The sequence below is a fragment of the Rutidosis leptorrhynchoides genome, chromosome 3 (assembly GCF_046630445.1).
Source record: "Rutidosis leptorrhynchoides isolate AG116_Rl617_1_P2 chromosome 3, CSIRO_AGI_Rlap_v1, whole genome shotgun sequence".
Lineage (NCBI taxonomy): Eukaryota > Viridiplantae > Streptophyta > Magnoliopsida > Asterales > Asteraceae > Rutidosis > Rutidosis leptorrhynchoides.
The window spans coordinates 334,198,612-334,270,700 of NC_092335.1; positions in this window are offsets into that span (position 1 = coordinate 334,198,612).

Consider the following 72,089-nt stretch of genomic DNA (forward strand, 5'->3'; position numbering starts at 1 on the left):
ACCAAAAGGTTGGTGAGTTCATTAGTTTATCATAAACAATCATTTCATAATTTTAATAGACCACAAGATTTCATATTTTCAATTCTCATAAATAAACATCCCATGCATAGAGACAAAAATATCATTCATATGGATTGAACACCTGGTAATCGACATTAACTAGATGCATATAAGAATATCCCCTATCATTCTGGGAAACCCTTCCGACATGATATAAAACAACATCAAAGTACTAAAGCATCCGGTACGTTAGATGGGGTTCGTCGGGCCCATAGATCTATCTTTAGGATTCGCGTCAATTAGGGTGTCTGTTCCCTAATTCTTAGATTACCAGACTTAATAAAAAGGGGCATATTCAATTTCGATAATTCAACCATATAATGTAGTTTCGATTACTTGTGTCTATTTGGTAAAACATTTATAAAAAAAATTACGCATGTATTCTCAGCCCAAAAATATAAAGGGTAAAAAGGCAAATGAAACTCACCTAATGTATTTTGTAGTAAAAATACATATAACTATATTGAACAACTGGACAATGCTGGGTTGGCCTCGGATTCACGAACCTATATCATTTATATATATATTAACATATAATTGTAATAGAATAATTTATATATTATTATTAATTGTTATTTTAATACATTATAGTTTTCATTAATAACTTAATTAACTATATTTATTTTATGTATTTTAAGTAAATAATTTGTATTTATTATAAAGATATTAATATAGTTATGTTACATGTATTAAATATTTTATATATATAATTCATTCGTTGTTAAAATAGTAATTATTATAATACCAACCTAATATTAGTAGTGATTAAAATAATAATAATGATAATACTAATATTAATGATAATGATATTAATGATTCTGTTAATAATAATATTAATATTAAGGTTAGTTTTAATAATAAATCTTATAATGAAATTAATAACAGTAATTTTACATAAAATGAAAAGTTTATTAGTTTTGATAATGAAAATAATAATTCTTATAATAATACATAATACTTAATAATAATAGTTATTATAGCAATTTTGTTACTAGTGATAATAATAACAATACTTAGGTTAATCGTAATCCTATTCTTCATGTTTAATTTCTAAACTAAAAATTAAAGTTTCTATAACATCAATTCGTATTTCTAATCGTAATAATAGTAGTAATTCTTATAATAATAATAATGATAAATATGATATTAATAATTATAATTATATTGATAATACTAATACTTATAAAATGATACAAATTTTAATATTACAGATAATAATAATAATCCTAATATGTTAAAAATAGTCATACTAGTAATAACCATAATAATAATACTTTTAATTATTCTAATACACATATTAATGAGATTAGTAATAATAACAATTAACAACAATAATTAATAATAATAAAAATAATGACAATAATAATAATAAAAATAAAAATAAAAATAAAAATAATAATAATAATAATAATAATAATAATAATAATAATAATAATAATAATATTAGAAATGCTACCTTTGAGTACTAAGCCTTAAAAAAAATAAACACGTCCCTGCCCGGGCTCGAACCCGTGACCTCCCATTCATCCACAAACACTCTAACCATCTCTTCTATTCCTGTTTCTCTGTTGTTACTCCATTTTAATTAATATATATACTGTAATCTAATTGTTTCCTGTTTCTTCATCTCCTTCCTTAATAAAGTCGACCAGAAAAGTCTCAAAACCCATATCACGAATTTACAGCTTCAATTAGGACTTGTAAATGTTAATAAAATCATTAACCATTTAGGCATAGCCTGGATGGCCACCGACACTTCCAGTGAAGGGAGCCACCCGGGTTCGATTCTTAGCACTGCCATCTCGTTCAAAAAGGGAGCTCACCTGAGGTTGCTTTACCTGGTAACCCTGAGGGTCGGCTTGCGGTTTAACGGTGGTTTACTCGCTGCATTGGGGCCAATGTGCCTGCTTCGTAGTTGGGGTTCCACCGTTACCAAAAAAAAAAATATTAATAAAATCATAAGTGTGATCTTAAAATAAAAAAAAAAATGAAAAAAGGAATAGCAGAAGCTACGAGCTGCTGTCGCTAATGTATTGAAAAAAATAAAATTGATTTCACTTATGAGAAGGTATTGGACATAGATTATAAAATGAAAGACATTGAAAATCAATCCCTAAAACTACTGGAATCGTTATTTTAAATCAAATCGTCATAGAAAACTCGAATTTGATTAATGAACAAAAGTTGACTTTTTTTCATTAAAACATTGACCTCGAAATTGAAGCTCGATATCAAGAATTGAGATTTAAGATTTTGCAGAAAGTTTAAATGATCGATTCCTAACCACTTTGCATTATTACTTTTTGTAAATTTGTTCGTAATCGAAATATGCTGAAAAAGATGAAGAACAGGGTCAGCGAAGGTTCTTGTGAAGTTTTTATGTTTAATTATTAATTTGTGACGAAAATGGGATATGTCTGAGTGAATAATCGAGGCAGTACACTAATAATCGACTCTCATTGTTCACATTGAGGCTGGATTGAGACTTGTAACCAAAATGAAGACAGATCGTACAAGCAGGTGAAAAGAAAATAAAAAAAATATAAAAGCTGAAAGGAACTTTTAACTAAATCAGATAAATTCCAAAACTTGAAATTTGTTTGTAATAAAGTTTAGATACTGTCTGAGGGTGAAAGTCGATTTATAACAAAGGAGTTAAAATCAAATAAGGTTTGATAACAGTTTTTAACAAAATTTATATAATTAATTAATTTATATATAATGTTATTAATTTATAAATGTAAATATATTAATAATAATAGAGTTGTTATATCATTAAATAAAATTTTAATACTGTTAATGTTACTAATGATAATTATCATGATAGTAATAATGATAATAATTATAATAATAGAAATTGTTAATGATAAATTGTATTATTTTCTAATGATATTCATATTGAAAATAATGATTTTAATGATATTGGTAATTACAAAATAATAATAATAATGTAACAAATTACATGTATCATATATTACTAATATTAATATTTATATTTTTTTTAATGAAAGTAAATATAGCAACTATGTTTTATTTTGCAATTACATGTACTAATATTATATTTTATGAATTATGTAATGTCATAATATATACACATTTTACAGTTTTATATTATTATATGATAACATTTATTGTATATTTATTATTTATAAATTTTATTACAATATGCATTTAATAATTATACATAGAAATCGCATATAGATTCATTTTAAATTACACTTAATTATTTTGTAATTTATTTTATAATCTCACATTGTTACATATATACTTACCTTTATATATATATATATATATATATATATATATATATATATATATATATATATATATATATATATATATATATATATATATATATATATATATATATATATATATTTACATTTTTATTTATACAAAGTTGTTCGTGAATCGTCGGGGTTAGTCAATGGTCAAATGATACTATGAATATGGTTTACAAATTTTATTACTTGGCATTACAGACTTTGCTTATCGGGTCGAATTTAAATAAAGATTAAGTTTAAATTTGGTCAAAAATTTCCGGGTCGTCACAGTACCTACCCGTTAAAGAAATTTCGTCCCGAAATTTGAGTGAGGTTGTCATAATTAACAATAAACATGTTTTTATGACGAATATGATTTGATAATTAGAGTTTTATTACTGTTGAGTAATATGGATAAGATAGTACGACTATTCGGAGAGTACGAGTGAAGCTATCACAAAAGAATGAAATTGAATAAATATTTTTTCGTCTTAACCGGTGCCGTAGCCACGGTTGAATTCCGAAATTCAAGAAATTAAAGAAAATCTTTGAAATCTAAAAGATTTAATTCTTCGGCGAGTAAGGAAATTAAGATCTCTATAATTAAATACGGTGATCGATTTTGATTTCTTTATCAAATATTTCACTATAAAATAACTTCTTCCGTTCCATTACTTTTATCATTCCTATACTCAATTCCCAAATTCAAAAGATTATGAAAATACTTAATCCAGTTCTAATCCTTGTCCTTATCCTTACCATCGCAACAATAATCACTGTCATCCACAATTAATACTCCCTCCTTTTAGCTGCGATTTATACTCCAATTTCTATTTCGGAGCTTTGTCCCTTCGTTTCTTCTTCTTGCGATTTGGGCATCTCTTGTAATGGTCCAGAATTCGCAGATATACATTTCAGAATGAACATTGTTAATGTTCTATGAAGAAAACGGTAATAGCACAATCTGACTCGTCAAATTACCAGAATTCAAGGAAAAGATAGGACTATCAAGAAAATGTGTTCTTGATATGTTTACAGATTAGACAGAATGTAAGAGTCATGTAACATGGTACATGATGATGTTATGGTCTGTGAATCACCACGTTTCATTAGAAACTCAGCATGACTTACTGTAATATAATCACGTTGATCAAGTGTCATTATATTATAATAACTCATGCATCAGTTCCCAACACTACTTCAATACCATTCATATTTTGAGCTCGAAAGTTTACAGAATATAGAAACTAACAGTTTCTATATGATGTAGCACTGATAGCACGAAGAGATTAATGATTTCAGATAAGAATAGTTATGAAAATATCTTCAGAAATATGGAGGATATTTATAATGAAAGATACTATGATATCTTGGAATTTCTAATATCGAAGAATGATGAAGAAGATTTATTCGTAAGGGTTTAGATTCGGAAGCAAGGTATTCGCTAAAGATTTCATCAGAAACAGAATCATTTAGATTCTTTGAAGTCAAACTTATTCTTTGTGGTTTGTCCACGGCTTCCTTCATAGTTTCGCATAATCCGCTTTTCGGTACTAAATTTCTATTGAGTGTTTCCAATACTCCATTCTTTATCATCAAACTTTTGACAGTTAAGGTCATGTACAGTTTGTGCTGCTGTATTCAGCTTTTTTTTTCTTCAGAATTTGTGGTATTGATTTGTAGACTGGGTTCTTTTCAGAATTTCAGAATGGAAGATCATAATTCTAAGAAGTAAATGTTATATGTTTAAATATAACTGTTGGTGTGGCAACGTTGCGAGACTCACAATACAGATTTACTGATTCTCAGTAATTGGTATGGCAATTCTTGTTACAAGATGCGGATGAGTACATAATGAGACTTCAATAGATAAATATAGTGATTTGTCGGAGGGATTTAAACCAAAAAGCGACGAGGTTGCTGGTACATCTGCTGGTAATATGGTGGAATATAAAAGGTTCCCTGGTAACAATAAAAGAACATGCATATATATCAAGGTTATAATAAGGTTGTTTCGAACGAAAAGTCGAAGTTGACTTGCTGGAGCTGTGACAAAATTTTATACTTTGAAAGGGATTACCAAGTTATTTTGAATAATAATAACACTAAGGAATTAGCACAGCTTCGGGTTAAATGTTTACTCAGTTGTTGAGAGTTTCTCAGGTGAATAGCTATATGCATTAATCTTTTCTTCCGTAAATTAAATGCGGTTGATTCATCCTCTCGCCTGAGGTTTTTCAAGAATTATGAAAGATTTGAACGCAGATTGTAATCGTCAATATACAAATGAGGTTTAAGATGAAATCAAGTGGCAACTTGAAGAATTGTTTAGTTTCATATATTATAATCAATATTTTAATTCATTTTAATTGTCCAATGTTATTAGTCCACAGTCGATAGTCCACAGTTGACAGTCCAATAATTCATATATAGTTTAATATATAATATTTGAATTAATTAATACGTATCGTGACCCGTGTACATGTCTCAGACTCGATCACAACTCAAAGTATATATATTATTGTAGAATCAACCTCAACCCTGTATAGAGAACTCGATCATTACTGCATATAGAGTGTCAATGGTTATTCCAAATAATATATATATATATATATATATATATATATATATATATATATATATATATATATATATATATATATATATATATATATATATATATATATATGCGTCGATATGATATGTCAAAACCTTGTATACGTGTCCCGATATTTAAAGTGCGTAAAATAAATACAGAAATTAAATTACGATAAATAAAATTGCGAGAATTAAAATTGCGATAATTAAATTGCGAGAAATAAATTGCGATAAATAAATGTAATACGAAATTAACAGTTAGCTAGGAACAGTTAGCTAGGATTTTGTTAGCGTGAACTCTTAACAAAATTCCTCATAGTTAATTTGTCTGTTTTTAACAAATTTTTATTTTGTCAAATGTTTTCTTCATTATGCCACTTGTTAGATTCTGATAGGTCGAAATCCAAATATGAAATTGATTGAAAATGGTTATTCTGTGGTGAATGGATTCGTATATTTGGAGATGTAAGTAGGATAATAAATGTCTGTTGAATCAGATTCGAAGAATGTATAATGTAACTTATTAATGCGAAATCTAAATATTCCTCGGGTATTACCTACCCGTTAAAATATTTTCAACATTAACAGTTTGTACATTAAAAATTTTAATTACAATCTCTATGAAAACATATATACATATATATTTTCTTCAGACGTAATCATGGATTTAATGAGTCAATGTGATATTAAACTCATCAGATTTACGGCTAGAATTAGAGTACATAATATCTAAAACATTAGAGATTACATAATTACCATGAAGGACGAAGATAGTTTATGTAGAACGATTCGTAGAACGATGATTATGCTTGAGGTATAGATTGCGAGGTTGAGACGTGTGATGATGTTGTTGTTGTTGGTACTGGTTATGCTGCTGGTGCTGCTGATGGTGGTACTGTTGCTGTCGGTGCTACAAGTGTTATTGGTGCTGAGGTTGGTGATGATGTTGGTGTAGTAAGTATAGCTTGTAGATCACACACCATTCTTGTCAGGGTTTCTATCCTACCCTCTATCATTTCTATCCATCCACTCATCTGATTCGTGTAACAACCCAACCCGTTAACCAACCAATAATGCAGAAAAAAAAAATATTTTGCCGGTACAGCACATGGCGCGGCGCGCCATATGGCCGCGCGGCGCGCCAAAGTGGCCTGTCCAAAAAGTCATGAAATGCGAAAATGTTTGACCACTTCCCGATGTATTTAGACAAAACGCTTTTAACTATACATTAATATATGTAGAACTAACACGTTCCATTAATAAAATTAGTTTTACGAAGACCGGGCCCACATCGGCCGTTTTACGACTTTCGTACGAAAATACAAGTTTTCAACCACATGATTTGTAATACAAAATAAAGGTCGAGCATGGCGATTGGGGATACGCTACCCAATCCTAATCAATCCAAAAGCAAGCCTTCTAAAGCAACTACGCGAGTCCACTAGTCCCCGCTTACCCGAGCCTCCGCATCCATGCAATCTATAAAAAAAGTCAACAACGAGAGGGTAAGCTAACGCTTAGTGAATGATAACATACTACATACATATATATGTATAAAATGGACATGTCACACAAATATCAAATACCGCATACCGAAGCATCCAAGCATAAAGGCAAGCTAGTCTAAGCATACCGTAACATCACTAAGCAACAAGCTAACAATAAATAAAGTGAGTTCACCAACGATGATGTGAACAACGCCAATAAGCCACACCCGGAGAGTTAGCTACATCACAACAATTCATTAATATAAACAACATTATACGTATACAATATATATATATAAATATCTCGAATAGCATAATTGCTTACGCTTACATCATAATAACCATGGTTAACCAAATCTTCGCAAGGGAATGACTTCGCGAAACAAGTCATCGATGTTCATAACATTCTTTAGTATACTTAACACCTCATATCACTAAACCCTAGGGTGGCACCTTAACACCTCGGTACTTCACCCCGAGTGGCATCTTAATACCTCGATGCTTCACTCATTATTTTACGGAATGGTGTCTTAACACCTCGACACAACACCCCTAGATGGCACCTTAACACCTCGATGCTTCACCCCGAGTGGCATCTTAACACCTCGATGCTTCACCCGTCAATTACATAGAGTGGCATCTTAACACCTCGATGCTTCACTCCGAGTGGCGTCTTAACACCTCGACACATCACTCGTCACATGAAACGTGGTGTCTTAACACCTCGACACTACACATTTCACGCTACCACAAATAGATATATTATATACCAACACATATAATTATTCCACCTATACGAGAAGCGAGCTCTACAAGCGAGAACCCCTTCTCCCGACCCGCACCCATCCTACACATACATATACATATAGGATATTAACACTCACCTTGTCGCCTTGAAGAATGCTACCGAATAATCTACAACTCGTCAATGGAAAGTACCTATTCCATTATCACAAATTCAACAACACACTTAGATTGGATTTACAAACCAACCCAATTTGACACTTAGTGCAAATTTGACCCAAATGCACTTCCAAGTACAAACCGCGCCCAAAATTAACCAATAATCACTAACACAAGTGAGAATGGTCTTAATATGCCAATTAAACCCCATCATAGGTGTTAAATACCTATCTTGCCCAAAATGAAACTTAAACCCTAATTTGATCCATAAGAAGTCAATATCACGCCATTAGCAAGTTTTGACACCAAAACATATTTAACTCGGTTCTATGCTTCAACCTAATCCATTTTAAGTTTATAAACCTTATTAATTCGACAATTGGGTCATAATCATCACCAAACCCTAATTTTGACCCAAAGTCAAAATTAGTCAACCAACACACCTAAAAGTGTTCCAACACTTCCATAATCACTAAACCTAGTGATTAAACCAAATTACAAGTCCTAATCAAGGCCAATTTGTTCACCAACCCAAAATCCACCAACACTAACAATAAACCCGATTACTAGCATCACTAAACCCACTTCATGAGTCTAAATGGGTTTATCAACAAATCAAGTTCAAACCCTAACTTTGAATAGCAAAATCAACAATGAAATTCGGAGTTAGAACTTACCAATACCGCCAAAATGATGCCGTTGACGAGTATAACAACTTTAATGTTTGAGGTTTGACCCGAAACAACCTCCTTCTTCTCCAAATGGAGTTCTCTCTCACTAGAACTCAATCTCACTCTAGGGTTTGAGGATGGGAGTGTTTGATGAGTGAGATGTGATCCAAACTGATCAATGGATCAGTTTTGATGACCCCAAACCGACCCCAAGTGAAAAGACCAAAGTACCCCTCATTTAGACCTTTTAAAAAGGCTAAAAATTGCATCAGACGGGTTCGGCGCGCCGCGCCGAAAGGTGGAGCGCCGCTCCAACCTTCAGGTCAGTTTTCAGTTTCTTGTTTTGGCCATAACTTTTTGACCGTAGCTCCGTTTTTGATGAATCAAATATCGTTGGAAACGTGATAAGATTTCCTTTCCAATGGTAAGGCTTTGGAACATCAACACAAAATTTATTTGGGGTTGAAAGGATACGTACACACCTTATCACTTTAGACAACGTCCAGTTTCCTTCGCCGTTCGAGCAAGCAACACGTAAACTTCATACACGCATCGTACACCATAAATACATTATGTACAATAAATATTTGGGTCTTACAACTCTCCCCCACTTAAACTCGATCACGTCCTCGTGATCTTTTCCACTTAACCAATCCGGACCTACTCAACGATCCTCACTCAAGTCCCAATACGAACTTTCCTAGACAATTCTTCCCAATGGATCACTTTTAACAACTAAAATCGTCAACCGTGATTTATCAAAACCACAATCCGAGCACTAAAACCTGCTCAATTTCCCATATCGGGAAAAACTCAACCAACCTCGTACCGAGATATAAATTCCTTAGCGTACCTTTACCACGGACAATGAAAAAAGTGACCAAGTCTCAACCTAAAGTCAACAATCCGAACGTTGAAGATCGAACCACATGAATCCTCACGGATTACTCTTACCACTAAACATCCTTTGGAGTGGGCAATACAACCAATACGCCACTATCCTAACATCATAAGCAACGACTAAAACCAAAAGCGCCCAAAACGACTATGGCAACGCTAATCCTAAGGTGTCCAAAATCGACTATTGTCACACCCGTAACAACACGTGAGCGAAACACGGCTATCGCAATCACTAATCACACAACATGGTCCCCACGATCCCACCATCGGTATATAAAACAACCAATAGATCACTTAACACCGGATGAAGTCAGCGGACCTCGAAGGTCATGCTCCACCAATCCAAAATACTATGATGAAGTCAGCGGACCCCGAAGGTCATGCTTCACCAATCACATACGTACTTTTGGCCTCGAACAACGAGTAGTGCAACATCGCACTCTGTTACACTATAGTGAACCCTAACGGATACCGCTAACCATCCACACAATCGAGCAAGAACCACCTATATCAAACATAGGTACAAAACAATAATTCTCTAAAAGAGAATCCGACACACACATCCCTTAACCGAGGGATTTCACCTTGCTTGCCAAACACGTCCATTATCTCTCAACGAGATTTACCACATTACCACCTTGGTGATAATTCAAATCCAAAATCATAAGTACAATTTAACCGAAATTATACTCTACCACAATCGACCAAATCTAGGTCCCGACACAAGTTTCGGTTTACTAAAACATTGTCCGAAATCTCACACTAAAACCTCCTCGTGCGGGAGTGTAACTCCTCCACTTGGAATTACGTTCCATAACCGCATCTCGTACACCCGTACAATGCTACCAAAGGTAGACTTTACCAATAATTGGGTTCGCACGGCCCATCACCATGTCTTGCTCCAACTTTGAGCATACCAAGGATCCTAACCTATCCTTGAACATTTCGAACGAAAAGTGTACCACAAATTACACGAACTATACACTCGTAATCATCCAATTGCTTTAGTTTGTCGAATTTCACCCGATCACTCATGAACCTAAGGGTTTCACTTCAGTACCCTAAGTACAATGTAACCGCAACACAATCGGAGTCGAATACCACACTAGTAGGTATAAAAGAGGCACCTAATGTCGTGTCACGTAGAATCCTTTTCCAACATACATCGAGATCCAAAACATTCGATTTCTCGGGTTTCATCCCACCCGTCGAACCTCATGGTTCATCAACTTCAACACGAGAGCGAACACGCTCTAACATCCGAACACCAAAACTCATTTCCATGGCTTGGTAGAGACATTTCCTAAATACTTAGGAATGCTTGGTTACGCCAAGTCTTACGCCCTTCGCCCGACAATCCAAAGTCACCATAGGGTACTTCCATTAGGAACGTCACCCATATCAATAACATGCACAACACAATTGAGACCTTAAGGGTCTCACTCGAACGAGCTAAACAACCCGATACCAACCAAAATGCCTAAGCACCCAAGGATTCACACCATAGAGTCAAGGCACAACACACCACTTATACGCTCTGCTGTGAGCAAACCGGAACCATAAACGTAAACCGCCCGCTTGCTACAAATTATCTCCAACGGAGAATAAAGTTTAGCTAAGACTTACGCACATACCGCATGTTATTACAAATGAATGACATATGATTTCGTACTAAAAGTACCTGCTGTAGCGCTGTTGGCCTTCTGTGCTCCACTTCCCATCATATATTCGCGCTCTAACCTCCTAACCCGATCGTCATGCGATTCGGAACACTCTGACTTCCGGTGTCCCTCCATCCGGCAAATGAAACACCTGATTGATCCTAAAGGCATAACCGTACAATCTTGTGCCAAATGACCCCGTTCCCCACACTTAAAGCACGTAAGCTTGTAACCCTTCTTACTCTTCTTCTTCACATTCCCGATGCCTTCAGGCGTACTTCGTGCCCTCTTACTATGAGCACCGTGTAATCCTAACCTTGCAAGTACATCTTCATCATCACTACCTCGAGGTTTGGGAAACCTCTTTTCAAACTCTTCCTTTACAACTTTAGTCACTTGGTCTCGGACCACTTTCGTCATTTGTCCTTCGACCAACTCCTTGGTTACTTCTCTAACTCTGCCGGTGAAAATCGAGACATATCGTTCAAACACAGCCTCAATCTTTAACGTTAACTCATCCTTCCCTTCTTGAATAGGCTCACTCATTCCGCATCCATCTTCCATTTTCATTCTAAGGAATGCAAACGATTAGATCATGAACGTATAAACCACACGCACAACACCGTCCCATCTTGCTAAACACTCATCGTACATCACTTGCTAGACACGATTTGCACCCGTAATAAGGTTTGCAAGTCCTTATTACGCATACACGCCGTATCGGCTTGTTAATACAATGACCGCCTCGCTCGATGATATATGCAACCGCAACATAAACAAAGCACAAACAAAATCCTACGCGATATAAACACACGCGAGAATTATTATCACATCACAATAATATATTAATAATATCCGCATTACTAATATACACGTTAGTCAATCTATAAACAAGGCACTAACTAAACCCATTCCGACCCGTAATCCTACAAGTCCCGCAACAATTAAGCACACACACAAGTCTAAGTCTAGGCACCTATCTCAAGTCACCTAAATCCCTTAGACCATGCTCTGATACCACTTGTAACAACCCAACCCGTTAACCAACCAATAACGCAGAAAAAAAAAATATTTTGCTGGTACAGCACATGGCGCGGCGCGCAATATGGCCGCGCGGCGCGCCAAAGTGGCCTGTCCAAAAAGTCATGAAATGCGAAAATGTTTGACCACTTCCCGACTTATTTAGACAAAACGATTTTAACCATACATTAATATATGTAGAACTAACACGTTCCATTAATAAAATTAGTTTTACGAAGACCGGGCCCACATCGGCCGTTTTACGACTTTCGTACGAAAATACAAGTTTTCAACCACATGATTTGTAATACAAAATAAAGGTCGAGCATGGCGATTGGGGATACGCTACCCAATCCTAATCAATCCAAAAGCAAGCCTTCTAAAGCAACTACGCGAGTCCACTAGTCCCCGCTTACCCTAGCCTCCGCATCCATGGAATCTATAAAAAAGTCAAAAATGAGAGGGTAAGCTAACGCTTAGTGAATGATAACATACTACATACATATATATGTATAAAATGGACACGCCACACAAATATCAAATACCGCATACCTAAGCATCCAAGCGTAAAGGCAAGATAGTCTAAGCATACCGTAACATCACTAAGCAACAAGCTAACAATAAATAAAGTGAGTTCACCAACGACGATGTGAACAACGCCAATAAGCCACACCCGGAGGGTTAGCTACATCATAACAATTCATTAATATAAACAACATTATACGTATACAATATATATATAAATATCTCGAATAGCATAATTGCTTACGCTTACATCACAATAACCATGGTTAACCAAATCTTCGCAAGAGAATGACTTCGCGAAACAAGTCATCGATGTTCATAACATTATTTAGTATACTTAACACCTCGTATCACTAAACCCTAGGGTGGCACCTTAACACCTCGGTACTTCACCCCGAGTGGCATCTTAACACCTCGATGCTTCACTCATTATTTTACGGAGTGGTGTCTTAACACCTCGACACTACACCCCTAGGTGGCACCTTAACACCTCGATGCTTCACCCCGAGTGGCATCTTAACACCTCGATGCTTCACCCGTCAATTACTTAGAGTGGCATCTTAACACCTCGATGCTTCACTCCGAGTGGCGTCTTAACACCTCGACACATCACTCGTCACATGAAACGTGGTGTCTTAACACCTCGACACTACACATTTCACGCTACCACAAATAGATATATTGTATACCTACACATATAATTATTCCACCTATACGAGAAGCGAGCTCTACAAGCGAGAACCCCTTCTCCCGACCCGCACCCATCCTACACATACATATGCATATAGGATATTAACACTCACCTTGTCGCCTTGAAGAATGCTACCGAATAATCTGCAACTCGTCAATGGAAAGTACCTATTCCATTATCACAAATTCAACAACACACTTAGATTGGATTTACAAACCAACCCAATTTGACACTTAGTGCAAATTTGACCTAAATGCACTTCCAAGTACAAACCGCGCCCAAAATTAACCAATAATCACTAACACAAGTGAGAATGGTCTTAATACGCCAATTAAACCCCATCATAGGTGTTAAATACCTATCTTGCCCAAAATGACACTTAAACCCTAATTTGACCCATGAGAAGTCTATATCACGCCATTAGCAAGTTTTGACACCAAAACATATTTAACTCGGTTCTATGCTTCAACCTAATCCATTTTAAGTTTATAAACCTTATTAATTCGACAATTGGGTCATAATCATCACCAAACCCTAATTTTGACCCAAAGTCAAAATTAGTCAACCAACACACCAAAAAGTGTTCCAACACTTCCATAATCACTAAACCTAGTGATTAAACCCAATTACAAGTCCTAATCAAGGCCAATTTGTTCACCAACCCAAAATCCACCAACACTAACAATAAACCCGATTACTAGCATCACTAAACCCACTTCATGAGTCTAAATGGGTTTATCAACAAATCAAGTTCAAACCCTAACTTTGAATAGCAAAATCAACAATGAAATTCGGAGTTAGAACTTACCAATACCGCCAAAATGATGCCGTTGACGAGTAGAACAACTTTAATGCTTGAGGTTTGACCCGAAACAACCTCCTTCTTCTCCAAATGGAGTTCTCTCTCACTAGAACTCAATCTCACTCTAGGGTTTGAGGATGGGAGTGTTTGATGAGTGAGATGTGATCCAAACTGATCAATGGATCAGTTTTGATGACCCCAAACCGACCCCAAGTGAAAAGACCAAAGTACCCCTCATTTAGACCTTTTAAAAAGGCTGAAAATTGCATCAGACGGGTTCGGCGCACTGCGCCGAAAGGTGGAGCACCGCTCCAACCTTCAGGTCAGTTTTCAGTTTCTTGTTTTGGCCATAACTTTTTGACCGTAGCTCCATTTTCGATGCGTCAAATATCGTTGGAAACGTGATAAGATTTCCTTTCCAATGGTAAGGCTTTGGAACATCAACACAAAATTTATTTGCGGTTGAAAGGATACGTACACACCTTGTCACTTCAGACAACGTCCAGTTTCCTTCGGCGTTCGAGCAAGCAACACGTAAACTTCATACACGCATCGTACACCATAAATACATTATGTACAATAAATATTTGGGTCTTACAATTCGATAGATCTTGATTATCAATTCGAAGTTCCCTAACTTCTTCTAATATTCCCCTTCGATTGGTATTCGGAAGTAGAGGTTGAATATTTTCTGAGATTGCAGTAACGCGACCTTCGAGGTGAAAAACTTTAGCAATAAGGGTGAATACAGTGTTGCGCATAGGTTCACCGGTGAGTACATCGTTTTCTCTGATGTTAGGAGGTAAGTTTGGTTCGCGGTAGGGCTCGCCTTCTTCATTTCTTCATCGAGTGAGTAGGTCTCGGACCACCCCCATCTCCTCCAGAAAGAAAAATAACTAAATGGTTGAGGCACTTCTGGTTCATTGAATTCAGAGTCTGCTTCAATATACATCTCGAAATCGCTTCCGGAACTAATGGAATCCAAGCTAGGTGTAGGATCCATCTCTTATGATTAGTTAGAGGATTTTCGATATGAAATGATTTTCGGTTATCGGATAATATTCTAATTATATAGAATATCTAATATAGTACAGAAGATCCCGTAGATTACGGAGGGAATTAAGGAAACGTGTCAGATAAAGTCTACTGTAACAGATTCTCTAAGATATGGATTAGCAGATACGCTAAGATATGAATTTGTCTATACACTATTCATGCAATCAATGCAGTAAGATGTGTCTTGACTAAGAATGATAAGCAGATAATTTCCGACAAGAAAATGATAAGAAAAACTTTTGTCATACGGACCAGGTTCAAGTCCAGACTTATTACTTTAACCTAACAACTACTAGGTCGAAGTCTAGACTCATTAATGTACCCTAACAACACCTAGTTAGATACACTAATGCAAGACCTGGTTCGCTACGCCCACCGCTCTGATACCAACTGTAGAGACCCGTCCTAATCCATCTGGACGAAGTCCATATCGATTATAAACGATGCACAACAGTTGATTACATCGCGAGGAACTTGACCTCTATATGATACATTTTTACAAACATTGCATTAGTTTTTTGAAAAGTCAATCTTTCATTACATCGAAAGTTGACGGTATGCATACCATTTCATAATATATCTAACTATAATTGACTTAACAATAATCTTGATGAATTCAACGACTCGAATGCAACGTCTTTTGAAATATATCATGAATGACTCCAAATAATATCTTTAAAATGAGCAATTGCACAGCGGAAGATTTCTTTCATACCTGAGAATAAACATGCTTTAAAGTGTCAAAAAAAAGGTTGGTGAGTTCATTAGTTTATCATAAACAATCATTTCATAATTTTAATAGACCACAAGATTTCATATTTCCAATTCTCATAAATAAACGTCTCATGCATATAGACAAAAATATCATTCATATGGATTGAACACCTGATAATCGACATTAACTAGATGCATATAAGAATATCCCCTATCATTTCGGGAAACCCTTCGGACATGATATAAAACAACATCGAAGTACTAAAGCATCCGGTACGTTGGATGGAGTTCATCGGGCCCATAGATCTATCTTTAGGATTCGCGTCAATTAGGGTGTCTGTTCCCTAATTCTTAGATTACCAGACTTAATAAAAAGGGGCATATTCGATTTCGATAATTTAACCATATAATGTAGTTTCGATTACTTGTGTCTATTTCGTAAAACATTTATAAAAAAAATTACGCATGTATTCTCAGCCAGAAAATATAAAGGGTAAAAAGGCAAATGAAACTCACCTAATGTATTTTGTAGTAAAAATATATATGACTATATTGAACAACTGGACAATGCAGGGTTGGCCTCGGATTCACGAACCTATATCATTTATATATATATTAACACATATAATTGTAATCGAATAATTTATATATTATTATTAATTGTTATTTTAATACATTATAGTTTTCATTAATAACTTAATTAACTATATTTATTTTATGTATTTTAAGTAAATAATTTGTATTTATTATAAAGATATTAATATAGTTATGTTACATGTATTAAATATTTTATATAAATAATTCATTCGTTGTTAAAATAGTAATTATTATAATACCAACCTAATATTAGTAGTGATTAAAATAATAATAATGATAATACTAATATTAATGATAATGATATTAATGATTCTATTAATAATAATATTAATATTAAGGTTAGTTTTAATAATAAATCTTATAATGAAATTAATAACAGTAATTTTACATAAAATGAAAAGTTTATTAGTTTTGATAATGAAAATAATAATTCTTATAATAATACATAATACTTAATAATAATAGTTATTATAGCAATTTTGTTACTAGTGATAATAATAACAATACTTAGGTTAATCGTAATCCTATTCTTCATGTTTAATTTCTAAACTAAAAAATAAAGTTTCTATAACATCAATTCGTATTTCTAATCGTAATAATAGTAGTAATACTTATAATAATAATAATGATAAATATGATATTAATAATTATAATTATATTGATAATACTAATACTTATAAAATGATTTAAATTTTAATATTACAGATAATAATAATAATCCTAATATGTTAAAAATAGTCATACTAGTAATAACCATAATAATAATACTTTTAATTATTCTAATACACATATTAATGAGATTAGTAATAATAACAATTAACAACAATAATTAATAATAATAATAATAATGACAATAATAATAATAAAAATAAAAATAATAATAATAATAAAAATAATAATAATAATAATAATAATAATAATAATAATAATAATAATAATAATAATAATAATATTATTATTATTATTATTATTATTATTATTATTATTATTATTATTATTAGAAATGCTACCTTTGAGTACTAAGCCTTAAAAAAAATAAACACGTCCCTGCCCGGGCTCGAACCCGTGACCTCCCATTCATCCACAAACACTCTAACCATCTCTTCTATTCCTGTTTCTCTGTTGTTACTCCGTTTTAATTAATATATATATATATACTGTAATCTAATTGTTTCCTATTTCTTCATCTCCTTCCTTAATAAAGTCGACCAGAAAAGTCTCAAAACCCATATCACAAATTTACAGCTTCAATTAGGACTTGTAAACATTAATAAAATCATAAGTGTGATCTTAAAATAAAAAAAAATGAAAAAAGGAATAGCAGAAGCTACGAGCTGCTGTCGCTAATGTATTGAAAAAAAATAAAATTGATTTCACTTATGAGAAGGTATTGGACATAGATTATAAAACGAAAGACATTGAAAATCAATCCCTAAAACTACTGGAATCGTTATTTTAAATCAAATCATCACAGAAAACTCGAATTTGATTAATGAACAAAAGTTGACTTTTTTTCTTTAAAACATTCACCTCGAAATTGAAGCTCGATATCAAGAATTGAGATTTAAGATTTTGCAGAAAGTTTAATTGATCGATTCCTAACCACTTTGCATTATTACTTTTTGTAAATTCGTTCGTAATCGAAATATGCTGAAAAAGATGAAGAACAAGGTTAGCGAAGGTTCTTGTGAAGTTTTTCTGTTTAATTATTAATTTGTGATGAAAATGGGATATGTCTGAGTGAATAATCGAGGTAATACACTAATAATCGACTCTCATTGTTCACATTGAGGCTGGATTGAGACTTGTAACCAAAATGAAGACAGATCATACAAGCAGGTGAAAAGAAAATAAAAAAAAAAATATAAAAGCTGAAAGGAACTTTTAACTAAATTAGATAAATTCCAAAACTTGAAATTCGTTTGTAATAAAGTTTGGATACTGTCTGAGGGTGAAAGTCGATTTATAATAAAGGAGTTAAAATCAAATAAGGTTTGATAACAGTTTTTAACAAAATTTATATCATTAATTAATTTATATATAATGTTATTAATTTATAAATGTAAATATATTAATAATAATAGAGTTGTTATATCATTAAATAAAATTTTAATACTGTTAATGTTACTAATGATAATTATCATGATAGTAATAATGATAATAATTATAATAATAGAAATTGTTAATGATAAATTGTATTATTTTCTAATGATATTCATATTGAAAATAATGATTTTAATGATATTGGTAAATACAAAATAATAATAATAATGTAACAAATTACATGTATCATATAATACTAATATTAATATTTATATTTTTTTTAATGAAAGTAAATATAGCAACTATGTTTTATTTTGCAATTACATGTACTAATATTATATGTTATGAATTTTGTAATGTCATAATATATACACATTTTACAGTTTTGTATTATTATATGATAACATTTATTGTATATTTATTATTTATAAGTTATATTACAATATGCATTTAATAATTATACATAGAAATCGCATATAGATTCATTTTAAATTACACTTAATTATTTTGTAATTTATTTTATAATCTCACATTGTTACATATATACTTACCTTTATATATACTTACCTTTATATATATATATATATATATATATATATATATATATATATATATATATATATATATATATATATATATATATATATATATATATATATATATATATTTACATTTTTATTTATACAAAGTTGTTCGTGAATCGTCGGGGTTAGTCAATGGTCAAATGATACTATGAATATGGTTTACAAATTTTATTACTTGGCATTACAGACTTTGCTTATCGTGTCGAATTTAAATAAAGATTAAGTTTAAATTTGGTCGAAAATTTTCAGGTCGTCACAGTTTATTCAACTCTCTGTAGTCAATACATAACCTAAATGTACCATCCTTCTTCTTGACAAACAAAACAGGAGCTCCCCATGGTGATGTGCTTGGTCGAATGAAACCACGTTCTAATAGTTCTTGCAGTTGGCTTTGCAGTTCTTTCATCTCACTGGGTGCGAGTCTGTAAGGAGCACGAGCTATTGGTGCAGCTCCTGGTACAAGATCTATTTGAAATTCAATAGATCGATGTGGAGGTAGTCTCGGTAATTCTTTCGGAAATACATCAGGAAATTCTTTTGCGACGGGAACATCATTGATGCTCTTTTCTTCAGTTTGTACTTTCTCGACGTGTGCTAGAACAGCAATGCAACCTTTTCTTATTAGTTTTTGTGCCTTTAAATTACTAATAAGATGTAGCTTCGTGTTGCCCTTTTCTCCGTACACCATTAAGGGTTCTCCTTCTTCCCGTACAATGCGAATTGCATTTTTGTAACATACGATCTCTGCTTTCATCTCCTTCAGCCAATCCATGCCAACTATTACATCAAAACTCCCTAACTCTACTGGTATCAAATCAATCTTAAATATTTTGCTACCCAGTTTAATTTCTCGATTCCGGCATATATAATCTGCTGAAATTAATTTACCGTTTGCTAATTCGAGTAAAAATTTACTATCCAACGGCGTCAATGAACAACTTAATTTAGCACAAAAATCTCTACTCATATAGCTTCTATCCGCACCCGAATCAAATAAAACATAAGCAGATTTATTGTCAATAAGAAACGTACCCGTAACAAGCTCCGGGTCTTCCTGTGCCTCTGCCGCATTAATATTGAAAACACTTCCATGGCCTTGTCCATTTGTGTTCTCCTGGTTCGGGCAATTTCTAATAATGTGTCCCGGTTTTTCACATTTATAACAAACTACATTGGCATAACTTGCTCCGACACTACTTGCTCCGCCATTACTCGTTCCGACACCATTTGTTCCTTTCGTTTTGTTAACCCCTGGTTCGTAGACCTCACACTTCACCGCGCTATGACCATTTCTTTTACACTTGTTGCAAAATTTGGTGCAGAACCCCGAGTGATACTTTTCACACCTTTGGCATAGCTGCTTCTGATTGTTGTTATTGTTGTTGCGGTTGTTATTATTGTTGGGATGATTGTTGTAGTTGTTGTTGTTGTTGTGCCGTTTGTTGTAGTTGCGATTGTTGGGATAGTTGTTGTTGTTTTGGTGACTCTTATCACCGTTTTCCTCCCACTTTCTTTTGACTAACTTCACGTTGGCCTCTTCGGCCGCCTGTTCTTTAATTCTTCCCTCAATCTGGTTCACTAGTTTGTGAGCCATTCTACATGCCTTTTGTATGGAGGCAGGCTCGTGTGAACTTATATCTGCTTGGATTCTCTCCGGTAACCCTTTCACAAACGCGTCGATCTTCTCTTCCTCATCTTCGAACACTCTCGGACACAATAGGCACAATTCTGTGAATCGTCTTTCGTACGAAGTAATATCGAATCCCTGTGTTCGTAACCCTCTAAGTTCTAACTTAAGCTTATTGACCTCGGTTCTGGGACGGTACTTCTCGTTCATCAAGTGCTTGAATGCTGACCACGGTATCGCGTAAGCAGCATCTTATCCCACTTGCTCTAGATAGGTATTCCACCATGTTAACGCAATACCTATGAAGGTATGTGTAGCGTACTTCACTTTGTCTCCTTTAGCACACTTACTTATGGAAAACACCGATTCAGCTTTCTCGGTCCACCGTTTCAATCCGATTGGTCCTTCGGTCCCATCAAATTCTGAAGGTTTGCAGGCAGTGAATTCCTTGTAAGAGCATCCTACACGATTTCTTGCGCCGTTAGCTGTATTGCTAGATTCAGAGTTATTTTTGGTATGTAGCGCGGCCTGTTCTGCGGCTATGTTTGAACCAAGAAAGGCACGAAATTCCTCTTCGCTCATATTCAAGGTGTGTCGAGTAGTCGGTGCCATTTCCTTCAAAATAGTCAAATGAAACAATTTAATCATACAGAATATTAAGAGTAGTCAATAGTATCTCGTAGCATAATATGAACTCATTTATAAAAGCTTTGTCTTTATATTAGCGTTTTATAAGTTTAAATTCAGGTACTACATACCCGTTAAGTTCATACTTAGTAGCTAATATACAATTCAACTACTACAATTCCATATGAAAAACTGATTATAATAATATATCACATACAAATATTCTTCAAACTTACAACTTCGCTATATTACATATAACATGAAATATAGTACACTATGATACATGACAGTTTTGAAGATAAATCTAGTTAATACGCAAGTTGTTCAGCAAAGGAAACAAAGACACGTAATTCATAAGTCCAGAAACAAGTCATGCATTCTGGTTTTACTAAGACGACTTCCCATTCTTGGTCTTGTGGAAAATAACCGTTTTGACCATTAGCTAGGCAGCATGTTGTAATATCGTCAAAAGGACGAGGGTTTCGTAATGTCCAATAGCCCCGTAATAATCTAAAAACCTTGTTTCTCACTCCAACTACTGAATCCGTCACTTGTGGGAAAGTTTTATTTAAAAGCTGCAATCCGATGTTCTTTTTCTCACTTTGGTAAGAAGCGAATATCACGAACCCGTAAGAATAACATGCTTCTTTATGTTGCATGTTATAAGCTCTTTCTAATTCACGAAATCCTATGTTGGGATATGTTGAGTCAAAATAGGTTCTTAACCCGTAGCGTAAAATTGCATTTGGGTTCCCCGCATTTAACGCTTTAAAGAAAACACGGCGTAACTTAAAGTCTCCCCAATGTGATATACCCCACCTATCAAAGGAAAGTCTTTTATAAACTAAGGCATTTCTGGAAAGTCTTTCAAATGTTTGACAAGTTAATTTCGCCATAACTAAATGTGCTGATGAATTCTGATCGACTCTAGACAAGATTTCCTCAATCATATCCTCTGGTAGGTCTTCTAAAATATTCGGTTGTCTACCCTTAATGTCCATTTTGTTTTTATACTGTAAAATAAACAAGGATTAGATTCGTAATATATAACAACCCTCACTTTTTGACTTCTGAAATTACTGAAATGACCCTAGGGTTTACTGTCTGACTATACGTATTAATTATTTAAGGGTTGTTATATACACAATCAATTTAACGTTGACCAAATAATAAACTTTTATTCGACACTCACTGCTAATTAAAATTTATGCATTTCAATAATATTATTTATAACTATTAATCTATAAGTAATAAATAAAAAGTGACATTTATATAAATAATAAAAAAATTGGGAACTAAATAAAAATAAATACAAGTCATGAATTAGTAAAAAGAAAATAATACTTATCATGTAGTAAATGTAAAAATAATAATAAACATAATAATAATAATAATAGTAATAATAATGAGACTAAAGAATCTTAAACAATTACATCCTTATGTTGACTAAAAATAAAGTATAAACTAGTACATCCTTATGTTGACTAATTATAAACTAGTACCACCTTTTGTTGACTAAAAATTATAAAACAAAATAAAATCATTAATTAGAACATCCTTATGTTGACTAACACTCTAATACTTGCACTATATAAACACTCCTAGACTCCTAGTTTCTCATTCACAAATCACACCAAAATCCTCTCTCAAAAACAATCTCTCCCTCTCCCTCTCTTGTGGTATTCGGATCTTCAAGCTTGTTCTTCGTGTTCTTCAAGAATCTTCAAGGAGTTCTTCAAGATTTTTAAGGCTTTGATCTTCCATCTTCATCGTGTTCATCTTTTCTTTGTTAATTATCTTGAATCTTCAAAGGTATAACATAAACCCTAAACTATTTACATAAACTTTAATCTTTGTTAATTCATATTCATATTATAAACTTGTTATTCATAAGTATATACATAAACACTCCTAGATTTATATATACATATATACATGTAAAAAAAAATATTTTTATGTATATATACGAATTATATATACATATACATATTAAAACCTTAAACCCTAATACTACTTATACTAGTACTTAACATGTATACACTATTACTATTACTAGCACCTATAACCTACTACTTATATTGTAGCATAAAAACATTTTGGGATATGTATTAGAGATGTATAGATCTTCGAACTTTCTTGACGAATGGTTTCTACGAGATTCTAGGCAGAGGGTTTGGATTTCCGATTTAAAGGGTCCTATGGCTTAAGCCCCTAGATCTAAATTAGCCATTCGAAGGGAAAGGGGTGATTGGAAGCTTATCTAATACGGCAAGTATCCTAAAATGAAAAACACTCATAAAAGTAGAAACTCTCTAGTCATAGAAACTTAGTAAAATAAGAAACTTTCTAAAAATGAAAACTTTATAAAAATAGTAACTTACTAGGAATAGAAACTTAGTAAAACAAACTATACTTAAACACATACTTAAACTTAAACATGGGCAAAACACTTAACTACTCTTAAATGTCAATAGGTTGACTTTCCTGCTCACTCGTTCAACTCTTTATTCCGAGGAATAACTCTCTCTCTACTTACTAAGATGACTTTCATAGCCCCACTTGTGATGACCCGGGAATTTTCGACCAAATTTAAACTTAATCTTTATATGATTTCGATACGATAAGCAAAGTCTGTAATGTTGAGTCTCGAAAATTTTGGAACTACGTTCATTTATTCAATTACCTTTGACTAACTTCGACGATTCACGAACAATTAATTGTAAGAGATATGTGTGTATGTGTATATAAATAATAATTCGAAATATAATTTGAAGTATTATATGTTGTTGTTATAAAAAAATTAATAAAATAAAGATAGAATATTATAATAATTATTATTATTATTTAAAATACATCTCTTTATATAAATAAAGTATATTAAAAATAAATATTAAAGGCTTGTAATACTCAGTTGATGTTCCGAGTGATATTAAGCAAGTTAAATTCAAACTTATGTACTTTTAAAATAAAAGGTGATCCGAAAATGAGTTATATAAGTTATAGACTTATTAAAAGTATATTTAGGATCTAATTATTTAATTTTAACACTTTTTATATTTCACTCATAAATGAGAGGGACAGTTGATGTAATTTTTATTTATTAAACTAATGATTAAATTTTATACCATAATGACCAAAATAAATAAATAAAGTTAATTTAAAAAAAATATATATAAAATTTTTCTGAAGACTTTTAGTCTGCCACTGATTTATCAATGGAGTACGATATATTAGCCCGTTAAATTTGTCGGTAGAAAGCTTAAATGACACAGCTGGATTCATTCAATTATATCATGCACTGCAGATTCAATTATTCTTAAAATCCCACTGTATTTGTTTTCAACTCCATCCACTATCATTATACCTACAATAAACATAGATAAAGTGATATATTACTCCACCGAATCCAAATTCTATTTCCTTTCATCAATCAACTTTTTCACCAATGAACCTCTGCAATGAATTATATATAATTATTGTTACGTACTGTGCTTGTTTGTTCTATTTTTTTTTTCCATTGAAACATATCTATCTATATGTATTATATTATATAATATATTAAACTTTTCCTTATCTACATATATATATATGCAGTAATAAGAAAGAGATATTAAAAACCCACTTATATTTGCAGTCCAAGAATCAACAACATAAACCCATATTCGATCAATACTTTCACTGAAAACCATTGAACCACCACAAATCCATGTCACTACCATCATATTTCATTCCAATTGTTTTCTGTTTCTATCAATCAAAAACCATCACCAATTACCCATCACTGATGCTCCTATATCAAACTGTTTTGTTCTCGATCATTCATAAACATAAACCATAATAACCCGCCACCTTCACTATATTTTTTTATCCCTTCTCTTTCTTGAAAGACCGCCCCCATGTCCACACTTCTCTCATCCTCTCCCTATCTCTCTTAAATTTTCTGGTTTTCAACGAATCACCATCATTCACCTATTCCAAATCCATTTAGATGGTCAACGTTTCTGTTTAGAAACCTATCGCCAACCTCCACCATCAAGACCCACCAACGTTATAAGTTCTTACAACCAATTATTCTAATGATTATTTAATTACTGCTGCTGCGTAATTATTTCTGTTTCGTGACTTAATAAATACCCAAACGAAGGTGATAAAAGAATGGTGATGATGCGTACAATGAAAGAGAGATGATGATACAAGTGATCATACTTAAATAATTATTATTTATACAAAGCATGATATGTATCTATAGGCAATCTGTCTGTTTATTTATGATAATGGAGAATGACGATTGATGATGTCGATTGAAAAATCCTGATTTCCACACCAAACCACGAAATTGTTTTGGGTTAGACTATGTACTGGATTTATGATGTAGCTATTAGATAGCATAGGAGAACCAAGGCCCATCAGACTATATTGGGCTTATGATATAGCATGAACCGAAGCCATTATACACTTGATTTTAAATCAGCCCAACAATTCACTTGGACTAGGTCTTGTGCTTGTCGACTTACTACTGCAGTCACTTGACTTGTTTGCAGCCCAACCACGATCAACCCAACCGCCATCCTTGTTGTTGTTTTGTTTCCAGCTGATGCGTATTCTATCTTGTTTCTAAGACGATATCGATGAGTGACGAGGTTAATAATAATTATGATCATGATATATGATTAAGATAGGGAGATGAGAATGGTTAAGATGATAATAAATGGTTATGATGATGATGAGATATAGATGAGATTGATGGACATCGTGATGTTTGGGATGATAAATGAAAGATGTGATAATGATCATGAGGATCATGACATGATGATGATGATGATGCGCATGATAATAAGTGTCGATGATATTTGGGTTTGTAAGTTAAGGAAAAACAAACAGATATATTGATTATATAAATTAAAATTGGGAATTTAATCAGAAAAAGCACGAGCAGAGGAGTGGTTTAGAATGTGTCCGTTGAGTGAGAGGTCGTGGGTTCGAGCCCGGTTCGTGGCATCTATTTTTAGAAAAGCTTGGAAGGTAGTTTTCAATACCAAAATTATTATATTTATTAATATAGTTTACATTATTATCATTTATATTTGTATTATTATTATTAGTATTAGTATTATTATTATTAGAATTAACATGATTTTAAGATTATTATTATTGTTGTTATTATTATTATTATTATTATTATTATTATTATTATTATTATTATTATTATTATTATTAACATTGGTATTAGTATTATCATTAAGAATTAATATAAGGATTATCATTATTATCATATTATTATAACAAATAAATGTGTTGTATATAAAAATATACTTATACTATAATTATCTTAATATTATCTAGAATTATATTAACCTTTCTATTATGTTTATACAAAATGATATATATATAACATGTAATTTAAAATATAATATATAATAGAATTTAGTATAAATTATATATGAACTACAACACTAAATATATAATACTATATAATTAATAGATGGAATTATTTGATTTTTGATATATGTTTTAATAAATATAACTGATATAGGTTCGTGAATCCGAGGCCAACCCTGCTTTGTTCAGTATCGTCATATGTATTTTTACTACAAAATACAGTATTGTGAGTTTCATTTGCTCCCTTTTTAAATGCTTTTGCAATATATATTTTTGGAACTGAGAATACATGCGCTGCTTTTATAACTGTTTTACGAAATGGACACAAGTAATTGAAACTACATTATATGGTTGAATTATCGAAATCGAATATGCCCCTTTTTATTAAGTCTGGTAATCTAAGTATTAGGGAACAGACACCCTAATTGACGCGAATCCTAAAGATAGATCTATCGGGCCCAACAAGCCCCATCCAAAGTACCGGATGCTTTAGTACTTCGAAATTTATATCATATCCGAAGGGTGTCCCGGAATGATGGGGATATTCTTATATATGCATCTTGTTAATGTCGGTTACCAGGTGTTCACCATATGAATAATTTTTATCTCTATGTATGGGATGTGTATTGAAATATGAAATCTTGTGGTCTATTATTATGATTTGATATATATAGGTTAAACCTATAACTCACCAACATTTTTGTTGACGTTTTAAGCATGTTTATTCTCAGGTGATTATTAAGAGCTTCCGCTGTTGCATACTTAAATAAGGACGAAATTTGGAGTCCATGCTTGTATGATATTGTGTAAAAACTGCATTCAAGAAACTTATTTTGTTGTAACATATTTGTATTGTAAACCATTATGTAATGGTCGTGTGTAAACAGGATATTTTAGATTATCATTATTCGATAATCTACGTAAAGATTTTTAAACCTTTATTGATGAAATAAAGGTTATGGTTTGTTTTAAAATGAATGTAGTCTTTGAAAAACATCTCATATAGAGGTCAAAACCTCGCAACGAAATCAATTAATATGGAACGTTTTTAATCAATAAGAACGGGACATTTCAGCACTCTTATTGCTATAGCACTTTTTATACTTACTGGGGTGAGACACATGCTGCTTTTATACTTTAAACAACTTAGACACAAGTACAAACCTAAACTGTACTATGACTAGCTTATGCTACTAAGACCTCACAGTGATATTTTTTAATTGCTTTCAGGATAAGGCATTTTTAATTATTGGGGGTAGGCCTATCGGGAGTAACGTCCCCGATACATTTGACCGTGATGTCTTTGTATTACTTAATAATGATTTAAACATGGTGATAAGGTACTGCCAACTTATCATCGGGGCAACAAAACAAACGTTTAGTCTAAAATATCACGAATCAGTACTACTTTTGGATCTGCGAGATCTACTTTTTGATCCTGCGGGAGATCAACTTTACAACTAAATCTTGTGGTCTAAAAATAACGATAACTACTTTTGTTAAACCTATGAACTTCACTCAACCTTTTTGGTTGACACTTTAGCATGTTTTGTCTCAGGTGCTGTTTGATTCAAGCTTTCTTATCTACTACTTATGTGATGCTACTTGGACTTAGGATCAAGAGATATCGCATTTATTACTTCTGCATATGAACAATTACTTTATCGTCATTTCCATTATTGTAACGACATTTCATTTTCCGCTGCGTACTCAATAAAGTTAAATTTTCTCATTTAGTATTGTTCTTGTATTATAATATGTTGGTTTATTTGTTATTAGTAACGTTTCTTCCAGACCCTATTGGGAGGACGTTACAGATTGGTATCAGAGCATAACCAGGCTGTTATAGAGAACCAGGATTGCATTTTTATGTGTGCCTTACTTGCTAGGTAGGGTGCCTTAGCAATATAGGAAACTATAACCTTTCCTGCCTTAAACTTAAAGCATTTAGAATTGCCTTATAATCTTAACAATCATGCTTTACCAAAATTGACTTAAAGATTCTAATCAAAGTCTCTTTCCTAATGTAGGACTACAACTTTCCTTGACCATAGTGCCTTTAATTGTTGCCTTTAACTGTTAAATGCTACACTATACTTTAGAAACTTTACTTATCTTAGAATGCCGAGCTAATCTAAGAACTCTGCTCACTTTCCTGAGTACTATCCAATTACACCACCGCATCTAAATGCGACACAATGATTTCAGAAATTCTTAACATTCATAAGTCATCTATCATGGTTAGGTGTATTACATATGTATTACATTAAATATTATCCATGATTTTGAAATTCTTATAATTGTTACTACTCACACTCAAACGTATATAACTCTCTGTTATATCACGTACCTATATGCCTTATGCCTTTATGCATCGGTTTGCGAATTGAAAAATGTCATTGGGTTATCACAGTATACGAATTGAAAGTCTTTAATCAAAAGATTATTAGATTACATACTTATCACTTTATGATCTCGACACGTCATACTGCCATTATTAAAGTAAAGACACATCATATCTTATTATATCTTATCGTATCTATCCTAATAGATTTTGTCTAACACTTTTCCTAAATTCCCTCCATAAATTACGGAAATCTTTTTGCTATATACACGTATTCGAGGAGACGAATATATCATCCAGTATTCAAAACTAATCTCATATCAAAAACCCTAATTCCAAACACATAATATGGATTCCTCGAACTCTTCGAGCTCCAATGGCAGCGTAACCGGAATGAACCAACCAATCGGCCATCATCTATTTTGGATGAATTGGTGATGGGTTCGTAGTAAACTTAATCAATGGAGACAAGAAGAAGGTGATACCTTCCACCAACCGAATTCACCTCTTGGTGAAGAACCTGAAGCACTTACTGGCGAACCCGTTCGGAACACTATTTTCACCCTCATTTCCAGGATATCCAGTCACGAATATATAATATCTAAAATTTTAGATCTTATTCATCCACTTGTCCGAACCGCCAATCATCCCGGAATAATAGAAGAAGTCAACGAGCTTCGCGCTCGAGTAGTGGCTCTGGAGAATATGGTGCGAAACCTACGAACACCAGCAGCAGCACCAGCAGCATAACCAGTACCATCAGTACCATCGGCATCACCACCAACATCACCAGCTTCACCAACGAAAACATCCGCATTCCACGCCTCAACATCACACTCAGTACCTCAAACATCAACATCATACGCCCCATAGATACCAAGGAATATTAGTAATAATGAGTTAAGATGTATTGACTCATTCTTCCTGAAGAATTACATATGTATACTTTATATATATGGATTGGAACAATAATAAATCTTTTCATACTAAGCTATTACGTGTGAATCTTAACTAGTATGTACTACTTGATTAATTCATATCATTAATATGCTATGATGTACATCCTTCGTTAATGACTTAACAATCGTTAATCACTGCTTCAACACAATAAACTCCATTTCATAATAAACCAAGTGTATTACTCAAATACATGATTGATTGTATACTTTCATTTTCGATGTAGTCGAAACTTTCTAGAAAACATCATTCGTGCCTTATGAATTTCACAAGAATTCCACGAGCACCAACATCATATACTGAGGTATATCAATAACAATGAACGATGAAGTATTGATTCATAACTTCATTAGCGAAATATTTCGCGACAATTATGAAATCTCTAAGGTTTTGGAGATTATTTATTCTCGTTTCAACCGCAAATCAAATGAGTTTAATATTATATTAACTCATTAAATCTATATTATATCTGAAGAATACATATATGAACGTATATCTTCTCTTTTGTACAAACTGTTAATTGTGAAAATATTTTAATGGGTAGGTAATACCCGAGAAATATTTATATCTCACATTAATATGTTACATTGTACATTCTTCAAATTCTGATTCAATAATCAGTAACTATACTACTTACATCCACATATGTATCCGCGCACCAAAGAACAACCATTTTCATTCAAATCAAATTACATATTCTGAATTTGACATATCAGAATTCAAGTAAAGCTATAGCAGATGTTATCTTCCTAAAGATCACTACATTCATGAATTATATTCATTCATATTCTATGATGAATTATCACATCAAACCACCAAAATTATCATTCATTACTTTTGAAATCAACAACGCCTATTCGTCAACCATTAGATCCATTGACGATTACAATCAGCGTTTAATCATCTAAAAATAAAATTTCTTGAAACCATCTCGGGTTGTCAATCAATGATTCAGATTCGTTAACCTTGAGAATGCTGACGAAGCAGCAAATGCTATAGATGTTCTTAAGGGCTAACAGTTTGATAATAAAGAATGGTACGTTGGAAAAGCCCAAAAGAAAATTTGGAACTGAAAAACGGATTGAGCTAACCATGGAGGAGACCAAGGACAAACACAAGGGCCAAACCCTATATTCAAAGAATCCAGGAAATTCTGAATCCGGTGAAATCTTTAGAGAATATCTTGCTCCAAAGTCATGTTAAAAGCTTGCGGAAAATTTTTCTTCATCAACTTTCGAACTTAGAAATTCCAAAATATCATCATAAATATCCTCTATATTTCGAAAGATATCTTCATAACGATTCATGTCCGCAATTAAGTATCTCTTTGCGATATCTTTATAAAGGAAACTGTTTTAGTTTCTATATTCTGTAAAATTCGAGTTTAAATTATAAATGCTTTGAAGAAGTGATTGGGAATTGAAGCATGAGTTAATATAATATAATGACGTTAGGCCAACGTGATTATATTACAGTAAGTCATGCTCAGTTTTTAATGGAAGATGATGATTCATAGATTTTATAATCATCATTTGCCATGTTACACGACTCTTACATTCTATTTAACCTCTAAACATATCAAGAAAATATTTTTCTTGATGATTCGGTCTTTTTCGGATATTCTGGTAATATGACAAATCAAATCGTGCTATTACCTTTCCTTTCTACTTTATATATTATGATCATTCAAAACTTCATACCTATGAATTCTGGACCATTACTCGCTTGACTTGAAGTCGGGAAGAAAAACAAAAACATAAAGCTCCGACATATAAGGGAAAATATAAAGCCCGATAACGACTCCGAAATTACAAACCGTGTATATCAATGCGTATAGCAATATAATGACACGGGATAATTAAAAACACTATAACCCCAAGAGCATAGAAGAAGTAAACAGATTCCTCTGGCAGTAAAAGAAAAAGAAGAATGACTGCATAGATGGTCAATATAATAACCAGGATCAGAACTGGATTTAGCATTTTCTTAATCTTTTGGAAGTTTGAATTGAGAAAGAAAGTATAGAAGTGGTGAAGATAATGAAACGGAAGAAGCTAATTTATAGCAAAATTACAAACACATCAATCGAGGCAAATCACCGCATTTAATCAAACAAATCTCAAAAATTTGTAAATACCGGAGAATCAAATCTTATAGATTACGAAGATTTCCTTTAATTCCTTGAATTCCGGAAATCAATCGTGACTACGTCAAAAGTTAAGGTGAACATTTAATTTTCTCATTTCACTCTTTTATGATAGCTTCGTTTATACTCTTCCTATAAACGAATCGTTTTATCCATATTGTTCAATAGTGATAAAACTTTATTTTTCAACTTATATTCATCATTAAAATATTCTTGTTGTAAACAATGAAGATCTCTATCAAATTTCATGACTGTGATTTTCACGAACTCCTCTCTGTTTGTCTGCCCTAATATTGTGGCATAAAATGCTCAAGGTTTTAAATGAGCTCAATACCATTCATAACACATTTCATGTATCCAATTTACTGAAATGACTTGTATAACATCATCATTTTGAATGATCTTCGCATTAATGATAAAATGCACTTCGTTGAAGAACCTATAGAAATCATGGAAGGAGAGGTCAAACAAACGCGTAAAAGCAACATACCTATCATTAAAGTCTGTTGGAATTCGCGTAGAGGCCCCGAATATACCTGGGAACGCAAAGACCATATGAAACGGAAATATCCCCATCTCTTCTCAACTGCTGATGCATCCGAGAAGTCTACCTAAAACTTCAGGACGAAGTTTTTATTAACGGGGAGGTACTATAACAACCCTCACTTTTTGACTTCTGAAATTACTGAAATGACCCTAGGGTTTACTGTCTGACTATACGTATTAATTATTTAAGGGTTGTTATATACACAATCAATTTAACGTTGACCAAATAATAAACTTTTATTCGACACTCACTGCTAATTAAAATTTATGCATTTCAATAATATTATTTATAACTATTAATCTATAAGTAATAAATAAAAAGTGACATTTATATAAATAATAAAACAATTGGGAACTAAATAAAAATAAATACAAGTCATGAATTAGTAAAAAGAAAATAATACTTATCATGTAGTAAATGTAAAAATAATAATAAACATAATAATAATAATAATAGTAATAATAATGAGACTAAAGAATCTTAAACAATTACATCCTTATGTTGACTAAAAATAAAGTATAAACTAGTACATCCTTATGTTGACTAATTATAAACTAGTACCACCTTTTGTTGACTAAAAATTATAAAACAAAATAAAATTATTAATTAGAACATCCTTATGTTGACTAACACTCTAATACTTGCACTATATAAACACTCCTAGACTCCTAGTTTCTCATTCACAAATCACACCAAAATCCTCTCTCAAAAACAATCTCTCCCTCTCCCTCTCTTGTGGTATTCGGATCTTCAAGCTTCTTCTTCGTGTTCTTCAAGAATCTTCAAGGAGTTCTTCAAGATTTTTAAGGCTTTGATCTTCCATCTTCATCGTGTTCATCTTTTCTTTGTTAATTATCTTGAATCTTCAAAGGTATAACATAAACCCTAAACTATTTACATAAACTTTAATCTTTGTTAATTCATATTCATATTATAAACTTGTTATTCATAAGTATATACATAAACACTCCTAGATTTATATATACATATATACATGTAAAAAAATTTTTTTTTATGTATATATACGAATTATATATACATATACATATTAAAACCTTAAACCCTAATACTACTTATACTAGTACTTAACATGTATACACTATTACTATTACTAGCACCTATAACCTACTACTTATATTGTAGCATAAAAACATTTTGGGATATGTATTAGAGATGTATAGATCTTCGAACTTTCTTGACGAATGGTTTCTACGAGATTCTAGGTAGAGGGTTTGGATTTCCGATTTAAAGGGTCCTATGGCTCAAGCCCCTAGATCTAAATTAGCCATTCGAAGGGAAAGGGGTGATTGGAAGCTTATCTAATATGGCAAGTATCCTAAAATGAAAAACACTCATAAAAGTAGAAACTCTCTAGTCATAGAAACTTAGTAAAATAAGAAACTTTCTAAAAATAGAAAATTTATAAAAATAGTAACTTACTAGGAATAGAAACTTAGTAAAACAAACTATACTTAAACACATACTTAAACTTAAACATGGGCAAAACACTTAACTACTCTTAAATTTTAATAGGTTGACTTTCCTGCTCACTCGTTCAACTCTTTATTCCGAGGAATAACTCTCTCTCTCTACTTACTAAGGTGACTTTCATAGCCCCACTCTTATTGCTATAGCACTTTTTATACTTACTGGGGTGAGACACATGCTGCTTTTATACTTTAAACAACTTAGACACAAGTACGAACCTAAACTGTACTATGACTAGCTTATGCTACTAAGACCCCACAGTGATATTTTTTAATTGCTTTTAGGATAAGGCATTCTTAATTATTGGGGGTAGGCCTATCGGGAGTAACGTCCCCGATACATTTGACCGTGATGTCTTTGTATTACTTAATAATGATTTAAACATGGTGATAAGGTACTGCCAACTTATCATCGGGGCAACAAAACAAACGTTTACTCTAAAATATCACGAATCAGTACTACTTTTGGATCTGCGAGATCTACTTTTTGATCCTGCGGGAGATCAACTTTACAACTAAATCTTGTGGTCTAAAAACAATGATAACTACTTTTGTTAAACCTATGAACTTCACTCAACCTTTTTGGTTGACACTTTAGCATGTTTTGTCTCATGTGCTGTTTGATTCAAGCTTTCTTATCTACTACTTATGTGATGCTACTTGGACTTAGGATCAAGAGATATCGCATTTATTACTTCTGCATATGAACAATTACTTTATCATCATTTCCATTATTGTAACGACATTTCATTTTCCGCTGCGTACTCAATAAAGTTAAATTTTCTCATTTAGTATTGTTCTCGTATTATAATATGTTGGTTTATTTGATATTAGTAACGTTTCTTCCAGACCCTATTGGGAGGACGTTACATAATAACAAACAATACAAGCAATTTTTACATAGAACATAAAAATACAAGCACACTACAATACATTTATTACACAACATGCTCACACCCCTCTAATCTGAATCACTGGTTTCTTCTTCTTTGGACTTGGTTCTTTTTCCTAATCTTCTAGGGATATATGATGTTCCTCTAATACGAGTCGTCGTTTTCCACATTGGTTTAGAAAAACCTAGTGGTTTAGAGGTTCCCGGGTTATTGTCACAATATTGAAAATACAGGTGTTGACGGTACATATAAAGTTCATCGGGGTCGGAATCAGATTTCTCTATTTTCATGCCTTTTCCCTTATATTTTATTTTGCCTCATTAAATTGGGTCAGGGTAATTTCTATAACATCATCGGAATCCTCATCAGGATCCGATTCATCAGAAAATTGGTAATTTTCCCAATATTTTGCTTCCTTAGCGAAAACACCATTGACCATTATTAACTTTGGTCCATTGGTTGAGGATTTTCTTTTATTTGACCGGTTTTCTGTGGTTCCTACTATTCCCCCCTCCAGAACCTCTTCTTCTTCCGGTTCCTCTTCTTCTGGTTCCTCTTCTTCAGGTTCCTCTTCTTCCGGTTCCGTTTCCTCTTCTTCCGGTTCTTCGGGAACTTGTGAATTTTGCCAATATATATTTGACTCTTCGTTATTATTAGGTGAGTCAATGGGATTTGTGCTAGAGGTAGACATCTATCACACAATATCAAACATGTTAAGAGATTAATATATCACATAATATTTACATGTTAATAATATATAGTTTCCAACAAAAATGTTAAGCAATCATTTTTAAAGAAAACACGGTCGAAGTCTAGACTCACTAATGCATCCTAACAAACTCGATAAGACACACTAATGCAAATTTTCTGGTTTTCTAAGACCAACGATCGGATACCAACTGAAATGTCCCGTTCATATTGATTATAAACGTTCCATATTAATTGATTTCGTCGCGAGGTTTTGACCTCTATATGAGATGTTTTTCAAAGACTGCATTCATTTTTAAAACAACCATAACCTTTATTTTATCTATAAAGGTTTAAAAAGCATTACGTAGATTATCAAATAATGATAATCTAAAATATACCGTTTACATACGACCATTACATAATGGTTTACAATAAGAATATATTACATCAAAAATAAGTTTCTTGAATGCAGTTTTTACATAATATCATACAAGCATGGACTCCAAATCTTGTCCTTATTTTAGTATGCAACAGCGGAAGCTCTTAATAATCACCTGAGAATAAACATGCTTAAAACGTCAACAAAAATGTTGGTGAGTTATAGGTTTAACCTATATATTATCAAATCATAACAATAGACCACAAGATTTCATATTTCAATACACATCCCATACATAGAGATAAAAATCATTCATATGGTGAACACCTGGTAATCGACATTAACAAGATGCATATATAAGAATATCCCCATCATTCCGGGACACCCTTCGGATATGATATAAATTTCGAAGTACTAAAGCATCCAGTACTTTGGATGGGGTTTGTTAGGCCCAATAGATCTATCTTTAGGATTCGCGTCAATTAGGGTGTCTGTTCCATAATTCTTAGATTACCAGACTTAATAAAAAGGGGCATATTCGATTTCGATAATTCAACCATATAATGTAGTTTCACGTACTTGTGTCTATTTTGTAAATCATTTATAAAACCTGCATATATTCTCATCCCAAAAATATTAGATTTTAAAAGTAGGACTATAACTCACTTTCACAGATTTTTACTTCGTCGGGAAGTAAGACTTGGCCACTGGTCGATTTACAAACCTATAACAAATATGTACATATATATCAAAGTATGTTCAAAATATATTTACAACATTTTTAATACGTTTTAATGTTTTAAGTTTATTAAGTCAGCTGTCCTCGTTAGTAACCTACAACTAGTTGTCCACAATTAGATGTACAGAGAATAAATCGATATATATATTATCTTGAATCAATCCACGACCCAGTGTATACACGTCTCAGGCTAGATCACAACTCAAAGTATATATATATTTGGAATCAACCTCAACCCTGTATAGCTAACTCCAACATTACTGCATATAGAGTGTCTATGGTTGTTCCAAATAATATATATACATGGGTCGATATGATATGTCAAAACATTTGCATACGTGTCTATGGTATCCCAAGATTACATAATATATTAGAATACATTTATAATACAATATAAGTTAGCTAGGATATGATTTGTATAGATTTGTTAAACATTTCCCGTAGCTAAAATAATCAAAAAATATCCAATCTTATTTTACCCATAACTTCTTCATTTTAAATCCGTTTTGAGTGAATCCAATTGCTATGGTTTTATATTGAACTTAAGTTTATGAATCTATACAGAAAAAGTATAAGTTTATAGTTGTAATTACATGTTACAAGTCATTTTTGTAAAGGTAAGCATTTCAGTCGAAAGAACGACGTCTAGATGACCATTTTGGAAAACATACTTCCACTTTGAGTTTAACCATGATTTTTGGATATAGTTTCATGTTCATAAGAAAAATCATTTTTCCAAAAGAACAACTTTTAAATCAAAGTTTATCATAGTTTTTAATTAACTAACCCAAAACAGCCCGCGGTGTTACTACAACGGCGTATATCCGGTTTTACGGTGTTTTTCGTGTTTTCTGGTTTTAAATCATTAAGTTAGCATATCATATAGATATAGAACATGTGTTTAGTTGATTTTAAAAGTCAAGTTAGAATATTTAACTTTTGTTTGCGAACAAGTTTAGAATTAACTAAACTATGTTCTAGTGATTACAAGTTTAAACCTTCGAATAAGATAGCTTTATATGTATAAATCGAATGATGTTATGAATGTCATTACTACCTCAAGTTTTCTGGATAAAGCTAATAGAAATGATAAAAATGGATCTAGCTTCAAAGGATCCTTGGATGGCTTGAAAGTTCTTGAAGCAGAATCATGACACGAAAATAAGTTCAAGTAAGATTTCCACTCGAAATAAGATTGTTATAGTTATAGAAATTGAATCAAAGTTTGAATATGAATATTACCTTGAATTAAAAAGATAACCTACTGTAAATAACAAAGGTTCCTTGATCTTAGATGATTACTTGGAATGGATTAGAAAGCTTGGAAGTAGACTTGCAAACTTGGAAGTATTCTTGATTTTTATGAAACTATACTTATGGAATTTATGAAGAACACTTAGAACTTGAAGATGGAACTTGAGAGAGATCAATTAGATGAAGAAAATTTAAGAATGAAAGTGTTTGTAGGTGTTTTTGGTCGTTGGTATATGGATTAGATATAAAGGATATGTAATTTTGTTTTCATGTAAATAAGTCATGAATTATTACTAATATTTTTGTAATTTTATGAGATATTTCATGCTAGTTGCTAAATGATGGTTCCCACATGTGTTAGGTGACTCACATGGGCTGCTAAGATCTGATCATTGGAGTGTATATACTAATAGTACATACATCTAAAAGCTGTGTATTGTACGAGTATGAATACGGGTGCATACGAGTAGAATTGTTGATGAACCTGAATGAGGATGTAATTCTAAGCATTTTTGTTAAGTAGAAGTACTTTGATATGTGTCTTGAAGTCTTTCAAAAGTGTAAGAATACATATCAAAATACAACATGTATATACATTCTAATGGAGTCGTTAAGTCTTCGTTAGTCGTTACATGTAAGTGTTGTTTTGAAACCTTTAAGTTAACGATCTCAATTAATGTTGTTAACCTAATGTTTATTATATCAAATGAGATGTTAAATTATTATATTATCATGATATTATGATGTATGAATATCTTTTAACATGATATATACATTAAAATATCGTTACAACGATAATCGTTACATATAAGTCTCGTTTCGTAATTCTTGAGTTAGTAGTCTTGTTTTTACATATGTAGTTCATTGTTAACACACTTAATGATATATTTAAATATCATTTTATCATGTTAAATATAGTATATTAATATCTTAATATGCTACATATGTATTTAGTATACGTTATCATAACGATAATCGTTATATATATCATTTCGAGTTTCTTAACTTAGTAATCTCATTTCTTATGTATATCACACATTGTTAATATTACTTAGTGAGATACTTACTCATCATAATATTATGTCAACCATATATATATATGTCTATATATACCACAACAAGTAGTTTTTACAATTTTGTAACGTTCGTGAATCGCCGGTCAACTTGGGTGATCAATTGTCTATATGAAACTTATTTCATTTAATCAAGTCTTAACAAGTTTGATTGCTTAACATGTTGGAAACCCCAATTCTCTCCCTAGAAATCTTCCTCTCTCTCTCTCTCTAAGATAGTTGAGAGTGTTTGTGGATGTGAAAATGATCCAACAATGGATCCAACCCAGCTGATAAGTCCACAGATCCGGCTTCAAGTGAAAAGACCAAATTACCCTTCATTAAACCCAAAATAGAAAAGACAGAAATTATGTCACAGGCCAGGTGCGCGGGGCGCTCCCTTAAGTGTGCGCAGCGCGCACCCATGTCTGGGCAGATTCTGAACTTTTAATTTTACACCACGCTCCACCCACTATACGTACATCATTCTTAAGCTATGTACCATAAATATTTGGGTCTTACAACTTATCACCATGAATTGTTTTAGGTTTATTCATAAAAATTGTTTGCTTTAAAAGTTCCATGTTATTGATCTCTTTTGATTTCTCTGTTCAATAGAGTTTTTCCTCATATCGTGCAAGTTGAGCTTTCATTTGAAGAGAATTTTTAATGAATACTGAAATTTCAGATTTTTTTTTAATTAGGGTTTCTTCCAATTGAACAATTTTTTTGTTTAACTTAGAAATTGTGGGTTCATGTTGTTCTTTTATGTCGGAAAGATCTTTTTCTGAGAATTGAACTTTCTCCACAAGACGTTCGGATTTCAAACGATAATCTGTTCTTTCAATTTTAATCGGAAGAATTGACTTTTTAAGTTCATCCAACTCGGTGTCCATGGAGCTGAGTTGGGTTCTCAAACGATTCACTTTCAATTGTGAATTGGATGAAGAAGAAGATTTAGTTTCATTGTTTTTATGTTATCTTTTAAAACTTTGTTTTCAGATTTTAAACCTTTTACCTCTTTTGACATTGAGACTAAAGTCTTAATCATGTCATTGTGCATTTCACAAGATCAGCTGAGATTTCAGTAAATTGTACCTCATCATCAGATGTTGAGTCAGAGTTCTCAATTGCTTCTTTAGATTTAATAAGCTTGGTCACCTTGCAAACATTTGCATGTTCCACCTCGGATTCTGAATCATCCGTACAATTGAACCAAGTATCAACAACTGGTTTCAACTCTCCCCCAGTCTCCATAACCTTTGCCATCAACAAAATCTTCTTATAGTAAGTTGCATCCTTCTTCTTAGACATTTTGCAGGCTGGCCGAAAACAATATGAAGGCTGGCCGAAAACTACACGCGCCTTAGTGAATACGTAACCATACGCGACTCACGACCTCCACCGCACAAAAATCGGGATTGGCTGAACTACACGTGCCTTAGTGAATCCGAACTACACGAGAGTCACTATCCCAAAAGAATGACCGCAACCACACGAGTCATTGTGAATCCGAACTACACGAGACTCACTTCCTCAATATAATGACCGCATCCACACGAGTCATTGTGAATCCGCAACCACACGAGACTCACTTCCACAATAAGATGACCGAACTATACGCGTCATTGTGAATCCGCATCCACACGTGATCCACTTCCCAAATCTCAACTCAGGAATGGTACTCTCATTCCCCATCGGTATTCCCATTTCTCGATAACGTTATACCATACCGATATAACACTACACCCATGATGAAGTCAGCGGACCACGCCAACGGTCATGCTTCACCAATCACACACCCTTTTGGCCCCATATGACGAGTAACGTAACATCGCGCACTGCTACGCCATAGTGAATCCTAACGGAATACACTAACCATCCACCTCAAACATCAAGTATATACACATACTTAGGAACATTCCACTCACTTGGAAATCCTTGCACATGCATCACACGTATGTGTACACAACGCCACCACAAACGAGCAAGAACCACCTATATCGCACCTAGGCACAACAATAATTCTCTAGAAGAGAATCTGACACGCACACATCCCTTAATCGAGGGATCTCACCTTGCTCGTCAAACACGCCCATTATCTCTAAATGAGATTCACCACATTACCACCTCGGTGATAATTCAAATCCAAACCATAAGTACAACTTATTCCAAATCGTACTTTACCACAATCGACCAACGCAGGTCTCAACGCTAGCTCCAAATCCATACAAGCATCATCCAATATCAATACACTAGAACATCTTTGTGCAAGAGTTCAAACTCCCCCACTTACACTCCGTTCCATAACCACGTCACAATACCTTACCCCAACCTCGAGCATATGAAGTATTTCGGATCATCCTTCACTACTTCAACCGAAGTAATTATCAACCCGTACAAGTGTTGATCTAGCAATCATCGAGTTTCTATCACTTTCAACTTCCACACCGTCACTCAAGCAATTAAGGGCTTCTTACCGGTACCCTAAGTACAAAGTAATGGCAATACCATCAGAGTCGAATGTCACGCTTGTAGGTATGAAAGAGGCACCTAACACCGCGTCACGTAGGCTCCATTACCAACATACATCGAGATCAAACACTCGATCTTTAAGGTTCTATCCACCCGAAGAACCTCGTGGTTCACCATCCTCAACACAAAAGCGAACGCGCGTTTAACAACCGAACACCAAAGCCCATCCACATGGCTTGGTAGAAACATTTCCCAACACTAAGAAATGCTTGGTTGCACCAAGTTTTCATGACCCGTCCTAATCCATCTGGGCGAATACATTACATTTGGTTACATCGCGAGGTACTTGACCTCTATATGATACATTTTACAAACATTGCATTCGTTTTTAAAAGACAAACTTTCATTACATCGAAAGTTGACGGCATGCATACCATTTCATAATATATCCAACTATAATTGACTTAATAATAATCTTGATGAACTCGACAACTCGAATGCAACGTATTTTAAAATATGTCATGAATGACTCCAAGTAATATCTCTAATATGAGCAAATGCACAACGGAAGATTTCTTTCATACCAGAGAATTAACATGCTTTAAAGTGTCAACCAAAAGGTTGGTGAGTTCATTAGTTTATCATAATCGATCATTTTCATCATTTTAATAGACCACAAGATTTTCATTTCTCATAAATATACGTCCCATGCATAGAGACAAAAATAATCATTCATATAGATTGAACACCTGGTAACCGACATTAACAAGATGCATATAGAATATCTCCATCATTTCGGGACACCCATCGGACATGATAAAATCGAAGTACTAAAGCATTCCAAATTCCAGAATGGAGCTTGTTGGGCCCAATAGATCTATCTTTAGGATTCGCGTCAATTAGGGGGTCTGTTCCCTAATTATTAGGCTACCAAGCTAAAAGGGGCATTTTCGGCTTCGATCCATTCAACCATATAATGTAGTTTTAATTACTTTTGTCTATTTCGTAAAACAGTTATAAAAATAACGCATGTATTCTCAGTCCCAAAAATATATATTGCAAAAGCATTTAAAAAGGGAGCAAATGAAACTCACTATTCTGTATTTTGTAGTAAAAATAAATATGACGACATTAAACAAGTGTAAGGTTGGCCTCGAGTTCACGAACCGATATCATTTGTATATTTATTAAAGTATGTAATGGAAATCACATAATTTCATTTATTAGTATTTGTTATTTATATACTTTTTAGTTATATAGAATTCATTCTAAATTCCATTAAAACATTTACCTATATTATATCTTACTTTATATGTTATATATATGTATTTTGTATATATATTCAAAATGATTAATATCTATGTATTTAGTTGTATAAATATATCTATATATATTATATGATTAGTAATATATCTAAAATCATTAGTTGGTTATATGTAAGTATTTATATAAATACTACTAATATGTTTGATATATTGTATATGAAAATATTAATGTACTTTTAGTATATGTAAAAAATATATTTTATGTACAAAATATTTATCTATTAAAAATGATAGTTTTTGATAATAAAGAATTACTCATAATAATAATAATAATTTTATTGATAATGATAATACTAATAACAAAAATGAAAATGAGAATTTTTAATAATAATGATACTACTAATGTTAATAATAATAAGGATAACCTAAATGAAGTGTTAATAAATATAATAACTTTAATAATAAATGTTAATTTTTGATAAAAAGATAGTTTTACTAAAATTGAAAATTTTGATAATTTCGATTAAAATGATACTTCTATTATTAATAGCAGTTTTTAAAATAAAAAGATATGTTTAATAATAATGATAATAATGATAATAATATCAATACTTAATTATAACATTAATAACCATAACAATAATAATAATGATAATAATAGGGATAAATAATAATAAAAATAATAATAATAATAATAATAATAATAATAATAATAATAATAATAATAATAATTAATAATAATAATAATAATAATAATAATAATAATAATAATAATAATAATAATAATAATAATAATAATAATAATAATAATAATAATAATAATAATAATAATAATAATAAGAGAATACTACCTCAAAGTAAAGGCATAAAAATAATGTCCCTTCCTAAGCTCGAACCCGCGATCTCTCGCTTAAACAACCATACCATTAACCATTCCTCTGTTTGAAATTATCTACTATAGCCACAGTTTTAATTCCTTTTAACATGTATCCATTTTTCTTCATTTTCGTTTATCATTAACTAATATAACTGTCAATAATCATCATTAATCTAATATAATCATAATCATCTGTTTCATTCCTATATCATAATCATAAGGATCATAATCAACTATCGTCATCATCATCTTGATAATAATATCATCATCTACTCGTCATTGATTAACATATCACCAAATCATCATCGTCTTTATCACAGTATACAATACCATCATCATATTGCATCTCGATCAACATCTAGCAAGCCTCGTAAAAAAAATAACAAATGAAATGGCAGCAGCCTAGTAGTCGAGCAAAGTGGTTTCTAACATGGCACAACTGTAGTGACCCGAACTTTTCCATGTTTATATATATTAATTGAGATTGATATTTACATGATTAAATGTTTCCAACATGTTAAGCAATCAAACTTGTTAAGACTTGATTAATTGAAATATGTTTCATATAGACAATTGACCACCCAAGTTGACCGGTGATTCACGAACGTTAAAACTTGTAAAAACTATATGATGATATATATATGGATATATATATAGTTAACATGATACTATGATAAGTAAACATATCATTAAGTATATTAGCAATGAACTACATATGTAAAAACAAGACTACTAACTTAATGATTTTTAAACGAGACATATATGTAACGATTATCGTTGTAAAGACATTTAATGTATATATATCATATTAAGAGATATTCATACATGATAATATCATGATAATATAATAATTTAAAATCTCATTTGATATTATAAACATTGGGTTAACAACATTTAACAAGATCGTTAACCTAAAAGTTTCAAAACAACACTTACATGTAACGACTAACGATGACTTAACGACTCAGTTAAAATGTATATACATGTAGTGTTTTAATATGTATTTATACACTTTTGAAAGACTTCAATACACTTATTAAAATACTTCTACTTAACAAAAATGCTTACAATTACATCCTCGTTCAGTTTCATCAACAATTCTACTCGTATGCACCCGTATTCGTACTCGTACAATACACAAGTTTTAGATGTATGTACTATTGGTATATACACTCCAATGATCAGCTCTTAGCAGCCCATGTGAGTCACCTAACACATGTGTGAACCATCATTTGGAAACTAGCATGAAATATCTCATAAAATTACAAAAATATGAGTAATCATTCATGACTTATTTACATGAAAACAAAATAACATATCCTTTATATCTAATCCATACACCAACGACCAAAAACACCTACAAACACTTTCATTCTTCAATTTTCTTCATCTAATTGATCTCTCTCAAGTTCTATCTTCAAGTTCTAAGTGTTCTTCATAAATTCCAAAAGTTCTAGTTTCATAAAATCAAGAATACTTTCAAGTTTGCTAGCTCACTTCCAATCTTGTAAGGTGATCATCCAACCTCAAGAAATCTTTGTTTCTTACAGTAGGTTATCATTCTAATACAAGGTAATAATCATATTCAAACTTTGGTTCAATTTCTATAACTATAACAATCTTATTTTAAGTGATGATCTTACTTGAACTTGTTTTCGTGTCATGATTCTGCTTCAAGAACTTCGAGCCATCCAAGGATCCATTGAAGCTAGATCCATTTTTCTCTTTTCCAGTAGGTTTATCCAAGGAACTTAAGGTAGTAATGATATTCATAACATCATTCGATTCATACATATAAAGCTATCTTATTCGAAGGTTTAAACTTGTAATCACTAGAACATAGTTTAGTTAATTCTAAACTTGTTCGCAAACAAAAGTTAATCCTTCTAACTTGACTTTCAAAATAAACTAAACACATGTTCTATATCTATATGATATGCTAACTTAATGATTTAAAACCTGGAAACATGAAAAACACCGTAAAACCGGATTTACGCCGTCGTAGTAACACCGCGGGCTGTTTTGGGTTAGTTAATTAAAAACTATGATAAACTTTGATTTAAAAGTTGTTAATCTGAGAAAATGATTTTTATTATGAACATGAAACTATATCCAAAAATTATGGTTAAACTCAAAGTGGAAGTATGTTTTCTAAAATGGTCATCTAGACGTCGTTCTTTCGACTGAAATGACTACCTTTACAAAAACGACTTGTAACTTATTTTTCCGACTACAAACCTATACATTTTATGTTTAGATTCATAAAATAGAGTTCAATATGAAACCATAGCAATTTGATTCACTCAAAACGGATTTAAAATGAAGAAGTTATGGGTAAAACAAGATTGGATAATTTTTCTCATTTTAGCTACGTGAAAATTGGTAACAAATATATTCCAACCATAACTTAATCAACTTGTATTGTATACTATGTAATCTTGAGATACCATAGACACGTATACAATGTTTCTACCTATCATGTCGACACATCTATATATATTTCGGAACAACCATACACACTCTATATGTGAATGTTGGAGTTAGCTATACAGGGTTGAGGTTGATTCCAAAATATGTATAGTTTGAGTTGTGAACAATACTGAGATACGTATACACTGGGTCGTGGATTGATTCAAGATAATATTTATCGATTTATTTCTGTATATCTAACTGTGGACAACTAGTTATAGGTTACTAACGAGGACAGCTGACTAAATAAACTTAAAACATCAAAATATATTAAAAGTGTTGTAAATATATTTTGAACATACTTTGATATATATGTATATATTGTTATAGGTTCGTGAATCAACCAGTGGCCAAGTCTTACTTCCCGACGAAGTAAAAATCTGTGAAAGTGAGTTATAGTCCCACTTTTAAAATCTAATATTTTTGGGATGAGAATACATGCAGGTTTTATAAATGATTTACAAAATAGACACAAGTACGTGAAACTACATTCTATGTTTGAATTATCGAAATCGAATATGCCCCTTTTTATTAAGTCTGGTAATCTAAGAATTAGGGAACAGACACCCTAATTGACGCGAATCCTAAAGATAGATCTATTGGGCCTAACAAACCCCATCCAAAGTACCGGATGCTTTAGTACTTCGAAATTTATATCATATCCGAAGGGTGTCCCGGAATGATGGGGATATTCTTATATATATGCATCTTGTTAATGTCGGTTACCAGGTGTTCACCATATGAATGATTTTTATCTCTATGTATGGGATGTGTATTGAAATATGAAATCTTGTGGTCTATTGTTACGATTTGATATATATAGGTTAAACCTATAACTCACCAACATTTTTGTTGACGTTTTAAGCATGTTTATTCTCAGGTGATTATTAAGAGCTTCCGCTGTCGCATACTTAAATAAGGACAAGATTTGGAGTCCATGCTTGTATGATATTGTGTAAAAACTTCATTCAAGAAACTTATTTTGTTGTAACATATTTGTATTGTAAACCATTATGTAATGGTCGTGTGTAAACAGGATATTTTAGATTATCATTATTTGATAATCTACGTAAAGCTTTTTAAACCTTTATTGATGAAATAAAGGTTATGGTTTGTTTATAAATGAATGCAGTCTTTGAAAAACGTCTCATATAGAGGTCAAAACCTCGCAACGAAATCAATTAATATGGAACGTTTTTAATCAATAAGAACGGGACATTTCAGTTGGTATCCGAGCGTTGGTCTTAGAGAACCAGAATTTTGCATTAGTGTGTCTTATCGAGTTTGTTAGGATGCATTAGTGAGTCTGGACTTCGACCGTGTTTACTTGAAAAATGATTGCTTAACAAATTTTGTTGGAAAATATATATTTTTAACATGTGAATATTATGTGATATATTAATCTCTTAACGCGTTTGATATTATGTGATAGATGTCTACCTCTAGAACAAGTCCCATTGACTCACCTAATAATAATGAAGAGTCAAATATAAATTGGAATGATTCGTGGACTGATTCACAAGTTCCCGAAGAGGAACCGGAAGAAGAGTCGGAACCGGAAGAAGAATCGGAACCGGAAGAAGAATCGGAACCGGATGAAGAAATAGAACCGGTGGGGGAAATAATAAAATGGTTAAGTAAAAGAAAATCCTCAACCAACCGACCAAGGTTAATTATGGTCAATGGTGTTTCCGCCAAGGAAGCAAAATATTGGGAGGATTACCAATTCTCCGATGAATCGGATTCCGACGAGAATTCCGATGATGTTATAGAAATTACCCCAACTGAATTTAAAAAGGCAAAAGAAAATAATAAGGGAAAGGGCATAAAAATAGAGAAATCTAATTCCAACCCCGATGAACTTTATATGTATCGTCAACCCCCGAAGTCCTTAAGTTGTAACAATGACCCGGGAACCTCTAAACCACCAGGTTTTTCTAAACCAATGTGGATAACGACGGCTCGTATTAGGGGAAAATCATATATCCCTAGAAACTTGGCAAAATGAACCAAAACCAAAGAAGAAGAAACAAGCGAGTCGGAATAAGATAGTTGTATTCATGTGGTGTAATATATGTAATATAGTGTGCTTATGCTTTATGATATATGTAAAAATTGCTTGTATTAATAAGTATTTTTTTTTTATGAATCTAACTCTTGTCTATTTTACAGTATAAAAATACAAAATGGATAGACAACCCAATATTTTAAGAGACCTACCCGGAGACATGATTGATGAAATCTTGTCTAGAGTCGGTCAGAATTCCTCGGCACAACTATTTAAGGCGAGATCAGTTTGTAAGACATTCGAAGAACGTTCCAAGAATGTCTTGGTTTATAAGAGACTTTCGTTTGAAAGATGGGGGATATCACATTGGGAAACCCATAAGTTACGATGTGGTTACTTTGATGCATATATTGCGGGGAACTCAAATGCTATTTTACGCAACGGGTTAAGAAATTATTTTGACTCAATGTATCCGAATATAGGACTTCATGATTTAGAAAAAGCGGCTAACATGCAACATAAAGAAGCATGCTATGCTTATGGGTTAGTAATGTTCGCTTCTCACCAAAGTGAGAAAAAGAACATCGGGCTACAGCTATTAAACAAAACGTTCCCACAAGTGACGGAGTCGGTAATTGGGGTAAGAAATGAGGTTTTTAGATTGTTACGGGACTGTTGGACATTACGTAACCCTCGTCCCTTTGACGACGTTACAACACGCTGTCTTATCAACGGCCATAACGGTTATGTTACACAAGACCAAGGATGGGAAGTAGTCCTAGTAAAACCAGAATGCATGACTTGTTTCTGGACGTATGAATTACGTGTCTTTATTGCCTTTGCTGAATGACTTGTGTACTAGCTAGAATTATCTTCACAACTATCTTGTATCAAAGTTATTGTGTGCTATATTTCATGCTTTATGTAAAATAAGTGGTATTGTAAGTTTGTAAAATATTGTATAAAAGTTTGAACGCGAAATATTATTATAATTAGTTTTTCATATAGAATTGTAGTAGTTGAATTGTATATTAGCTGCCAAAATATGAACTTAACGGGTAGGTACTACCCGAATTTAAACTTATAAAACGCTAATATGAAGAAAAAGCTTTTATAAATGAGTTCATATTATGCTACGAAATACTATTAACTACTCTTAATATTCTGTATGATTAACTTGTTCCATTTGACTATTTTGAAGGAAATGGCACCGACTACTCGACACACAGTGAATATGAATGAAGAGGAATTCCGTAATTTTGTAGCTTCAAACATAGCCGCAGTACAGGCTGCGCTACATACCAACAATAACCTTGGATCTAGCAGTACAGGAAATCGTGTAGGATGCACCTACAAAGAATTCACTGCCTGCAAACCTTTGGAATTTGATGGAACCGAAGGACCGATCGGATTGAAACGGTGGACCGAGAAGGTCGAATCGGTGTTTGCCATAAGTAAGTGTACTGAAGAGTACAAAGTGAAGTACGCTACGCATACCTTCATAGGTTCTGCGTTAACATGGTGGAATACCTATCTAGAGCAAGTGGGACAAGACGATACGTACGCACTACCGTGGTCAGCATTCAAGCACTTGATGAACGAGAAGTACCGTCCCAGAACCGAGGTCAATAAGCTCAAGACAGAACTTAGAGGGTTACGAACCCAAGGATTTGATATTACCACGTATGAAAGACGATTCACAGAATTGTGCCTATTGTGTCCGGGAGCATTCGAAGATGAGGAAGAGAAGATCGACGCGTTTGTGAAAGGATTACCGGAAAGAATCCAAGAAGATATAAGTTCACACGAGCCCGCCTCCATACAACAGGCATGTAGAATGGCTCACAAACTAGTGAACCAGATTGAAGAAAGAATTAAAGAACAGACTGCTGAAGAGGCCAATGTGAAGCAAGTCAAAAGAAAGTGGGAGGAAAATGGTGATAAGAATCACCAATACAACAACAACAGCAATCGCAACAATTATCCCAACAATCGCAACATCAATCGCAACTACAACAAACGGCCCAACAACAACAACAACAACAACAACAACTACAACAATCATCCCAACAACAATAATAACCGCAACAACAATAACAATCAGAAGCAGCTATGCCAAAGGTGTGAAAAGTATCACTCGGGGTTCTGCACCAAATTTTGCAACAAGTGTAAAAGAAATGGTCATAGCGCGGCGAAGTGTGAGGTCTACGGACCAGGGGTTAATAGAACGAAAGGAACAAATGGTGTCGGAACGAGTAATGGCGGAGCAAGTAGTGTCGAAGCAAGCTATACCAATGTAGTTTGTTATAAATGTGGAAAACCGGGCCACATTATTAGAAATTGCCCGAACCAGGAGAACACGAATGGACAAGGCCGCGGAAGAGTTTTCAATATTAATGCGGCAGAGGCACAGGAAGACCCGGAGCTTGTTACGGGTACGTTTCTTATTGACAATAAATCTGCTTACGTTTTATTTGATTCGGGTGCGGATAGAAGCTATATGAGTAGAGATTTTTGTGCTAAATTAAGTTGCCCATTGACGCCTTTGGATAGTAAATTTTTACTCGAATTAGCAAATGGTAAATTAATTTCAGCAGATAATATATGTCGGAATCGAGAAATTAAACTGGTTAGCGAAACATTTAAGATTGATTTAATACCAGTAGAGTTAGGGAGTTTTGATGTGATAATCGGTATGGACTGGTTGAAAGAAGTGAAAGCAGAGATCGTTTGTTACAAAAATGCAATTCGCATTATACGAGAAAAAGTAAAACCCTTAATGGTGTACGGAGAAAAGGGCAACACGAAGCTACATCTTATTAGTAATTTGAAGGCACAAAAACTAATAAGAAAAGGTTGCTATGCTGTTCTAGCACACGTCGAGAAAGTACAAACTGAAGAAAAGAGCATCAATGATGTTCCCATTGTAAAAGAATTTCCCGATGTATTTCCGAAAGAATTACCGGGATTACCCCCACATCGATCCGTTGAATTTCAAATAGATCTTGTACCAGGAGCTGCACCAATAGCTCGTGCTCCTTACAGACTCGCACCCAGCGAGATGAAAGAACTGCAAAGCCAATTACAAGAAATTTTAGAGCGTGGTTTCATTCGACCAAGCACATCACCGTGGGGAGCTCCTGTTTTGTTTGTTAAGAAGAAAGATGGTACATTCAGGTTGTGTATCGACTACCGAGAGTTGAACAAACTTACCATCAAGAACCGCTACCCACTACCGAGAATCGACGACTTATTTGATCAACTACAAGGCTCGTCTGTTTATTCAAAGATTGACTTACGTTCCGGGTATCATCAAATGCGGGTGAAAGAAGATGATATTCCAAAGACTGCTTTCAGAACACGTTATGGTCATTACGAGTTTATGGTCATGCCGTTTGGTTTAACTAATGCACCAGCTGTGTTCATGGACCTTATGAACCGAGTGTGTGGACCATACCTTGACAAGTTTGTCATTGTTTTCATTGATGACATACTTATTTACTCAAAGAATGACCAAGAACACGGTGAACATTTGAGAAAGGTGTTAGAAGTATTGAGAAAGGAAGAATTATACGCTAAATTTTCAAAGTGTGCATTTTGGTTGGAAGAAGTTCAATTCCTCGGTCACATAGTGAACAAAGAAGGTATTAAGGTAGATCCGGCAAAGATAGAAACTGTTGAAAAGTGGGAAACCCCGAAAACTCCGAAACACATACGCCAGTTTTTAGGACTAGCTGGTTACTACAGAAGGTTCATCCAAGACTTTTCCAGAATAGCAAAACCCTTGACTGCATTAACGCATAAAGGGAAGAAATTTGAATGGAATGATGAACAAGAGAAAGCGTTTCAGTTATTGAAGAAAAAGCTAACTACGACACCTATATTGTCATTGCCTGAAGGGAATGATGATTTTGTGATTTATTGTGATGCATCAAAGCAAGGTCTCGGTTGTGTATTAATGCAACGAACGAAGGTGATTGCTTATGCGTCTAGACAATTGAAGATTCACGAACAAAATTATACGACGCATGATTTGGAATTAGGCACGGTTGTTTTTGCATTAAAGACTTGGAGGCACTACTTATATGGGGTCAAAAGTATTATATATACCGACCACAAAAGTCTTCAACACATATTTAATCAGAAACAACTGAATATGAGGCAGCGTAGGTGGATTGAATTATTGAATGATTATGACTTTGAGATTCGTTACCACCCGGGAAAGGCAAATGTGGTAGTCGATGCCTTGAGCAGGAAGGACAGAGAACCCATTCGAGTAAAATCTATGAATATAATGATTCATAATAACCTTACTACTCAAATAAAGGAGGCACAACAAGGAGTTTTAAAAGAGGGAAATTTAAAGGATGAAATACCCAAAGGATCGAAGAAGCATCTTAATATTCGGGAAGACGGAACCCGGTATAGGGCTGAAAGGATTTGGGTACCAAAATTTGGAGATATGAGAGAAATGGTACTTAGAGAAGCTCATAAAACCAGATACTCAATACATCCTGGAACGGGGAAGATGTACAAGGATCTCAAGAAACATTTTTGGTGGCCGGGTATGAAAGCCGATGTTGCTAAATACGTAGGAGAATGTTTGACGTGTTCTAAGGTCAAAGCTGAGCATCAGAAACCATCAGGTCTACTTCAACAACCCGAAATCCCGGAATGGAAATGGGAAAACATTACCATGGATTTCATCACTAAATTGCCAAGGACTGCAAGTGGTTTTGATACTATTTGGGTAATAGTTGATCGTCTCACCAAATCCGCACACTTCCTACTAATAAGAGAAGATGACAAGATGGAGAAGTTAGCACGACTGTATTTGAAGGAAGTCATCTCCAGACATGGAATACCAATCTCTATTATCTCTGATAGGGATGGCAGATTTATTTCAAGATTCTGGCAGACATTACAGCAAGCATTAGGAACTCGTCTAGACATGAGTACTGCCTATCATCCACAAACTGATGGGCAGAGCGAAAGGACGATACAAACGCTTGAAGACATGCTACGAGCATGTGTTATTGATTTCGGAAACAGTTGGGATCGACATCTACCGTTAGCAGAATTTTCCTACAACAACAGCTACCATTCAAGCATTGAGATGGCGCCATTTGAAGCACTTTATGGTAGAAAGTGCAGGTCTCCGATTTGTTGGAGTGAGGTGGGGGATAGACAGATTACGGGTCCGGAGATTTTACAAGAAACTACCGAGAAGATCATCCAAATTCAACAACGGTTGAAAACTGCCCAAAGTCGACAAAAGAGCTACGCTGACATTAAAAGAAAAGATATAGAATTTGAAATTGGAGAGATGGTCATGCTTAAAGTTGCACCTTGGAAAGGCGTTGTTCGATTTGGTAAACGAGGGAAATTAAATCCAAGGTATATTGGACCATTCAAGATTATTGATCGTGTCGGACCAGTAGCTTACCGACTTGAGTTACCTCAACAACTCGCGGCTGTACATAACACTTTCCACGTCTCGAATTTGAAGAAATGTTTTGCTAAAGAAGATCTCACTATTCCGTTAGATGAAATCCAAAACAACGAAAAACTTCAATTCATCGAAGAACCCGTCGAAATAATGGATCGTGAGGTTAAAAGACTTAAGCAAAACAAGATACCAATTGTTAAGGTTCGATGGAATGCTCGTAGAGGACCCGAGTTCACCTGGGAGCGTGAAGATTAGATGAAGAAGAAATACCCGCATCTATTTCCAGAAGATTCATCAACACCTTCAACAGCTTAAAATTTCGGGACGAAATTTATTTAACGGGTAGGTACTGTAGTGACCCGAACTTTTCCATGTTTATATATATTAATTGAGATTGATATTTACATGATTAAATGTTTCCAACATGTTAAGCAATCAAACTTGTTAAGACTTGATTAATTGAAATATGTTTCATATAGACAATTGACCACCCAAGTTGACCGGTGATTCACGAACGTTAAAACTTGTAAAAACTATATGATGATATATATATGGATATATATATATAGTTAACATGATACTATGATAAGTAAACATATCATTAAGTATATTAACAATGAACTACATATGTAAAAACAAGACTACTAACTTAATGATTTTTAAACGAGACATATATGTAACGATTATCGTTGTAAAGACATTTAATGTATATATATCATATTAAGAGATATTCATACATGATAATATCATGATAATATAATAATTTAAAATCTCATTTGATATTATAAACATTGGGTTAACAACATTTAACAAGATCGTTAACCTAAAAGTTTCAAAACAACACTTACATGTAACGACTAACGATGACTTAACGACTCAGTTAAAATGTATATACATGTAGTGTTTTAATATGTATTTATACACTTTTGAAAGACTTCAATACACTTATCAAAATACTTCTACTTAACAAAAATGCTTACAATTACATCCTCGTTCAGTTTCATCAACAATTCTACTCGTATGCACCCGTATTCGTACTCGTACAATACACAGCTTTTAGATGTATGTACTATTGGTATATACACTCCAATGATCAGCTCTTAGCAGCCCATGTGAGTCACCTAACACATGTGGGAACCATCATTTGGAAACTAGCATGAAATATCTCATAAATTACAAAAATATGAGTAATCATTCATGACTTATTTACATGAAAACAAAATAACATATCCTTTATATCTAATCCATACACCAACGACCAAAAACACCTACAAACACTTTCATTCTTCAATTTTCTTCATCTAATTGATCTCTCTCAAGTTCTATCTTCAAGTTCTAAGTGTTCTTCATAAATTCCAAAAGTTCTAGTTTCATAAAATCAAGAATACTTTCAAGTTTGCTAGCTCACTTCCAATCTTGTAAGGTGATCATCCAACCTCAAGAAATCTTTGTTTCTTACAGTAGGTTATCATTCTAATACAAGGTAATAATCATATTCAAACTTTGGTTCAATTTCTATAACTATAACAATCTTATTTTAAGTGATGATCTTACTTGAACTTGTTTTCGTGTCATGATTCTGCTTCAAGAACTTCGAGCCATCCAAGGATCCATTGAAGCTAGATCCATTTTTCTCTTTTACAGTAGGTTTATCCAAGGAACTTAAGGTAGTAATGATGTTCATAACATCATTCGATTCATACATATAAAGCTATCTTATTCGAAGGTTTAAACTTGTAATCACTAGAACATAGTTTAGTTAATTCTAAACTTGTTCGCAAACAAAAGTTAATCCTTCTAACTTGACTTTTAAAATAAACTAAACACATGTTCTATATCTATATGATATGCTAACTTAATGATTTAAAACCTGGAAACACGAAAAACACCGTAAAACCGGATTTACGCCGTCGTAGTAACACCGCGGGCTGTTTTGGGTTAGTTAATTAAAAACTATGATAAACTTTGATTTAAAAGTTGTTAATCTGAGAAAATGATTTTTATTATGAACATGAAACTATATCCAAAAATTATGGTTAAACTCAAAGTGGAAGTATGTTTTCTAAAATGGTCATCTAGACGTCGTTCTTTCGACTGAAATGACTACCTTTACAAAAACGACTTGTAACTTATTTTTCCGACTACAAACCTATACTTTTTCTGTTTAGATTCATAAAATAGAGTTCAATATGAAACCATAGCAATTTGATTCACTCAAAACGGATTTAAAATGAAGAAGTTATGGGTAAAACAAGATTGGATAATTTTTCTCATTTTAGCTACGTGAAAATTGGTAACAAATATATTCCAACCATAACTTAATCAACTTGTATTGTATACTATGTAATCTTGAGATACCATAGACACGTATACAATGTTTCGACCTATCATGTTGACACATCTATATATATTTCGGAACAACCATAGACACTCTATATGTGAATGTTGGAGTTAGCTATACAGGGTTGAGGTTGATTCCAAAATATGTATAGTTTGAGTTGTGATCAATACTGAGATACGTATACACTGGGTCGTGGATTGATTCAAGATAATATTTATCGATTTATTTCTGTATATCTAACTGTGGACAACTAGTTATAGGTTACTAACGAGGACAGCTGACTAAATAAACTTAAAACATCAAAATATATTAAAAGTGTTGTAAATATATTTTGAACATACTTTGATATATATGTATATATTGTTATAGGTTCGTGAATCAACCAGTGGCCAAGTCTTACTTCCCGACGAAGTAAAAATCTGTGAAAGTGAGTTATAGTCCCACTTTTAAAATCTAATATTTTTGGGATGAGAATACATGCAGGTTTTATAAATGATTTACAAAATAGACACAAGTACGTGAAACTACATTCTATGGTTGAATTATCGAAATCGAATATGCCCCTTTTTATTAAGTCTGGTAATCTAAGAATTAGGGAACAGACACCCTAATTGACGCGAATCCTAAAGATAGATCTATTGGGCCTAACAAACCCCATCCAAAGTACCGGATGCTTTAGTACTTCGAAATTTATATCATATCCGAAGGGTGTCCCGGAATGATGGGGATATTCTTATATATATGCATCTTGTTAATGTCGGTTACCAGGTGTTCACCATATGAATGATTTTTATCTCTATGTATGGGATGTGTATTGAAATATGAAATCTTGTGGTCTATTGTTACGATTTGATATATATAGGTTAAACCTATAACTCACCAACATTTTTGTTGACGTTTTAAGCATGTTTATTCTCAGGTGATTATTAAGAGCTTCCGCTGTCGCATACTTAAATAAGGACAAGATTTGGAGTCCATGCTTGTATGATATTGTGTAAAAACTGCATTCAAGAAACTTATTTTGTTGTAACATATTTGTATTGTAAACCATTATGTAATGGTCGTGTGTAAACAGGATATTTTAGATTATCATTATTTGATAATCTACGTAAAGCTTTTTAAACCTTTATTGATGAAATAAAGGTTATGGTTTGTTTAAAAATGAATGCAGTCTTTGAAAAACGTCTCATATAGAGGTCAAAACCTCACAACGAAATCAATTAATATGGAACGTTTTTAATCAATAAGAACGGGACATTTCAACAACAACCCAAGTTGCTCACGGCCTAATTAGTAATTGGAACATAGGATATGGCCCAATCAACAACAAACCCAAGTAGAGATCAAATAAACATTACGGCCCACTAGAAGGATAAATAATTCAGCTCGGTTTAACTGGGTTTAGGGAAAAAGAAATCGTTGGTGGTTGAATTCGTGGGGTCTTCCTCAGCATTGTTTAAAACCTCATCATCATTACTTTAATTCCATCACCATCATCATTATCAATATTATCATAATCCCTGTTTACTTTATCATATAAACATAAATTAACATAATATATAGAAGAAATGGATAAAATTTTCAGTCGTGATAGTTGTAGTGTTTTTCAACGGAACAGGAGCAGTAATGTTTAGTATTAGCATCAAAGCTGAAGGTTTGCAGGTGGTTGTTTGAGTTTTGCAAGGTGGATGGTGGCGGTTGTGTTTTGATCATGGTGTTTTCATGGTCGTTATGATTGAGTTGATAAGGTGAGGATGCTTTTGAGTATAAAAGCGACTCAAATCTAGTGATGTTTGTCAATTAGTAAAGGAATACTAGTAACGAGAATAATAGTGGATGATGATCGTTTGGGTTATCTTTTGGTCTGAAGAGTTCCTTTTGCCAAATCTTAGTTAAAGAATGAAGATTACACTTAACTATAGCATCAACAAACCCTAAAGTTTCTTCTTCTTCTTCAAGGTATGATCCTCTTTGCATTTAACTCATACAGATACAGCAGGAAAAAAAATGCTAGTAGTGGTCAAAGAAGATGATTGTTCTTGGGTTAGGTTCTCACAACAAGACACAGGGACATGTAGCCGTATTAGTTGCATCTAACACATTAAAAGTTATTGAGTTGTTGTCGGTTAGTGATCGAGAAAATAGAAACAGAAAGATGATGGTTGTTTGAGGTGTTTAAAGGTGATGGAAGATGGTGTTGTTAGAAGGTTGATGACATTGTGGTTGATGGTATTTAATGGAAGTAGAAACAATGGAAGGCAGCAACAATGGTTTGTGCATGGTGTGTGGAGATAATGAATGATGGTGGTTAAACAGAACGACAGTTTAAGGGTGATGATTTGGTCCTCCCAACCGTACGCAATAAAGAAACAGTACTTTTCATTTGATGATGGTGAATTAGTGCGGTGATGGATTAGGATGGTGATTGCCGGTTTGTTTGTTCGATCACAGAAATAATATAGTGGTTTTGGTGATTGTTGTACATGAGTGGGTAATGTAGTGGGTTTCCAGAGAATTAAAAGGCGATTGTGTATATGGTTTTATATCTATAATTTATGTATGTAGATATGTAAGAGAAAAAGAGAAGAGAGAAGGGAAGTGGTGACAATGAGTCTTGGTTTTCATATCACACATAAGCACATATGTATAATAGATTAGAATATATGAAAATAAACTTTCCAGCTCACTTGTAGACATTAAATCACAGAGATAATTGTCTTGATTGTAGGGTTTTATGTCGAATATGTCACAGGTTAAACAGAAAGGAAGAAAAATAGAAATAAAAAAAATAAAATTGAAAGTGATATATATATATCCCCATGTGTTAATTTCATTGTATCTGTGTATCTGTATATCATATATATAAAGAAACATATTAATATTGATAATAGAAACATTAATATTTAATATTAATATTAATAATGATAATGAAACTAATAATAATAATAATAGAAATAATAATGATATTAATATCATATAATAATACTAATAATAATAATGATAATAATAACTTTATATAACATTATAACTTTTAGTAATCAAGCTAAAAATAATACTTTTAATAATCATGATAATAATTAAAATTATAATTTTTACTAATAACAATGATACTAATAATGATAATAATAATATTAGTAATATTACTAATTATATAATAATTTAAATGTATCAAACTTTATATCTATTTACAATTAATTGTTCGTGAATCGTCGAGAGCTGTCGAAGGTCAATTGAATATATGAACATCGTTTCAAATTTTCTAGACTCGACATTACATACTTTGCTTATCGTATCGAAATCATATAAAGATTAAGTTTAAATTTAGTCGGAAATTTCCTGGTCGTCACAGTACCTACCCGTTAAAGAAATTTCGTGCCAAAATTTGATTGGGATGGTCATTGCTAACAATAAATATATTTTCATGACTCATACGAGTTAGAATTTAGAGCTTTATCACAAGTGAGTATTAAATAAAAGATAATTCGATTATTCGGAAAGTACGAATGAAGCTATCACCAAAGAGTGAAATGAGAAAGATAAGTTTCATCATAACTTTTTGACTAGTCATGGTTGAATTTAGGAAATAAGGTGCGTCTTAGCTTTTGATGTTGTCTCGATTGAATTCCGGAATTCAAGGGATTTAAAGAAAATCTTCGAAATCTAAAAGATTTGATTCGTCGGCGAGTAAGAAAATTAAGATCTCTATAATTAAATACGGTGATCTGCCTCGATTACTCCGTCTGATATTTCCATTATAAATTAAACTCTTCCGTTTCATTATTCTCTCCATTCCTGTACTTTCTTTCTTCGTTCATACATCCTAAAAGATTGTAAAAATGCTTAATCCATTTCTATTCCTTGATATTTTTCTAATTATCATTTCTGTCATCCTTCTTTTCAATCTTCCACTAGAAAAATCTGTTTACTTCTACTATTACCTTGGAATGATACTATTCTTAATTCTACCATGTCTTTATATTGCTATTCGTATTAATATCCACGGTTTGTAATTCCGTTGTTGTTGTTGGGCTTTATATTTTCTCTTATATTTTGGAGCTCTTTGGCTTTTTATTCTCTTCTCGACCTCTAGTAAAGCGAGTAACGGTCCAGAATTCGTAAGTATGGAGTTTCGAATGAACTTAATGTTCTAAATAAGAAAGAACGTAACAGCACGATTTGATTTGTCAAATTACCAAAATCACGGAAGGATAGAAATATCACGAAAATATGTTCTTGATATGTTTAGAGATTAAGTAGAATGTAAGAGTCATGTAACATGGTACATGATGACGGTAGGGTCTGTGAATCATCACGTCCCATTAGAAACTCAGCATGACTTACTGTAATATAATCACGTTGATCAAGTGTCATTATATTATACTAACTCATGTTTCAGTTTCCAACACTACTTCAGAATTCATTCATAGTTTATACTTAGATTTTTACAGAAATTTCCAATATAATGTATTGCAGATAGCACGAAGAGGTATATAATTTTGGACGAGAATATTTATGAAAATATCTTCAAAAGTATCGAAGATATTTATGATGATATTTTGGAATTTCTAGGTTCGAAAGTTGATAAGGAAAAATTTTCCGCAAGATTTTAACATGACTTCGGAGCAGGATATTCTCTAAAGATTTCATCGGATTCAGAATTACCTGGATTCTTTGAGTTTAGGGGTTTGGTCCTTGTATTTGTCCTTGGTCTCCTTTATGGTTAGCTCAATCTATTTTTCAGTACCAAATTTTTCTATCGAGCGTTCCCAACATTCCATTCTTTATTATCAAACTTTTGGCCGTTTAGACCATCTACGATTTTGCTGTTTCCTCTGCGTTTAATGCTACCATATATGAATTATCGGTTATCAATCCGAGGTGGTTTTCAAGAGAATTGTGTTTTTAGATGATTAAACGCTGATGGTAATATGGTGGAATATAAAAGGTTCCCCGGTAACAATAAAAGAGCACGCATATAAATTAATGTTATAATAAGGTTGTTTCGAACGAAAAAATCAAAGTTGACTTGTTGGAGTTGTGACAAAATTTGCAAATTTGGAAAGGGATTGCAAAGTTATTTTGGGTAATAACAACGCCAAGGAGCTAGCACAGATATGTGTTAAACGTTTACTCAGTTTCCTAGTATTTTCTGGTGCATAACTATATGCATCAATCTTTTCTTCCGTAGATGAAGTGTGGTTGGTTTATCCTCTCGATTGAGGTGTTTTCAAGAATCATGAAAGGTTTGAACGCAGATTATAATTGTCAAGATACAAATGAGGTTTAAGATGAAATCAAGTGGCAAACTTGAAGAAATGTTTAGTTTAATATATTATAATCAATATTTTAATTCATTTTAATTGTCCAATGTTATTAGTCCACAGTCGATAGTCCACAGTTAACTTTCCAATAATTCATATATAATTTAATATATAATATTCGAATTAATTAATACGTATTGTGACCCGTATACATGTCTCAAACTCGATCACAACTCAAAGTATATATATTATTTAAGAATCAACCTCAACCCTGTATAGAGAACTCGAACATTACAGCATATAGAGTGTCTATGGTTATTCCAAATAATATATATAGATGCGTCGATATGATATGTTAAAACATTGTATACGTGTCCCGACATTTAAAGTGCATAAAATAAATAACAGAAATTAAATGACGATAAATAAAATTGCGAGAATATAAATTGCGATAAATAAACAACGATAAATAAATTGCAATAATAAAATGTAATAAGGAATTAACAGTTAGCTAGCAACAGTTAGCTAGGATTTTGTTAGCGTGGATTCTTAACAAAATTTTCTCATGGTTAATTTGTTTGTTTCTAACAACTTTTATTTTTGTCCAATGTTTTCTTCATTATGCCACTTGTTGGATTCTGGTATATCAAAATCCAAATATGAAATTGGATGAAAATGGTTATTCTGCGGTGAACAGATACATATATCTGTGGATGCAAGTACGATAGTAAATGACTATTGAATCAGATTCGAAGATTGTACAGTGTAACTTATTAATGTGAAAACTAAATATTCCTCGGGTATTACCTACCCGTTAAAATATTCTCATCATTAACAGTTTGTATAAAAGAATTTTTTTAATTACAATCTTTATGAAAATATATATACATATATATTTTTTCTTCAGATGAAATCATGAATTTAATGAGTTAATATGATATTAAACTCATATGATTTTCGGTTTGAGCTAGAATAAGTAATCTCTAAAACTTTTAGAACCCACATATTCTTCGCAGAATATTTCTTCAATGAAGTTATGGATCAATACTTCATCGTTAACTAATAGGAATCACATATTCTTCGCCGAATATTTCTTCAATGAATTTATGGATCAATACTTCATCATTCATTGTTGTTGGTACTCCTTGGTATCTATGGTGCGTATGATGTTGATGTTCGTGGGACAGATTGTGAAATTGAGGCTTGGGATGCGGATGTTGTTGTTGTTGATAGTTGTACTGGTTATGCTGCTGGTGATTGTAACGTTTGCACCATATTCTCCAAAGCCACTACCCGAGCGCGAAGCTCATTGACTTTTTCTATTATACCGGGATGATTGTCGATTTGGATGAATGGATAAATAAGATCTAGAATTTGGTATAGTATATAATCGTGACGAGATACTCTGGAGATGAGAGAGAAAATGGTGTTTCGGACAGGTTCGCCGGTAAGTGCTTCAGGTTCTTCGCCAAGAGGGGAATGTGCGGAATGGAAGGGATCGCCTTCTTCTTGTCTCCAATGATTTAATATACTACGAACCCATCAGATGAATTGGGGATGGCTGATTGGTTACTCCATTTTGGTTACACTGCTTTCGGAGTTCGAGTGGAAATCCATATCGGAATAGCTGTCAGAATCTGAGGGACACGAACTGGTTGAGGGATTCATCTCGTACGATCAGATGAAGGATTTTCGATAAGAAATAGATTATAGGATGTAGATTAGTACCCTGCAATACATTATTTACATATGCATATATAATACTAAAATCCCATAAGTTACAGAGGAATCTACGGAAGCTGTCAGGCAAAGGTAAAATAACAGATATGCTAAGATATGAATTTATCTATATACTGTCTATGCAATAGAGGCAGTATGACGTGTCTAGACTTTAAGGATGATAAGCAAATAATTTTCGACACTAAATGATAAGCAAAACTTTTGACATGCAGACACGGTCGAAGTCGTGACCCACTAATGCATCTAAAAAACTATCAGTTAGACACACTAATGCAAGACATGGTTCGCTAAGACCACCTCTCTGATACCAACTTTCATGACCTGTCCTAATCTATCTGGACGAATAAATTACATTTGGTTACATCGCGAGGTACTTGACCTATATATGATACATTTTACAAACATTGCATTCGTTTTTAAATGACAAACTTTCATTACATCAAAAATTGAGGGCATACATACCATTTCATAATATATCCAACTATAATTGACTTAATAATAATCTTGATGAACTCGACGACTCGAATGCAACGTCTTTTGAAATATGTCATGAATGACTCCAAGTAATATCTCTAATATGAGCAAATGCACAGAGGAAGATTTCTTTCATACCTGAGAATAAACATGCTTTAAAGTGTCAACCAAAAGGTTGGTGAGTTCATTAGTTTATCATAATCGATCATTTTCATCATTTTAATAGACCACAAGATTTTCATTTCTCATAAATATACGTCCCATGCATAGAGACAAAAATAATCATTCATATGGATTGAACACTTGGAACCGACATTAACAAGATGTATATAGAATATCCCCATTATTTCGGGACACCCATCGGACATGATAAAATCGAAGTACTAAAGCATTCCAAATTCCAGAATGGGGCTTGTTGGGCCCAATAGATCTATCTTTAGGATTCGCGTCAATTAGGGGGTCTGTTCCCTAATTCTTAGGCTACCAAGCTAAAAGGGGCATATTCGGCTTCGATCCATTCAACCATATAATGTAGTTTCAATTACATGTGTCTATTTCATAAAACAGTTATAAAAATAGCGCATGTATTCTCAGTCCCAAAAATATATATTGCAAAAGCATTTAAAAAGGAAACAAATGAAACTCACCATACTATATTTTGTAGTAAAAATACATATGACGACATTAAACAAGTGTAGGGTTGGCCTCGGGTTCACGAACCTATATCATTTGTATATTTATTGAAGTATGTAATGGAAATCACATAATTTCATTTATTTGTATTTGTTATTTATATACTTTTTAGTTATATAGAATTCATTCTAAATTCCATTAAAACATTTACCTATATTATATATTACTTTATATGTTATATATATTTATTTTGTATATATATTCAAAATGATTAATATCTATATATTTAGTTGTATCAATATATCTATATATATTATATGATCAGTAATATATCTAAAATCATTAGTTGGTTATATGTAAGTATTTATATAAATACTACTAATATGTTTGATATATTGTATATGAAAATATTAATGTACTTTTAGTATATGTAAAAATTATATTTTATGTATAAAATATTTATCTTTTAAAAATGATAGTTTTGATAATAATGAATTACTCATAATAATAATAATAATAATTTTATTGATAATGATAATACTAATAACAAAAATGAAAATGATAATTTTTAATAATAATGATACTACTATTGTTAATAATAATAAGGATAACCTAAATGAAGTGTTAATAAATATAATAACTTTAATAATAAATTTTAATTTTTGATAAAAAGATAGGTTTACTAAAAATGAAAATTTTGATAATTTCGATTAAAATGATACTTCTATTATTAATAGTAGTTTTTAAAATAAAAAGATACGTTTAATAATAATGATAATAATATCAATACTTAATTATAACATTAATAACCATAACAATAATAATAATGATAATAATAGGGATAAATAATAATAATAATAATAATAATAATAATAATAATAATAATAATAATAATAATAATAATAATAATAATAATAATAATAATAATAATAATAATAATAAGAGAATACTACCTCAAAGTAAAGGCCTAAAAATAATGCCCCTTCCCAAGCTCGAACCCGCGATCTCTCGCTTAAACAACCATACCATTAACCATTGCTCTGTTCGAAATTATCTACTATAGCCACGGTTTTAATTCCTTTTAACATGTATCCGTTTTTCTTCATTTTCGTTTATCATTAACTAATATAACTGTCACTCATCATCATTAATCTAATATAATCATAATCATCTCTTTCATTCCTATATCATAATCATAAGGATCATAATCAACTATCGTCATCATCATCTTGATAGTAATATCATCATCTACTCGTCATTGATTAACATATCACCAAATCATCATCATCATCTTTATCACAGTATACAATACCATCATCATATTGCATCTCGATCAACATCTAGCAAGCCTCGTAAAAAAAATATAACAAATGAAATGGCAGTAGCCTAGTAGTCGATCAAAGTGGTTTCTAACATGGCTCAATAACCCAAGTTGCTCACGGCCCAATTAGTAATTGGAACATAGGATACGGCCCAATCAACAACAAACCCAAGTAGAGATCAAATAAACATTACGGCCCACTAGAAGGATAAATAATTCAGCTCGGTTTAACTGGGTTTAGGGAAAAAGAAATCGTCGGTGGTTGAATTCGTGGGGTCTTCCTCAGCATTGTTTAAAACCTCATCATCATTACTTTAATTCCATCACCATCATCATTATCAATATTATCATAATCCCTCTTTACTTTATCCTATAAAAATAAATTAACAGAATATATAGAAGAAATGGATAAAATTTTCAGTCGTGACAGTTGTAGTGTTTTTCAACGGAATAAGAGCAGTAGTGTTTAGTATTAGCATCAAAGCTGAAGGTTTGCAGGTGGTTATTTGAGTTTTACAAGGTGGATGGTGGCGGTTGTGTTTTGATCATGGTGTTTTCATGGTGGTTATGATTGAGTTAATAAGGTGAGGATGCTTGTGAGTATAAAAGCAACTCAAATCTAGTGATGTTTGTCGGTTAGAAAAGGAATACTAGTAACGAGAATAATAGTGGATGATGATCGTTTGGGATGTCTTTTGGTTTGAAGAGTTCCTTTTGCGAAATCTTAGTTAAAGAATGAAGATTACACTTAACTATAGCATCAACAAACCCTAAAGTTTCTTCTTCTTCTTCTTCTTAAAGGTATGATCCTCTTCGCGTTTAACTCATACAGATACAGCAGGAAAAATATGCTAGTAGTGGTCAAAGAAGATGATTGTTCTTGGGTTAGGTTCTCATAACAAGACACAGGGACATGTAGCCGTATTAGTTGCATCTAACACGTTAAAGGTTATTGAGTTGTTGTCGGTTATTGATCGAGAAAATAGAAACAGAAAGATGATGGTTGTTTGAGGTGTTTAAGGGTGATGGAAGGTGGGGTTGTTAGAAGGTTGATGACATTGTGGTTGATGGTATTTTATGGAAACAGAAACAATGAAACGCAGCAACAATGGTTTGTGCATGGTGTGTGGAGATAATGAATGATGGTGGTTAAACAGAACGACAGTTTGAGGGTGATGATTTGGTCCTCCCAACCGTACACAATAAAGAAACGGTACTTTTCATTTGATGATGATGAATTAGTGCGGTGTTGGATTAGGATGGTGATTTCTGGTTTGTTTGTTCGATCACAGAAACAATATAGTGGTTTTGGTGATTATTGTACATGAGCGGGTAATGTAGTGGGTTTCCAGAGAATTAAAAGGCGATTGTGTATATGTTTTTATATCTATAATTTATGTATGTAGATATGTAAGAGAAAAAGAGAAGAGAGAAGGGAAGTGGTGACAATGAGTCTTGGTTTTCATATCACACATAAGCACATATGTATAATAGATTAGAATATATGAAAATAAACTTTCCAGCTCACTTGTAGACATTAAATCACGGAGATAATTGTCTTGATTGTAGGGTTTTATGTCTAATATGTCACAGTTTAAACAGAAAGGAAGAAAAATAAAAATAAAAAAAATAAAATTGAAAGTGATATATATATCCCCATGTGTTAATTACATTGTATATGTGTATCTGTATATCATATATATAAAGAAACATATTAATATTGATAATAGAAACATTAATATTTAATATTAATATTAATAATGATAATGAAACTAATAATAATAATAATAGAAATAATAATGATATTAATATCATATAATAATACTAATAATAATAATGATAATAATAACTTTATATAACATTATAACTTTTAGTAATCAAGCTAATAATAATACTTTTAATAATCATGATAATAATTAAAATTATAATTTTTACTAATAACAATGATACTAATAATGATAATAATAATATTAGTAATATTACTAATTATATAATAATTTAAATGTATCAAACTTTATATCTATTTACAATTAATTGTTCGTGAATCGTCGAGAGTAGTCAAAGGTCAATTGAATATATGAACATCGTTTGAAAATTTTCTAGACTCAACATTAAATACTTTGCTTATCGTATCGAAATCATATAAAGATTAAGTTTAAATTTAGTCAGAAATTTCTAGGTTGTCACACAAGTCTTACGTCCTCCGCCCATCAATCAAAACGTCACCGTAGGGTAATTCCATTAGGAACATCATCCGTAACAATCTCATGCACAACACAAGACATTTAACAAACCCGAACGCATCGGCACATAAATAATCAAAGGACATATTTACAAAAACGAAACGTACCTTAACGTCTCCTTGCCGCACCTGTCCCCGCTAACTTGGGACACTCTGACTTATGATGTCCTTCCTCTTGACAATTGAAGCATACCGTGCCATCATCCTTTGGCACCGAACATTCCCAAGACTTGTGACCTCTCACCCCACAATTATAACACCTAGACGCACTAGAGTCCGATATACCCGTCCGTGTACCACCCGTGCTCACACTCGGACCCTTAGTCCTCTTACTTGGAGCACCATACGAAATAACCCTTCTCTCACTTGAAGGTTCACCACTCTTCGATCACGAATACGACTCAAAACCCCTAGCCACCGCGAATAACTCCGCAAATGACTTCGCGTAACCCCGGCTAATTTTTTTTTAAGTCATCATTCAAAGTTCGATAGAAATCCTCCATCAACAAACGATCATTCCCCAAATACTCCGGGCAAAAATGAGCCTTCGCCATAAAGGTCGTCTTGAGAGTATTCAAATCATTGAACCCTGTTGTAAATTTCTCAACTCGTTACGCAATTTTGACAAGTCGGACGAAGTCCGGAACTCCTCAAAGAATTCCTTCTTAAACTCATCCCATGATAACGCCATAAACGATTCACCATCGACAAGATCAATCTTACCATCCAACCGATCCTTCACCCTACCCCGCAACAAGCTAGTAGCGAGTCTCGTCTTCTTCTCAGGAGGGCATTCAATAGTGTGAAAACACCCTTCGACATCCGAGATCCAAGTGGTGCTTACCAAAGGATTCGGTTTCCCGTCATAAATAGGGGGTTTAGTCCTCATGAAGCTCTTATGACAACGCTCCATTTCACCCCTACTTTGAATTTCGGAATACTTCCTATCCATTTCTTCTCGAAACACACCCATTTGCACCGCAACGGCGGCCACAACTCTAATGTTAAACTTGTCGTTATTCGTCTCGATCTCATTTCGCGTCGTCATTCTAAAGAATGCAAAACGATTAGTCCACAATCGTATAAAACAACACGCATAACACCGCCCCATCTTGCTAAACACTCGTCGTACATCACTTGTTAGGCACGATTTGCACCCGTAATAAGGTTTGCAAATCCTTATTACGCACACACGTCGTCTCAACTCGTTAGTACAACGACCGCCTCGCTCGATGATATAACCAACACAACGAAAGTTCTACGCGATATAAACACACACAAGGAAATAGAATCACAACACGAGCCAAAAATCCTAGTTAGTCCAACTACAAACAAGGCACTAACTATAACCCGTTCTGACCCGTTCACCTACAAGTCCCGCAACAAATAAGCACACACAAAAAGTCTAAGTCTAGGCGCCTATCTCAAGTCACCTAAATCCCTTAGACCATGCTCTGATACCACTTGTAACATCCCAACCCGTTATCCAACCTTAAACGCAAAATTTTTTTTATACAGATAAGGTGCGCGGCGCGCACCACCCATTGTGCGCAGCGCACAAGGCCTGATCAGTTCTGTCCGGTTTTGTCATTTTTCGATTAAAGATCTCCCACTTCCCGACACTTTTAGACAAGATGCTTTTTGCAACATTTTATAATATGTAAAACTAACACGTTTCAATAATAAAACATGATTTACAACACCGGGCCCACATCGGCCGTTTTACGATTTTCGTACAAAATACAAGATTTCAACCACATGATTTCTAACACAAAATAAAGACCTAGCATGGCGATTGGGGATACGCTACCCAATCCTAATCAATCCAAAAGCAAGATCTTCTAAAGCAACTATGCGAGACCACTAGTCCCATGCTTACCCGAGCCACCGCATCCATGCAAATCTATAAAAAAGTCAACAACGAGAGGGTAAGCTAATGCTTAGTGAGTGACAATATACTACATACATATATATGCATAAAATGGACACGCCACACAAATCTCAAATAATACATACCGGAGTCCATGCATAAAGGCAAGTTAGTCTACGAATACCGTACGATCACTAAGCAACAAGCTACTAACCACAAGTAAGTTCACCAACGACGATGCGAACAACGACAACAAGCTACACCCGGTGGGTTAGCTACATCACAATAATACGAAAATATACAACAAGGCGTAAACCGCCCAAGGTTAACCCCTTAACTCGAATACCGAAACCAGAAGATTACCACTATGAAGATTGGCCGAACAACACGAGCCATAGTAAATCCGCATCCACATGAGACTACTATCTTCAATATCACAACAACATCGAGGTTGGCCAAACTACACGAGCCTTAGTGAATCCGCAACCACACGAGATCACTACCTCAATAAGATGACCGAACTACACGTGTCATCGTGAATTCGAACTACACGAGACTCACTTCTTCGATAGGATGACTGAACTACACGCATCATCATGAATCCGCATCCACACGTGATTCACTCACCACAACAAACCCACGGTCACGGGATCATAAAATCCATTACATCGGGGTTATCCACAACACAACTCAATATTAACCCTTCGCCATTGGGGTTATATACTCCACATCACAAGCATATATGATAACGTACACACAAAGTGTGCACCTCGCCAAAGGTGGTCAACCAAAACACACAACCGTGCCAATTGGACCTATTACACAAGTCCTTCAAATCCACCTATATGTGAAGTGAACTCTATAACCGAGAACCACTTCACCCGACCCACACCCATCCTACACATACATATGTACATAGGATATTAACACTCACCTTGTCGCCTTGATGAATGTAACCGAAATCCGAAACTCGCCAAAGGAAAGTACCTATTCCAATATCACAATACAAGTAACACACTTAGAGTGGATTTACAAACCAACTCATAACAACACTTAGTGCAATTTTGACCAATTGCACTTCCGAGCACGAAACACGCCCAAACTAACTAAAAATCACTAACACTAGTGACAATGGTCCTAATATGCCAAATTAACCCAATTACAAGTCCTAAATCATGGTCAAGTCGGTTTCCAACCCAAAACCCACCAACAACAACAATAAACCCGATTACTAGCAACACTAAACTTACTTCATGAGTTTAAATGGGTTTCTCAACAATTTAAGTTCAAACCCTAACTTTGAATATCAAATCAAACAACGAAATTTGGAGTTAGAACTTACCACAATAACCAAAACATAGCTAGGAACGAGGTGAACAACTTTAACACTCGAGCATTTGATTAAATCAAGTTTCTTCTTCTCCAAAATCCCAATTCTCTCTCTAGAAATCGTCCTCTCTCTCTGAGATAGTTGAGAGTGTTTGTGGATGTGAAAATGATCCAATAATGGATCCAACTCAACTAAGTCCACAGATCCGGCCTCAAGTGAAAAGATCAAATTTCCCTTCATTAAACCCAAAATAGAAAAGAAAGGAATTTTGACACAGGCCAGGTGCGCGGCGCGCTCCCTTAATTATGCGCGGCGCGCACCCATGTCTGGGCAGATTCTGAACTTTTAATTTTATACCACACTCCACCCACTATACGTACATCATTCTTAAGCTATGTACCATAAATATTTGGGTCTTACAACTTATCACCATGAATTGTTTTAGGTCTATTCATAAAAATTGTTTGCTTTGAAAGTTCCATGTTATTTATTGCTTTTGATTTCTCTATTCTATAGAGTTTTTCCTCATATCGTGCAAGTTGAGCTTTCATTTGAAGAGAATTTTTAATGAATACTGAAATTTCATATTTTTTTTTAATTAGGGTTTCTTCCAATTGAACAATTTTCTTGTTTAACTT